The sequence below is a fragment of the Mus musculus genome, chromosome Y, assembly GCF_000001635.26.
Source record: "Mus musculus strain C57BL/6J chromosome Y, GRCm38.p6 C57BL/6J".
Classification (NCBI taxonomy): domain Eukaryota; kingdom Metazoa; phylum Chordata; class Mammalia; order Rodentia; family Muridae; genus Mus; species Mus musculus.
The window spans coordinates 82,201,488-82,273,576 of NC_000087.7; the positions used below are offsets into that span (position 1 = coordinate 82,201,488).

Below are 72,089 nucleotides of genomic sequence, written 5' to 3' on the forward strand. Positions count from 1 at the left end.
ATTGCTAATTTGCAACTGAATGGGGTACCTGGACTTCCTCAAAGAAACTTTCATACTCTTGCTTATCACTGTCCCAACTTTGTTTCTCAAGCAGGTCATCCAAGTCCTTCAGCCTGACTGTAGCAGATGTACAGCCTTGCCTCCAACAGTGAAGGTGGCAGTTATTGATCTTCATTCTAGTACATATTATGACTTTGGTCTGAATTGGGAATAAGGTGTGATAATGAGGACTGGACATTCAATGACAGACATCCAGATCTCACAACCATACCAATCTAAGACAGAGGTACATGCCAAAATCCATGACTGTTGATAACACAACACAGAGCCATGTTTTGTGTGATATATAACACAAACTAGTTGCACGTAGCATCCATAATGGAATTTGATGCTTCAGGAAGATCTAAGATTTCCTAAGGGAGGTGTGGCCTCCAGTCACCATAACTCCCAGGCAAGACTATAGAGCATAAATACATTTTATGCCTCAGTTTAGCACTTTTTAAAATATTATTAACGGGGGGGAGTATAACCTCCTCCAACATATGCAGGTTCAGACCTTATGCCATTGAGGCAGGGCCACCTGCAGTGCAGCTCCTCAGCTAGTTTCCTTTGATGTCAAACTACCTGCCATCTGCCATGAGGCCAAATTAGTTCTCCAAGATTTTCTGTAGTTAACTGCAATCTGTGAATTTGGTGACTTAGTGCTAAAAGGCTGTGCTTACAACTTGGTATCAGGAAAGCAAGAAACTTGGCATGGCAGAGAATGGGTTTCCCCCTTTATAAGTGAAAACTTTTATTAAATATTTGAGCCTAGATCAGAAAATTGTCTTGGCTCCATTTTTCTCTCACCTATATAGTTCCCCTCTCTTTTCAGCCTCTGTTTGCCTCCCAGGTGAAACACAGTTCAAGTTAGGTAAGGCCTGGTTTCCAACAGTTTTGGTCCTGATCTTTATCACATTGAACACAAGACAGAATTTTACACTAACACTAAAGATATCTGCCTGTGCTTAAAATTCTGATTACAAAACACTTCCTTTAGAAGAGTGGAGTGGTTGATGAACACCAGACACTTACTTAGCAATAGTTGGCCTATGAATTTTGAATAAATTTCTTATTATGTGGAAGATTCAAATTGAATTAAATAGCTTTACAACAAGCTAGGGAGGAAGTAGACATGAAGGAAAAAAAATTCTGGAGTAGATCAGTACTAAAACTGAACTAATCTGAGGGTTATCTGTGTGCTAGTGGGGAGGCTAGAGGGAGAGGGAGCTGGAGAGGGAGAGGGACAGGGACAGGGAGAGGGAGAGGGACAGGGACAGGGACAGGGACAGGGACAGGGACAGGGACAGGGACAGGGACAGGGACAGGGAGAGAGACAGGGACATGGAGAGGGACTGGGACAGGGACAGGGACATGGACAAGGAAAGGGGGAAGAAGGAGAAGGCAGAGGTAGAGCAGAGGCGGAAATGGAGGTGGAGGTGGAGGCAGTGGCAGACTGAGGACCTAGAATTGCAAGCCACAGAAAGGAGTGTAATTGAGGCATTGTCTCCATAACAACTGAAAGCAACATAACCTAAGGGCATCTGTCAATTTCCTGGACAACTATTCACAAAGCTAATCTTTCAAATTCCAACCAAAATTTTCATAGAATGAGAGGATTGGGATTTCGAAATCAGGTGAACATATTTCTTATTATTCATTAGTATTTTTTACTTAAACTAGCAAAATATATGTATTCATTTTTTTAATTTCTAATGTATTTCATTATTATTATTATTATTATTATCATTATTTTTGTTATTTTTATTACTAAAAATCAGTTTTTCAGTACAGTTCTTATTTTCCTCCTGGTTCAATTTGGTTAGAATAGTCTCTAATTTTCTCTCATTGATTAAATAGGTTGTAACTTCTTTTGCTTTTATGTTGTGAATATAAGTTATGATTGTTAAAAGCCTGTTAAATATACATGATATTTTCTAAAGCAAAAATTCATATATGTTAAAACTGTATTTAAAATCTATTTGTAATATTAACCATGGTAGAAGCAAAAAATAATCTCAAACAAAGTCCTGTATGAAAGGAAGAAGTGACCAGTTCCTCATTAGGCAGTGACCATTCCATCTCCACAGGAGAATATGCAGTGTAACTGTGGCTTCATAGAATGAATTCTGTATTGTTCCTTCTGTTTCTAATTTGTGGAACACTTTCATGAGAATTGGTATTAGTTCTTCTTTGATGGTCTGATAGAATTCTGCACTACAGCCATCTAGTCCCAGGGTTGTTTTGGTGGGAGATTATCATGATTGGTTCTATTTCTTAAGGTGTTAAGGTGCTGTTTAGATGGTTTATCTTATGGATTTGGTATATGTCTAGATAATTGCATATTTCACTCATCTTTCGCAGCGTTTTTTTTTTTAATTATTCATTACTTAACTATGAAGTTTATTCATTTCAAGTTTTTTTTTTCCAGGCTGCATTCCATGGAATATCTTTGGCTGAACTGGAATTTGCTCTATAGACGAGACTGACAAGGAATTTAGAGATTTTCCTGCCTCAGCATAATAAGTCCTGGGATTAAATGTGTGTTTGCCCCCATTCCCTGGCACCTAGGAATTAATTTTGAAGACTACTTACATACCTTCATATAGTTCAACCCTTATAATATTACAAAATGGAAGCGTATCACAGTGATTCCAGCTTTTAACCAGAGGACTATGGGTCTTATATCATATCTCTTTTGACTTCTAAGAAAGCCATACATACATAGCCAATTTGAGGTCAGCCAGTGCTAGTCAATACAATTTGGCCAAAATGGAAAGAAAAAAAAAAAACACAAAGTGAAAGTGCCTTTCTTATTTTAAGAATGGGCTACATTATAATAACACACACACTCAATCACATTCAGACTCACAGAAACAGACAGACACACACAGAAACACACACAGACACAATCAGACAGAAACAGAGAGTGAGACAGAGAGAGAGAGAGAGAGAGAGAGAGAGAGAGAGAGAGAGAGAGAGAGAGAGAGAGAGAGAGAGAGAGAGAGAGAGAGAGAGAGATCCACAGTGTTGGTGTTGGGAATCATAGCCACCTCCTATTTGGTAGCAGCAACTTTGTGTAACAGATAAGTCATCTTTTTAGATATTGGCTCTAATTTTGAATTGGCCAAGAAAAACCTGATACTATGCAGTCTGGAGCTGACATTTGGATTTCATAGGATCCCTGAAAATGGTTTCTGAGCAAGAGAACATAAAGTTTAATCATTCCTGGTGCATCTCACATATCTTCTGCCCAGTCTCCAATTGAGACACACAGAATTTACTGTTGGGGATTTGATAAAGGGGGTTTATTTTTGACAAGAAGCCCCTGAAGGATTACACAAATACAGTTGAAACAACCTTAGTACATGTCAGAGTGTGGTACCTCCCTTCTTTATGCTTCTCAGTGCAGCTTCATTTAGTGTGTTCATTTAGTCCTGGTCAGAACACACAACAGAGCAGAAACAAACATTCTTTTCAATTTTTACACACCTTCTAATTTTTTCTTGTTTTTGTTGTGTATCTTGACAGACCCTTGCAAGCATTAATTTATTCTTAGATGAATTTGGACATTTTGAGTAATGTTCTCTTCCTACACCTTCCTTCTCTCTCCAGAAATGTGGAGATCTTTACATGACTCAGAGTATAAGATCATTGGCTGCTCTTGCAGAGGGTCTGGGATTCAATTCCCAGTGATCATCCTGTGTGTCACAGCCACATGTAAGTCCTGTTCCAGGGGAGCTGATACAAGCTAACTTAGGACCTCCATGTCGTCCAGGAATGTTCACATCCAACAAATACACTCTTTCAGGTAAAAATGTCCATCCAATAGAAATAATGAAAAGTATGCTGTTTACCAATTGCCATGTAGAACTTGATTTCCAAATGAACACAAATATTATCAAGAGCAGACTTTAAAGTATGCATGTAGGTCAACCATTGTGATATGTTTGGTACTTATTTTTTCTTTCTTTTCTGTTTTGCATCCCCTAGGACCTCGCATACCTATGACTTGGAGGAAAGTAATCCAGAGTTCTTCCATAATCTCTGCTTCAGTTTCTGCCTCTACTTACCAGCTCTGAATCAAGTTCTGTCCTGACTTTCCTAGATCATGCAATTTACAAGCTGAGACTTGTAAACAGAAAGAACCCATTACCTCCTTTTGTAGTTTTGGGCCCCGATCTTTATCACATTGAAATCAAGACAGGCTTGCATACTTACACTTATGCTATCTGCCTGTGCTTAAACTACTGGTTACAATCAGTTTGTTCAGAACAGTGGAGTGACTGTTCAATGCCAGACAGTTACCTAGACATTGTTGCCCTATGAATTTGGGTTACATCTCTCTGGGTAACATCATTCTGTCTAATTGGCCACCCAGACATTTATATACTTATAGGAGTACTTATAAAAGGAGAGATTCCAAGATAATGGCTTTCTTTCTACTGATAAGCTTGCCTCCCCGAGTCTCAGCATAAACGTTAATTATGATTCATTAGAAAAGAGCACACACAAGACTGCAGAATCTCAGCCAATACTATTGAGAACACTTTTTTTTTTTAAATCACAAAGCCCTCACACAACGTTTTAAAAATCCTTTACTGGATTCATCTTCTAAGTATACACTATATGTTATATTTAGTGTATCATAAAATACTAAAGAGGAGTATCTACTTATGCACACTGAAAGTGTACTTCAAACAGAAAGCATTAATACTGTTACTCCATAGATGAAACATGTTTATGAAGTAACACTAAGGGAGATTTACACACAATATTTGCATTTCATATGAGGTCCCCAGATGAAACTTAATTGCATCAAAACACATGGCACAGCATGGAATAGGTATGACTAATATTAAAATAGTGAACAGCTGAATGCAGGAAGTATGGAATACAGAGTTACTAAGTTTGGTGGAATACTATATTTACATACAACATACATTAGTGAAAAACTCCTGCTGCATTAACTTTGCACAAGATTGAGTGTCAAAGCTAGTACATTTTGTCTGGTGTTTGGTGGTTGGTTACGCAAGTTGGTTGTGGTTTTTTCATATCCATAGTTAAAGAAGAAGCACTACGAAAAAAATTAGATTCAGAGATTTTCTAATTCCTCTCTCTACCTTTATTTCTGTCCTATCTAGTGTTTTGGAGTATAAAAAGAAGAACCTAGAAAATATCAAACACAAGCTATAAAAATGAATCTTCCTTGCCCTCCATCAGAAATCATCAATTGTGAAGAAATACACTTCATCTTCTTTATCATAAATTTTAAAGGACTCTCTTCAATAGCTTCTTGACTGGACTGTTTCTTTTTACTTTTGTGTGTGTGTGTGTGTGTGTGTGTGTGTGTGTGTGTGTGTGTGTGTGTGTGTATGTGCCTTGCTGTGCATAATTCCTTCCTGTGTTGCTATCCATTCATGTTTGTGGATTTACTCACAACAAAGCAGATACAGTGCATTGGAGTATCTTTTGCTTTTTTTGCTTGTTTGTTTGTTTGTTTGTTTGTTTTTGTTTTGTTTTGTATTGTTTTGTTTTTTTAATTTTCTGGTGGTGGGGAGTGCATCTATGCTTTTTGTTGGGAGCTATTACTGCAACGCTATTGTCCTGCTCTCTGAATTGGGTCTCTCCCCCCCCCGATAAGAAAAGAGGGTTAAAAGCAGGCCACAGACTCACTGCTCCGAGAACAACTACAGATTGTTCCAACCCTAAGTCAGTGCTGGATGTCCTGACCTAAAGATGTACCCTGATAACGCCAAGTTCATGCTTCAACCAGTAGTCGCCAAAAGAAAAATTTCCGCTGCCCCTTCCTTTCTGCTGAGAAGTACTTCCTCTCCCCCCCCACCCTGCTGCCCCATCCCTCCTGCTGAGGTGCATTGCTTCTGCCCCATTTCTCCTGCTGAAAGGCACTTCCCCTTTTGCTTGTGCATTTAAACCTTGGTCATGGCTAATACATTGGGGTCCTGATGTAATTCAGAACATTTCCATATCTTTGTTCGCACAATATCCTCATCTCTCTCTACACCCCATTTATTTCTTAGGAGAAAGTCCTGTCGAGACCCTCGAATAACTGGACCTGCTGGACGGGTCAGCTTTTGAAGTTACAAATCAAATACTACCATTGAGTGACAAATCTACCTTAGACAGGGTTTTGAATACTTTAACAGAAAGTGTTTCTCTCTTTATTACTAAGAAATTATAATCTTGTTTTTCTTGTACTCCTGAACTGTTACAGAACTTTTAGGTCCATTTATACCAATTTTATGCAGACACTAAGCAATGTCAACCCATTGCTGACATTTTTTTATTGATAATGCAATTTGATCAATACATGAGTTATTGTTTCTGCCTTGTGTCTGATTGTGTTTTCTTGAAGACTTGTATCTTATGGGCTATAACAAAAACATGTAATGCTTGTAATGTACAGTTGAGGAGGGTGGTCTGGAGACTCGGGGGGTATTTCTGTGTATAGAATGAATGCCAAGTGCCTGGTGTTAAATCAGGGAAATGTTGCTCCTTAGGCTACATGCTCACCGTTTTGTGTTCATACATTTGGGGACAATATTTTTCAGTACCACAGAGCAAACGTTACAGGTACTTATTTTTAAACTGTCAGTAATCACCAAATCTGAAATCTGGGCCTTGGACCACGCTGTTCTCTCAAAGCTAGTCAGAAAATGCTTAGCCATATGAGCCCAATCCTTGCTTTTTATCCTTAGAGTGGAGGAAAACTGGTCTTTCCTGTAAGGGTTTTGCAATTAGAGATTCTGGTGTCAGCAGAGCTTACATGACCCCTATTGAGGTTGATCATTTGTAATAGCAAGGGAAATGTGGGAGGATCATTACCCTGATGGCTCAAAATAAGTCTAGAACACACTGCATTCTTCCCCCTTGTGGGTGCCATCCCTGTTCCCTGTCACATTTTGAAGAGAAACAGTGCTCCTCCAGGAAGCTGGAGGAAATTGGCCTGTATTCCTTTGGATGCTGTTAGACCCAGCCTCCAGGTCTGGACTGACTATCATTAAGGCCCCTGTCCCTGCTGTTCTCTCAGTTCTCCACAAAACAAGAGACTCTCTTTAGCTTTTGTGCTGAGTGATGTCAGCCCTTCTTCTCATATACTGATTAACTAGGCTATTTGGGCCTTAGAAGAATGTCTTTTTCTCAACTATCTATTTACCAGGTAAACTGTCAGTGAGAATGGTGAGACATCTATTCTTGGCAAGGTTACCATAATTAAGGGCAGGGAATATGAAGATAATGCAGACTTATTGATATATTCCCAAAGTCTAGATTTAATTGACACTCTAATGACTTGCACAAGAAACATGAGATTGTGGGTTGACTTCAAAGTGTAACATATGAGGTCCATATAGAAAATCAGGAGATGACTGTTGAGAACAGCACTGGGCTTTAAAGAATTTGTTCTACCATGACTTTCCCAATATTTCACCATCTTAATAAGTATGTTGTGAAGGCAGGAGATGGTGTAAGAGTGTTCTCATCAGCATCTAGGTCCCATGGATGCTTGTACACTCTGTCACTTCAAGATATCTATGGCACAGTGGTACCTGATTAACAAAGAAGCCTTTGTAGTGCCACAGAGCAGCAAATAGTGGCCTAGAAGCAGGAAGTAGGAAGGTTGACCATGGCCCTCCTTTCAGGATTTACACTTTAAAGCTGAGACACACTGTAAAACACACATGTTTCTGACATTTAGCCCATGGAATGTACAGAGAATATCTCCGTCGATTAGTGTGATGGTTTTAGACATGACTGAAAATGTGTTTATGTTAATCTGAGTGTGCTAGTAATCTTATGCCAACTTGTGAAAATCTAGAGTCACCTACGAAGAGGAAACATCAAATAGGATCTCCCTACATTAGATGGGTCTATAGGCATGCTTTTTGGATTAAAAAAAGTATATATTAATTTAATTTTTTTCATGTAATATGGGTTGAACAAATTCTTTCCCTACTTTATATCCCTACCATTCAACTCAGAGACACTGTGAAACTTATAGAAGTCATGGACCAAATGGATTTAACAGATACATGTGGAACATCTCTCCCTAAGACAAGAACACACATGGTATGCACTCACTGCTACGTGGATATTAGACAAAGAACACTGAATACCCATGATATTATACAGTAAATATCTGCACCGAAGCTGTACCCATACTGTATTCATATCATCACGAATCAGTATGCACAGTTCTCAGTACTGTGCATCTCCTAAAGGAGTATTGCCAACAGCAGATTTAGCAAGGCCTCAACAAGAATTATACCACTGGTAACATCACAATTTGTGGCTTTTAGGCTATATTAGGAGCTGGAGGTCATCCTCCTCATCTCTGTTATTCCCACAGCCTGAGGAAATTAGGGGAGCTTGCAATAACAGCAAGGATGGAGAACCAGAGACCAGCAAAGGGACTAAGACCATCTATCAGAATAAAAACCAATCTCTTCTAATATTTGAAATATCTGCCTTCCTAGCCCTTCTAATAAACCTATTTTTCAAATCAGACCTAAAGCCAAAATGCATGGTAGAATGTCTTTAGAATGAAAATAGCAGTTGCCACCTTAAGCCTTTGTTTGCAGGGATGCACTCCCCCTGCAGTCTGATTGGAGGATATTGATTGACCTGCTTAAGAAAAAGAGACCCAGACAATGAGAAAGTAGCAATGCAAAGCTTCTTTTGGGGAAGTCCAGATACTTTATTCAGTTGCAAATTGCAAAGCTCTGAGAGTAGCAAGAAAACAGCTTTTCTGGGAGGCTGAGTCCCCAACTAAATTCTATGCAAAAGAGGAATTTTAGTTCTCAGAGTGATACTTATAAGAAGATTCAGGATCTGTGTTCAGCTAACAAATTAATCTCTTGGGCAGCCTCTGTGCTCCATGTTCTTATGAAAAAATGCAAACCGAGCCCCTTCCCCAGATTCGAATCGGATCTGGACCCTTACATTCCTTAGTTAGTGTGTCCTTTCATTTTATCAATGCATAAGAATTAGAAGTAACTGGATGCCAGTGGTGATCTGCTGCAGACTGACCTTTAATATCAGTTTGCAAAAAATTTAGATCAAATAAAGTAAAGGCAAGATGCGCCTTTGGTGACCTTGGGGGATATAACTGCCACTGTTTTGTCATAAAAGGCCAATTCTTTAAGGTCTGATGAGCACATTGAACTATTCCGTTTGCCATGGGCTTATAATGAATTCAAGTTTTATGTTTGATTCCAAATTCCTTAAAGAATGAAATAAAATTTTTACTAGAATAGGATGGCCCATTATCTGTTTTGATATGTTTAGGCAATCCTATTGCATTAAATGCTTGTGGGCAATGATCAATTACGTTTTTAGAAACCTTTCCTTTATGCAGAGAAGCAGAAAAAAGCAAAAAGAAATCCTGAACAAGTATCGATACAAACATGTTCATATTTTAGTTTTCCAAATTCTGCATAATGGGTTATATCCAGTTGCCAAATATGATTAGACATAAGGCCTCTAGAATTGACTTATAAATGTGGCACTGGAGATAATGAAATACATTTAGGACATTGCTTTACAATCATTTCGCTTGTTCTTTAGTGATCTTATGTCTTGTGTGTGTGTGTGTGTGTGTGGGTGTGTGTGCGTGTGTGTGTTTGTGGGTATGTTATTAAAATAAAAGTTAAAAAAAAGCGTTTAAATTTTGTAAGAAAAAAAGCTGAGAAAACTGTGCTGAGAAAGCAATCCAATAAGCAGCCTTTCTCCATGTACTCTGCCTATACTCCTACATGTGTCCTGTCTTGATTTCACTCAGTGATGGAGTGCAATATAGAAATATAATACAAACTAAGCCTTTTTTCAAAGGAAAGGGAGGAGATGGTGGATGGGTTGGGGATTTGTTGAATGGAAAATGGGAAAGGAGCTATCATTTAAAATGTAAATAAATCCCAAAATTAATGAAAGACAATATGTCCTATGCAGAAATCCAAAATGACAACATGAAACTGCTCACATACTATCTCCTAAGCTCAAATGTGTAAGGCTTGGACATGCATGACTTCCATCTGTGCCTTCAGGCCACTGAAATCCGCATCAACTATGTGGATATCTACCCTGACTTCCTGGCACAGATGCTCCCCAAAATGAAGTGGGCAGTGATTATGCAGGGAGCAGTCACCTCAATCTTGGCTGAGGTACTTAAAGATCCAACTGAAAGCTATTAACAGGACGACACGTTTTTTAGGAAGATGTACCCACATGTGGCTTGAGATTGATGTATTGGATGGTACCCTGCAGTTCTCAGAATCTGGACATCTTTTCCCTATAAGCTGCAGGATCCCCAATATGGTGTTGAATGATAAGGATACAGAGATATAAACTTGTTAGCCACCACACTGTGAGGTGGGAGAGGGTGCACAGGTGAAGGAACACCCTCATTGAAGCAGGGGGACAGGGGATGTGATAGGGGGTTTCTGGAGGAGTGGGAAACTGGGAAAGAATACAACATTTGAAATGTAAGTTAAAATATATGTAATTAAAAAAAAAAGACCAACCAAATAATGCAAAGTGAGGGGCCCATCGCTGCCACCGAATATGTAGCAAATGATGGCCTAGTTGGACACAGTGAGAGGAGGGGATCCTGGTCCTGAGAGACTCTATACCTCAGTGTAAGGGAATGGCATGACAGGGAAGCAGGAGTGCTTAGGTTGGTCAGTAGGGGGAGGAGGGACATGTTATTGGGTTTTTAGAGGGGAAAACTTGAAATGGGATAACATTTAAAATGTAAATATAGAAAATATCTAATAAAATAAAATAATAAAATAAAAAACCTTGGGAACAATAAGTTAATAGCAGAATAAAAAAAATCAAAGAAGCTGGGTGTGGTGTTGCAAGCCTTTATTCCCTGGACTTGGTAGGCAGAGGCAGGCAAATTTATGAGTTCAAGGCCAACCAGGTTTTCAGAAGGAGTTCTACAACAGCCAAGCCTACACAGAGAAAACCTGCCTCAAAAAAAAATAAGAAAGAAAGAAAGAAAGAAAGAAAGAAAGAAAGAAAGAAAGAAAGAAAGAAAGAAAGAAAGAAAGAAAGAAAGAAAGAAAGAAAGAGCAAAGCACCAAAGCACTCATGTGCATGCACTGGTTCCAAAGACAGCCCTGTCCAAATGATACAACAGCACATATTTTCACAAAATGGATTCTGAACATGTCCTCAGATTGTTCCTTTGACTATACTATCTAGGTTATTCCCCTCATGGTCACAAGAAACAAAAGGAAGCAAGATATTAGTCTGAAGCAGATATCAGACTGATGCCAAGACCAGCCTATGACTCCATTATGCTTTCTGTTTTCAAGCATCCAGAGAGTGGTTCTCAACCTTTCTAATGCTACAGTTCCTTCATATATATTCTTCCTCATGCTTGGTGAGCCCTTACATAGAATTATTTTTTTCCTACTTCATAACTGTAATTTCCTACTGTTATAAATCCTAACATAAATACCTGACATAAAGATAGTCCTAGACAACTCCCATGAAAGTGTCACAAGGACTTAGAACTTATAGGTTGCCATTCACAGTGCCAGGAAATACTAGTAAGACTAGCCAGCTCCTTGATTTTTACACTTTCTGCCTTCCAGAACTGTACTAGGATAGATGTGATCTATTTTAGTTGTCTAATCATGTGATCATCTGGAGTTGTCTAAGACTATCTTTATGTCAGGTATGTATGTTAGGATTTATAACAGTAGGAAATTATAGTTATGAGGTAGGAAAAAATAATTTAATGTAGGGGTTCACCAAGCATAAGGAAGAATATATATGAAGGAACTTGGAAACACACATACCCAAGAGGATGATGGAGTCTATTTTTCCTGTCCTGGAATCTTGGCAGGGATGAGTCAGCTCTAATGAAATAGATGAGAAAGGTTACTGGATGAATTCCTACTCAAAGTCATTGGAGACAACAGCAAATCTGTTTTGTCCGAATGGAGAATGGATGAGGATTTGTGCTCCATTAAAAAGGTCAATAAATTGACTAATTTGATTCCTGCCTGTATATTTGTGTGTGCTTTGTACTTTTTTCTGCTTTGTGTTGTGCTCTGTGTTCTTGATTATTACCTCTAGGGTCCTTACCATACTTGCAAAATGAAACATTTCTCAGTTGGAAAAGCTCTCATTTTTTTCCTCTGTATACAATATGATTCTTTAAAAAATAAGTTTTTGATTCCTTTGTACTAATAGTAAGATCAAAATTTCTGGGAAGACACTTTTCATTGAAAATACAGTTTTTCATTCAATAGATTCAGATTACTGTCCCCCCAAATCCTTCTACAACCTCTCCACTTCTCGACCCACCCAAATTCACACTTTTTCTTTCTCCCTTTATTAAAATACCAACAGGCATCTAAATAATAATGATACTATTAATGATACTAATGACAATAATAATGAAGAATAAGATACAAAATAAACAAATGAACCAGAACAGAACAAAGCAAACATAATGAAAAAGAGGCAAAGAAAAAGCACAAGAAATATACATGTAGACACAGAGACATATATGTTCACAAACACTCAGAAATCCCATAAAAACAAAAAAGACTGCAAACCATAATATATAAACAAAGGACCCTTAAGGTATTCTTTAAAGAACCCTGCCAATACCTTATTATATAAAGGACCTCCAAGATTATTATCCAGTTTGATTTTCATTTGCCAGGCAATGCTGAACTAGAGACTTAGATTTAAGCATGGTTTGCATACCCAGTGATACCCTAGTGGAAATTTGAATGTTTTCCTTTCCAAGCTACAAACTAGAAATAACTTCTGAGATAAAGATAGTGGCATGCACGCCCTTCCCTCTCATTGCTTGGGCTCTTTCTATCTCAGACCTTGCAGGCGCTGTGCATACAGATACTGCTACAGACACTTTTAGTTCAATGCAACTGATAGTAGAAGGCCTTGGGTGAGAGTTTTAACCACTTCGACCTATGGGAGTGATAGGATGATAAGAAATATCAATGGCTCATTTAAACTTGGTTGCTTCATTTTCTATACTCATGCTGGTTTGCAGCATGACCACCTTCATAGTCTCTGTGGGTTTTGACATGATGAATGAACAGACAATCTTCAGAGGATGTAAAGAATTAAAGCTCAAGGAATGTATGAGGTGGCCCACTAGCCACTCAAGTAAGGTTACTAGCCACTCAAGACCGCGTACCTGAACTTCATCTCTGAAATAATATACATGGTAGAAGAAGAGGATTGTCTCTTCCACACTGTCCTGCAATCTCTACACATGTGCAGTGGTTTGTGCACAGTTACACACATATGTACTTTATCAAACACATGTACCTATAATGTAAGTACATTAAAATGTATAAAATCATAAAAAAACAAGCAGACCTCCTACTGGAAGTTTCAGAGAGACTACATTTATAGGATTTGGAGCTTGTTTGTTTCCTACCAACCTCCCATGCAGAAGGGAGGTTTTACATCTACTTTCGCACGACTAAGACTTCGCTTGAAGCACTTGCCTGGGATGCCTGTAGATTTGGTTTTTCTCACCACATATGAAGAAATCTCTGTGTATTCTGAGTGCCCTAGATGCTGCTGAACTGAAAAATGCACATGCAACACAGACTTCCCACAATTGCTGAAGGCAGGCCCTCCTTTCTTTCTTTTACTGTAGAAGTAACTTTTCCATTTTCTAAACTACAGACAGTAGTAGTTTCCTTCCTAACACAAATGTCTCTGGTTTAGTTAAATAGATTTATTAGCTTCAAATCAGACAATACCATGCAAGTTCATTTTCAGAAGGGTTAAGTGGAATTGAATTTGTGTTGTGTATTACTAACTGAGAGGCCAATTTATAACCACAGAGCACTTTGAGTTGAGTGAAAATAATATTTTTACAATTATAAAATGCATAAAATTCCGTACCAAATTTTTATCAAACTTGCTTTATATGTAAGATAAATCAAAAATTAACAGACAACTACCAAACAGTTAAAGCATACAACATGGCAATAAATTAAACGAAAATGCTTATTTAGAAGTGGGAGAAGATAAGCTTTTATGGAATCTGTTTAATTGTATAAGAAAGAGAAACATCACTTTTCTTCACATGCTCAGAATATAAGAGGGGGAAAAGATCCATGTGATAATCCAGTTCTATGTACACAAAATTAAGCAAGATCCTCATAATTAATGTGTGAGTACACAATGCCTGACTCAAATTCTATCATAGACACTCAAGTCCTGTCACTGAAGGCTCATCAGTCTCACTGTATTATTGTTTACTATTATTATTATTATTATTATTATTATTATTATTATTATTATTAATTAATTGCTGTTGTTTTTCTTTTTGTTATAATTACATAATTTAAATTTAAAATTTATTCAATTTCAGTAAATGATATTCAAGAAATATTTAAAACTTTTAATATTGACCAGGGGCAAATGACTCTGCACTAAAAAACTAGATCTCATTCCCCATATTATTATCTGTTAACAGTGTGCACAAGAAGACCTGAGACCTAACAAAGTTGTCCTTTAGTTCCTCATTTTGCTCACATCAGCATCTGTAAACCATTGCCAAGTTCAGAGGCTAAGAATCTGCATAGTATCTTTCACAGACCAAGTCCTCATCGATGACAGAAACTGTGGCTATGTACTGTGTTTATACTTTATTCCTCATGATGAAGGAACAGCTGAAAGCAAGAAACTGATGCTCTAAAGGGCTTACCAAGAAACTTCCCTGGACAATATTGGTATGAATTAATACAATTTGACTAAAAGAGCACTTTGTCCACCAGGCTTGGAAGATGTAGAAAATGTAAAAATATTAAAGAGAAAAATGTAAAGCTGTACTTGTAATATAGTTAACAAAACACCCATGGAAGGAGTTACAGAGACAAAATTTGGAGCTGTGACGGAAAGATGGAGCACCTAGTGATTGCCATATCCAGGGATACATCCCATAATTAGCTTCCAAACGCTGACACCATTGCATACACTAGCAAGATTTTGCTGAAAGGATCCAGATATAGCTGTCTCTTGTGAGACTATGCCGAGGCCTAGCAAACACAGAAGTGGATGCTCACAGCTACCTATTGGAATGGGTCAAACGGCCCCCAATGCAGGAGCTAGAGAAAGTACCCAAGGGGCTAAAGGGAACTGCAACCCTATAGGTGGAACAACAATATGAACTAATCAGTACCCCAGAGCTCTTGTCTCTAGCTGCATATGTATCAAAAGATGGCCTAGTGAGCCATCACAGGAAAGAGAGGCCCTTTGGACTTGCAAACTTTATATGCTCCAGTACAGGGGGACGCCAGGGCCAAAAAGGGGGAGTGGGTGGGTAGGGGAGTGGGGGGATGGTATGGGCAACTTTTGGGATAGCATTGGAAATGTAAACGAGGAAAATACCTAATAAATAAAAAGAGAAATAAAAAAGACTTTATGGTTAATGAGAGTAAATTTTTGTTAAGATTTGTTCACATAGCCTGTCTTCCACTTAGCTCTATTTCCATAGCCAATGGAATGAAATTCTGCCAGGCCTTGTCTATCATCAATATGAGTGGATGTGCAACTACAATAGCCAAAACTAGAAGTTATCATGGAAGATCTCTTTTCTGAAGAAAAATTGAGGAAGAGTGGATTGGGGTAGCAGGAGTGGAGGAGAAGTCAGGGAGCAGAGAAGAGAAGGAATACTAGGTTTGGGATGTTGATTGATTAACTAATTTAAAAAATCAGCTCCAGGACAGATTATTTTCTGGTGTTAGAGAAAACTCATCTCAACAATTATTATTAAGGAGAATTTTATTATCTGAGATCCTACAGTGAATTCGTATTGGTGTTTGTGTCTGTGTCTGTGTGTCTTGGTGTGTGAACCTACTATGTTGCTTAAAGTAGCTAGCAAAATATAATTTGTCTTTCATGAGCTCACAAGCCAGGATTCACTTCTCTGACTACACGGCCATCTTAAGAAGTATCCTCCTGACCAAGCAGTTGTTATTTCTACATAAACCTGGGATTCAATCTACCCTGCTTCTAATTGGGACCAAATGTATAAGCCACATGTGTTTCTCTGCCAGACTACTAGTGGATGAGACCCTCGAGTATCAGATGCATACCATGTTGGAGAGGGTACAGAAGCTCCCATGCACTGACCTTATCAATAAATTAATGCTCAAACTTTTCTATAGAGAAAACTGCTATACTCATTTAAAATTAAGAAATCACAAATTGTACATCCCTTTAGGCACAGGAGTGGTATGCAATCATTTAAAAATTCCAGTGTGTGTAATAAAAGCCAAAATAATCAAAGTCACTTTACTGCTCTCTTTTACTTCCACAGAGATGGATAACTAGTATGGACAGTGAGATCTGTAAGTGGACTTCAAATGCTTACAACTTTCTTAGGTTTGTGCTGGCTTTCAGGTCTTCTTGTGTTCCCCAAGCTTCTTGAAAATAGACAATGTCAAGGGAGAAACTGAGGTGACAACTACCATGCTTACACTGAATGAAGACACAGTCTTATCATCTTGTTCATAAATTTACCTGAATCTTTGTTTTGGTATTCTATGACGGTCAACATTATAGCCACTGAAACTATGCCATGAATATTAATTCTTTCTGACTTCAAGGGCCATAATAGCATTTTACATCTCTTCTGAGAAAAGTGAAGAATTAAATCATAGTCCATGGTACCTGAAACCAGAGGATAGTGTCTAAGAAAACATTGCTATGGACACAGATGTCTAACAAAAACATAGGTATTGATACAAATGTCAAACAAATACTCATTTCTTTTATTACTAATACAAAAAAAATGTGTGGATAACACAGATAATGAAAGACAGTGGGAAACAACGTAGAATTCTATTGTATCTTTTTTTATGATATGAAACATAACTCTCCCAAATTTTCTAGATTTTAAACCTTCTTTACATTCTGTCCCTGCAATATGCTAATTTTCCTTAGCTTGGCCATTCTGTCTGAGTTTTCTGACTAAGTACATTCTGGTGTCTGAGAAGCCTTGATCATCTGTTAAACATTTTCTCACACAGGTTACATGTATAGGGATGGTCAGCAATGTGGGTCAGCTGGTGCTTAATGAGGTGACATTTTTGAAGGAATGGTCTCCCACATTCAATACAGTTAAACAGGATTCTCTCCTGTATAAAATCATTCATGTTCAACTAAATTTGTATTATGATTAAAGGTTTTCTGGCAACAGGAACACAGATGTAGTTTTATTTCTTAGTGAGTCAGATAATGTATTTTAAAATCTGAACGGTGTTTTTCTGTGTGTGAGGGTGCATGTGTGTGTGTGTGTGTGTGTGTGTGATATGTATTCAGAATCCAAAGAGACCAGAAGACTTAGAGACACAAGTAGGTTTTTATTCTTGTTTTTTTTTTGTTCTTTTGTTTTGTTTTGTTTTGTTTTGTTTTCTAGAAAAGTTTGTTTGTTTACCCCTGGCTTTCCAAAAACTCACTCTGTAGACCAAGGTGGCCTCAAACTCAGAAATTCGCCTGCCTATGCCCCCACCCCCCAAATGCTGGGATTGAAGACCTGTTCCCACACTGCCTGACATTAGACAGTTTTTTTGTTAAACTATATTTGGTGCTATAAACAGAACGGGAAGTTTAACATGTACTGATAAGAATTGAGCCATCTCTTTCTTCACAATGCAAAGAATAACAAGAATGAATAAAATAGAAAAATATTGTATAATAGATATGAGGGCTTATCTATAATTGTTTAAGAGTTAAATAATAACAACAAAAAGTCAATCAGCTCAGTCTGGACATATGTATACAAATTGCCAAGTAACTTTTAACAAAACACACAAGCAATTCAATGAAGGAAGGCTATAAATGTCAATAAATGATGGGGAGCAAATTGGACAATGTGATGAGTGTTCTTGGGTTTGAACTTTACTGCATCAAAAATTAACTAAAATCCAAATGACTGGGCAAGACATTAATGGATTTTTTTCTTAGTAATTTGAAATGGCAAGATCCATTTTGAATCTGAATCTTTCAAGTGGGAAAAGTCACTTTAAACCTGGCACACACTTATATAAATGTTCTGCAACCTATATGAAAGACATGGAAGAAGAAATTTTGTTTTCTTTGCCTGTTTGCCCTCATTGGGAAGCCCATTTCTTCACTGTCAATACAGGCCATTTTCAGTATTCCATAATACACTGGAGACTACCTGAGACAATCCACCTCATTGACTGAATAACTATGAGGTTCTTAGAATATCAGTTGGTAGACAGCTATTGTTGGATCACACCCTGTAATTCACTTTAAAGTATATTTAAACTACATTTACAGTATATTATATAACAAAATATTATAAATGATAAAATATATTACATATAAAATAAATTATATATAATATATACACCATAGTTTTATAAAATTATGCATATATATAATTTGTGCTGTATGTTTTGTTTCACCCGAGAGCAGTGACACATAATAGGTAAAAGAGTCAGCCTCACACTCAATCTCAACTTCATACTGTATGTAAAATAATTCACAAGGGCAGGTAAGAACAAAAAAAATTTAGGAAAATTGGAGTATATGTATGATTAAGAGAGTTAAGAGTGCTAGATTTCATGGAAGAAATATTCATTCTAAGAGAAATAATTGATCCTCACTAAAATTAAGAACTTTCACGCTGAGCTGGATGGTGGTGGTGTGTGTTTTAAACCCAGAACTTGGGACACAAAGGCAGGTGAGTTTGTGGTAAACCTGATGTACAGATTGATCTTGAGGACAGCCAGGGTTATGCAGAGAAATTGTATGTTAAAAAAACAAAGAAAACAAACAACCCCAAAACAAAAAATAACATAGAAAATATTTTATTTTTCTGTAGCAGTTCCTGATTCAACAGTGAAGAAGCAATCTAAATCAATTATAATCCAAAAGGCAATATCTCCCAGAGTATATTTTTCACTGTTACAGTCCAGGTTACACAATGTATACACAAAGGAAAGGAGTTATAGTTAACCAGTTAAACTAGTCAGGTGGTTAGCTTGTAGATGGCCAGCATTACAACACTGTAGAGTGTCTTCTTCCATGGGTTAGCATAGCCCATTCTACCTCAGATAAATGCATTTGTATATCGTCAAATATTAACATTCCTGAAGAAGAGAAAGGACTTGAATTTAATACTGAGTCAGAAGCAGTTGTTGTACCTGTCTGTGAATCATGGCAGGCTGCATACTGAGGAAATTATCAGTATCGAATTTAGGTGGAGAAACTGGGATAACCAGAGGTAGGCAAGTGGACCAGATAATTGGTTGTAAAATATCCAGTTTCCACTCTGATCCTGACAAGTTTAGTCGCCTGGAGATCAGTAAGGTTGAATGTACCAGAGAACACTAGTGGTCTTAGCAGCAGGAAAAATCTAAAATGAGACTGCCTGAATTCAAAAGGGAAATGTTAAAATAAAATAAAACAATAACAAAAAGCAATCTGACTTTCTCCAGCCCCTCTATGGTCCAGTAGCCTCCATGGCTTTTTAACACCAACAAACCACTAGTAAACACTACTGTTGGGCAGATTTGTGTGTTGCTATAAAGATGCCTTGATCATTTGCTTTCTTGGGTGTTATCCTTCATGAAGTTATTTCTCTCTTTTCCTTCTCTGTAAAATATATAAGACTAAACTTAAAAGCATTTTCTGAAGTGATACATGAGTCCCACCCTCTCTATATAAGATCTGTTTACCATGAGTCAGCCAAAATAAACTCTGCCTGACATTCTTAGGTTGGATTCTGAAAGAGGTGGTTTCTGTTGTCACTGGGGTGTCACTTATTTCCCCATTCACTAGCAGCACCTAGAACATGGCACTAGGGTACAAAGGCCAGTGGAAGTCCTCCTCTCTCAACTCATGGATGTATTTTTATAAAAAAAGATATTAATCCCAGCATCTATTCCACCTCTAGAGAACATGAATGCCAGCCTAGGCTCCTATACCTAACAAAACTCTCAATCACCATAGATGGAGAAAACAATATATACAACGACAAAGCCAATTTTACACATAATCTTTCCTTAAATCCAGCCCTACAAAGAATAATAGGTGGAATACAACAACACAAGGAGTGAAACTACACCATAGAAGAAAAAAGAAAGTAATCTTACAACAAATCCACAAAAACATGCTTCCACCTCTAAGAATAAAACTAATAGAAAGTAACAATCACTTTACCTTAATATCTATTAATATGAAAATTAATATTACCATCATAACCTAATTGAATGAAATTCAAAAATATGAGGAATTAGAAATTGTCCGTTTTTCATTATGTTGTTCCTAATTTGTTAAATAGGATTAATAAGTCCAATATTGTATAATCCATATAGTCTTTCTTCTTGTTTATACATAACACTGTATTGCTGTGTGCCACATAATGGTCTTGAAAACATGGTTCCCCTATCTCAGCCTCTGTATTAGTAGGATTGTTTATTTGATATTTTTACACTATACTATGGTTTTCAGAACAGCTTAAATTTTTCAAAACTCTTTATAAACCAAAATAAATGTAGACAATTAATTTGGGAGGTGGCTTATAAGAGAACAGCAAAGAGTGAGACTAAAGGCTTTGCTTGATATTTATTATTATTGTATAAATTCTGAAGAGGACTTTATAAGTTACTATTATTCTAAGGTGAATGCTTTTGAAAAAACATCACATCCAATAAAACTGAATTCTATCATCAACTAACTTCTGTGACACTCTCCAAGCAGAACAATTCTTCATTGAAACAGTTGATCAATGACTTCATGGATAGACCATCTTAATAAACACCCATTCCATAAGTGAATGTACCCTGTTACATGTGGCCTGAGAATGACAACAATCACTCAAATCAAATAGCTTTGAACATAGCAGGAAATTAGTATCCAAAAATCATGCCTACAGTTCATTCCTTGCCACAGCAGATATAACAACTCTACCCTTAGTACTATGGAGGTAAAATACTTTGGTGATGTGAGGGACATTCAAGTACAGCCTTATTACAATGAAATCCAGTGTCCATAAATTGTTCTTCTTTTTTTCTTTTCTTTTTTTTTTGTATCACAGTAAGCCAAGATTTTTTTTTAATTTTACAATTATTATATACTTTCTTCGTTTACATTCCAAAAGTCCCCTCCCGCCTCCCCCCTTACCTCTCCTTGATCCCCAACATACCTACTCCCACCTACATTCCCTAGCAGTACCCTGAGCTGAGGCATATAACCTTCACAAAACCATAGGCCTCTCTCCCCACAGATGGCCTACCAGGCCATCTCCTGCTACACATTCAACTAGAGACATGAGCTCTGGAGGTACTGGTTAGTTAATATTGTTGTTCTTATTTAGGGTTTCAAACCATCTCAGTTCCTTGGGTACTTTCTCTAGCTCCTCCATTGGGAGTCCTGTGTTCCATCCAATAGATGATTGTGAGCATCCACTTCTGTATTTGCCAGTCACTGGACTATCCTCACACAAGACAACTTCAGGGTCCTGTTAGCATAATCTGTAAATCAAGAATTTTAAGATCTCCTAAAAACACAACAAACAAACAAACAAACAAACAACAAACAAACCAAAAGACTATTTATGTTCACCAAAAAAACTAATAGTGATATATTATTTTAATATATCATACAGTTAATATATTTGCAGTTATTTAAAATTTATGAGAAAAAATAATTTTCAGTATTGCTGCAGACAAATATATAAATTGATTGTTGTTTCTATCAAACAACATTTTTAATATTCATTTTTATTGTTACAATATTTTATAAATATTAAGGAACATGATAAAAAATGGAAGGTTGATAGGTTTTGAGTGGGCATCAGCTGGAGGAGTTGGGGTACAAAATAAAAAGAAGAATGTGATGTAAGTCTGTTTACTCAAAATATGTTTTTAGATGTTAACAAATTCAGATAAATTGAAATTATGTATATTTTCTTATCATAATGCAATAAAAATTAAATCAAAATATATTTCTAGAACTGGTGGGATTGCTCAGCAGTTATGAGAACCGGCTATTATTTTACAGTTCCTGAGTTCAATTCCCAGCAACAACATGGTGGCTTACTACCATATATAAAGTGATCTGATGACCCCTTCTTTCATGAAGGTGAACCCATAAAAAGAGGACTCATACATTTTAAAAATGATAGACTTAAACACATTAAAATGTTTCTATTATTATTATTATTATTATTATTATTATTATTATTATTATTATTATTATTAAAGTGTCTAACTACTTCCTTTCATTTCTTTCCACCAAACCAGCCTTGGAAATCTAATGCACAAGTAGGAAAACACTGCAAGTTAATGGGCGGAATGCTCTTGGGTACATGAAATACACACTAGACTAGTTGAAAAAATGGAAAAACTAGCTGTTAAGGGCAACTTTTGGTTAGGCAGTGGTGGTTCATGCCTTCAATCACAGCACTTGGGAGGCAGAGGACAAGGATTTTTGAGTTCAAAATCAGCCTGGTGTAAGTTCCAGGACAGACAGTGCTACACTGAAAAACCCTGTCTTGAAATTTAATAATAATAATAATAATAATAATAATAATAATAATAATAATAATAATAATAAAAGCACCTATTCTATGCAGAGGACCAGGCACAAAGCACCCACATTGTGGCTCATAACATATGCACAATCACAGTTTCAGAGAAACAGTGCTCTCTTGCAGCGTCTGTAGGCAACAGAGGCATAAGTGAGAGAGAGGGGCTGCTCAGCCTAGCACATAAGTGAGAGAGGGGACCTGGGCAGCCCAGCATATAAGTGAGAGAGAGGCCCTGCCCAGCCTAGCACATAAGTGAAAAAGAGGGCCTGCAAGGACTAACATCTAAGTGAGAGGGAGGTCCTGGGAAGCCTAGCACATAAGAGAGAGAAGGGCCCTGGGCAGTCTAGCACATAAGAGAGAGAGAGGACATGTGAAGCCTAGCACCTAAGAGAGAGAGAGAGAGAGAGAGAGAGAGAGAGAGAGAGAGAGAGAGAGAGAGAGAGAGAGAGAGAGAGAGAGAGAGAGAGGACCTGCCCAGCCTAACTCCTAAGTGAGAGAGTGGGCCTGAGTGGCCAAGCACATAAGTGAGAGAGAGAGGGCCTGCACTGCCTAGCACACTCTTCTATCAAGCTGAGGACTAAGAAAGTAGAGAAAGGAGAGTACCAGGGGTTGTAGGAAATCTGCATGTTCCCTTCTGAACTCTTAGGGAAGCATAGACTCTTCTGGTGTGCGTGTGTACATGCAGAAGTCCACATTATTAAATGTTTATGCACATAAATAAATAAAAAACCAAAAATGCTTACAAGAGCCTCTACAGCTGAAATTAAGTAGAGCCATTTGCTGTATTTCATATGTTACATATTTGTTCTGGATTTTCAAGTTTGTAAGCACTTGTCAACCAACAAACTGGAAATCATTTGTCTTAAAGCCAGTAGATTACTCCCACCTTCTAAAATCTCCCTTCAAAGTACTTGGTATTCCGTGAACGCATGCGCAGGGTGTATTCAGCCAATCAGCACAGTCCTTTGGTGAGACCTATTTGCTCCAGCTGGCATCACAAAGGATCCTCTGAGGCTTCTGTCTGGGTGTGGCCCCTGACAACGGTTTTTTTTTTTTTTTTTTTTTTTTTTTTTTTTTTTTTTTTTTTTTTTGCCATTGAGGAGCTAAGCACAGAAGGGTGCGGTTTGGAAGGTGTTCTCCTCTTAGATGAGCTGTAAGTGATAGTCTGCCCTGATCAGGGTTGTTGGACAGTTAATCGAGGTGTGACAGGGTGGGGAATCTCAGGCCCAAGAGGCCACTATGTGAGGAAAAGCCTCCTGATCGCCATTTTCTGTGGAATCTGAGGGTGAATGGAAGGTGGAGGACCATATTCATGGAAGAGGATCGAACAGGTCAGGGCCATAGAGAATTGGGAACCCTTGGAAGAGAAAAGCTTGGGGCCTGGGGATAGGATCAGAGAACCAGCTGCAGGACTGTGGGTCAGGGAACAGGGAGCCATTGGTGAGATGCCTTGGCGATTGTCCTGTGTGATATTCAGGATCCCTTAGAAACACACTGAGGATTCCTCCCTCCTCATTGTCTTCTCTATGGTGTGTTCCTTTGGTATAGACTGTATGAACATTGCAGACAGTAGAATGGCATAGGAAGATGAATGAAAAGAAGAAGAGGAGATAATTGTAAGAGATTCATAAGTCATTGGGGATGGATTCTGACCACAGATCTTTCTGTCTCAGTCTCCCATGTATTGGGATTAAAGACTTGCACCACCAAGTTCAGCTTTTTCTCTCAGTTTAGTTTCTGTAGGATGGGATCTATCTTTGTAGTTTCAGCTGGCCCGGCTTGGCCTGGCCTTGAACTTACAATCTTCAGATGTTTGAAATCCTCGGCCTCCCCAAATCCCTAATTTCTCCAATATAAGGTCTTTCTGTGTGGGTGGTGGTGGTAGTTCATGTTTTTTTGTAGACTTAGTGGTGGATCTTTTTGATATGAATATACAGTTACCATGTTCTTTATCTTTCTGGATAGAACTGTGAGTTTACGTTAGACTGAGATAAACTGGTAAACAGAATTGCTGATGTTTTGTTTAAAAATATTCTGTGGGAGATAGGACCAAAATTCAGATACCTCAAAGGTTAAAGGATGTTGCTCATCGTTTTTTGGGAGGAGGGGAGGACTCATATGTTGAAGGTTGGCCAGTTTTTGTCTCTCTTTAAACTGAGAAATGGCAGACTAATAATTTAGGTTCTAAAGGAGGTTTTTAAAGAAGTGAGTTAAAGAAGTTTTTAAAACAAGTTGTGAGGGAGAGGGACATGATAAATGGGATACACGGAGGAAATGGTACGGGTAAGTGTATATATATATGCATCACCATATTGAATATGTACACAGAACTCTCTGATAAAGGCAATTGATTAAAAATATACATGTTAAGTAAAAAAAGAAATGATCTTTCATTGAGCTAAAATAATTATTTGATTTTTTGTTATTTTTAATTATTTAAATGATAATTTTTAATCAGGTAACTAAGTTCTTTTTTTTTCCTTTTTATTTTTATTGTTTTTTTTTTAAACTAAGAAGACTACTGAGTTCTTATGAGAAGAATGGCTCTTAAGAAATTGAAGGTGATACCAAAGGAAGGTTACTTATTACTTTTGGACTTTGATGATGAGGACGATGACATAAAAGTTTCAGAGGAGGCTCTTTCGGAAGGTATCGCATTTCCAGTATTAATTGTGTCCTGCAGTTCATTAGACTTTACCTAGTCACCTGAAATGGAAGAAGTCTTTGTTAAGAGTTTACATATACTTCATTTCTAATTTTACCTATATCTCTCTATTCCTATATACAAGGTTTTGCAGCACATAAACCTACTCTTGGAACTATATCAGCATATGTTGAGAGAGAAGAACTTTCTTGATTTCACCTCAAGAAAAGACATGAACATTGTTCGTATAATATGTTTGCCAAACATGAATTTATTTCATAAAACTTGCAAATAAATTATTTCCTTTCTTTTTCTATTATAACTTTTCCTTATTTACATTTCAAATATTATCCCCGTTTCTAGTTTCCACTCCAAAAAATCTCCTGTCCTCTCCCCTCTCCCCCATCTCCCCAACACATCATCTACCAATTCCTAACCCAGGTATTCCCCCATACTGGGGCATAGGATCTTTACAGGAACAAGTGTCTCTCCTCCCATTGATGCCTGACTAGTCCATCCTCTGCTACATAAGAAGCTGGAATCATATATCCCATTATTTGTTTTCATTGATTGGTGGTTTAATCCCATGGAATTGTGGGGTACTTGTTAGTTCATGTTGTTTTTTCTTCTAGGGGCCTGCAAACTCCTTAAGCTCCTTAGGTATTTTCTCCAGCTCCATAATTGGGGACCCTGTGCTAAGTCCCAAGGATGTCTGTGAACATCCACTTTTTTATTTGTCAGGCATTAGCAGATCCTCTCAGGAGACAACTATATCATTCTCCTGCACCCAATCCCTTGTTGGCATCTTCAGTAGATTTGGTGGTTGTATATGGGATGGATCCCCAAGTGAGGCAGTCTCTGTATTCTTTTATTCTCAGCTCCAATCTTTGTCTCTGTAACTCCCTCCATGATTATTTGGTTCCCCATTCTAAGAAGGAACGGCATATCCACACTTTGGTCTTCCTTCTTCAGTTTCATGGGTTTTGCACATTTTACCTTGGTTATTCTGAGCTTCAGGGATAATATCCACTCATCAATGTGTGAATATCATGTGTGTTTTTTGTGATTGGGTTAAATCTCTTAGGAAGATATCATCCAGATCCATCCATTTGTATAAAAATTTCATGAATTCATTGTTTTTAATAGCTGTGTAGTAATTCATTTAGTAAATGTGCCATATTTTCTATATACATTCCTCTAAAGAGAGTCATCTGGGTTCATTTCAGCTTCTTGTTATTATACAAAAGGCTGCTATGGACAAAGTGAAGCATGTTTCCTTATTACAAGTTTGAACTTCTGGGTATAACCTTATCAGTTTTATGAGGTCCCATTTGTCCATTTTTAATCTTATAGCACAAGACATTGGTAGTATTTTTTTTCAAGAATATCCCCCCTTTGCCCATGTATTCCAGGCTATTCCCCACTTTCTCCTCTATAAGTTTCAGTGTCTCTGGTTTTATGTGCAGTCCCTTGATCGACTTAGACTTGAGCATTGCACAGGGGATGAGAATAGATCAATTTACATTCTCCTACATGCTAACTGCCAATTGAACCAACACCATTTGTTGAAAATGCTGTCTCCTTTCCACTAGATGGTTTTAGATCCTTTGTCAAAGATCAAGTGACTAAAGGTTTATTTCTCTGACTTCAGTTCTATTTCATTTATCTACCTGTGTACCACTATACCTGTACCATGTAGTGTTTATCACAATTGCTTTGTAGTGCACTTTGAGGTCAGGCATGGTGATTCCACAAGAGGTTCTTTTATTGTTGGGAATAGTTTTTCCTATACCAGGTTTTTGTTTTTTGTTGTTGTTGTTGTTGTTGTTGGTTTTTTGTTGTTGTTGTTGTTGTTGCTTGTTTGTTTTTTTCAAATTCCAGGAGAATTTGTAAATTGCCCTTTCTAACTCAGTAAAGAATTGAGTTGAAATTTTGATGGGGATTATATTGAATCTATAAACTACTTTTGGCAGAACAGCCATTTTTACTATATTAATCCTTCCAATCCATGAGCATGGGAGTTCTTTCCATGTTCTGAGATCTTGTTTCATTTCTTTCTTCAGAGACATGAAGTTTTTATCATATATATCTTTCACTTTCTAAGTTAGAGTCACACCAAGCTATTTTATATTATTTGTGAGTATTGTGAAGGGTGAGTTTTCCCAAATTTCTTTCTCATCCTCTTTTTCCTTTGAGTAGAGAAAGGCCACTGATATGTTTGAGTTAATTTTATATTCACCTACTGCACTGAAGTCATATATATGGTTACGATTTCTCTGGTGCATTTTTGGGTCACTGATACATGCTATCATATATTCTGGAAATAGTGATATTTTGACTTCTTCCTTTCCAATTTGTATTCATTTGTTTTCCTATTGTTGTCTAATTGCTCTGGTTAGGACTTCAACTACTATATTCAATAGGTATAAAGAAAGTGGGCAGCCTTGTCTAGTCCCTGATTTTAATGAGATTGTTTCATTTAGTTTAATGTTTCCTACTCGTTTGCTGTCTATTGTATTTTTTTTTTTATGTTTAGATATGGGCCTTGAATTCCTGACCTTTCCTGGACTTTTATTATGAATGGGTGTTGTGTTTTGTCAAATGCTTTCTCAGCATCTAATGAGGTGATCATGTTGTTTTCGTCTTTGAGTTTGTTTCTATAGTGGATTAAGTTGACAAATTTCCATATATTAAACCATCCCTGCATTACAGGGATGAAGTCTACTTGACCATGATGGATGATCGTTTTGATGTATTCTTTTATTTGGTTTGCAGTGATTTTATTGAGTATTTTTGCTTCGAAATTCATAAGGGAAAATGGTCTGAAGTTTCCTTTCTTCATTGTGTTTTTGTATGGTTTGAATATAATTGTAATCTGACTTCATAGAACAAATTAAATAGTGTTCCTTCTCTTTTGATTTTGCATATTAGTTTGAAGAGTTTTGGTATTAGGTCTCCATGTGTAAGACCCCGAAGATGGACCTCCTCTCAATTCCAGTAAAGTCCCGGGATGAGCTGGCCAGCACCCCAATGACTTGAGAGAAATCGACACCTGATGCAAACTGCAAGAGTTTTTATTATCAGCTAGCTAAGGACAAACTCCTTCCACTGTGCAGGGCAGGGGCGTATGACTCTGAGATGTGACAGAAGAAGGTTTTTATTAGCTAGCTGAGGAATTGGGATGAGTTGGGAGGAGAGTTTGGAGGAGTTGGGAAGAGATGGGAGGAGTGTTCTTCTCTGCCCAGATGTCCTTGTCAAAACTCCAATTTTGAATCTCTAGCTGTAAGGCTCAGAAACCAAAAGGATTTTTGGTGGCTGTAGAGAACATAGAGTCTCTTTCTGGCTGTATTTTTATAAATCAGGGAAAACAATCTTGGAGAATGTCCAGGTGCTTTACCTTCCAGGGAGAAACGCTCTAAGTTGTGGTCTCACATTTCCCACTCCTTCTAGTACATAGTTCTGATCTTATAAGTTAGAAAATTAAACCTCTGGCCCAGCTGCCAAACAAAGCCAACATGAGGTCACAGCTTTAGGATATGTAAGATTGAGAACCTCAGAAGCCCATTGAATGAGACAAAAGAGCCTCTTGCCATTGGGAGGAGGGAGGGAGGGAGGTTCCTGTGCAGTGCCCACTGTGTGTGAGCAGTGCCAGGCCAGTGGGCCATGGCAGGCTGGATGCCAGAACTGGGCACATGCTGGAGGTGTGGCAGCAGGGCTTGTGAGAATCATCAGGGAAAGTCCTTTTGATCTGAGTTCAAGTTTGCCAGAATGGTGGCACCAGACCAGGACAGGTACTCCTGTTTGAAATTTATGTGGCACCAAGATGGTTTCTGGTTCGTATGTTTTTTGTTTTTTTGTTTTTGTTTAAGTTTTTTATTGTGTTTCAACATTTCCAAGGCATCTTTTCTGACCAGTTGTAGGTCCTTCAAGTGAGCTAGTGGGAGTTCTGAAAAAGAAACATGAGGGTCAAACATTCCACCTGCTTCTGTTAAAGGGGGGGGTCCCCAGTTGAGGAGTTTGAATGGTGTAAGTTTAAATTTCCCTGTGGTGTTCCATACTCAGAACAAGGTGAAGGGAAAAAGAGCTGCATAATCTTTTCTGCAGGTCTCTAAAACTAATTTAGTCAAGGTTTTTTTTAATGCTCTATTCATGTGTGTTTTTGAGCTTTACTAAAGTTTCTTTTATGAGTGTGGATGACATTGCATTTGGCGTATAAATGTTCAGAATTGGGAATTCATTTTGGCAAATTTTAACATTGATGAATATGAAGTGTCCCTCCTCTTTTTTTTTTTGATAACTTTGGGTTGAAAGTCGAATTTATTTGATATTAGAATGGCTACTCCAACTTGTTTCTTTGTAACATTTCCTTGGATAATTGTTTTCCAGCCTTTTACTCTAAGGTAATATCTGTATTTGTCCCTGAGATTTGTTTCTAGTATGCTTGGTCTTGCTTACACATCCTGTCTGTTATTCTATGTCTTTTTATTGGTGAATTGTGTCCGCTGATATTATGAGATATTAAGGAAAAGTAGTTGTTGCTTCCTGTTATTTTTGTTGTTAGAGTTGGAATGTGATTCATGTAGCTTTCTTCTTTTAGGTTTGCTTCAAGATCAATTTCTTGGTTTTTCTAGAGTGTAATTTCCCTCCTTATATTGGAGTTTTCCCATTATTACCCACTTGATGGGCTGGATTTGTTCGAGCATATTGTGTAGATATCGGTTTTTTTCACAGAATACCTTGTTTTCTCAATCTATTGTAAAAATTTTTGATGCGTCTAGTAGCCTTGTCTGGCATTTCTTTTCCCTTAGGGTCTGTATGACATCTGCCCTGGATATTATGGCTTTCATAATCTCTGGGGATAAGTTAGGTATAGTTTTGATAGGATTTCCTTTATAAGTCACTTGACCATTTTCCCTTAGTGCTTTTAATATTCTTCTTTTTCTTTTCTTTTTTTTTTATTATGCATTTGGAGTTTTGATTTCTATATGATGGAAGAAATTTCTCTTGTGGTCCAAACTATTTGGAGTTTTGTAGGCTACTTGTATATTCATAGGCAACTCTTTCTTTAGGTTAGGGAAGTTTTCTTCTATAATTTTGTTGAATATATTCACTGTCCCTAAATTTGAAAAACTTACTTGTCATTGATACCTATTATCCTTAAGTTTTGTCATCTCCTTGTGTCCTGGATTTTCTCGGTGTAAATATTTCCTTTCTAAAATCTCTTCCAAAAATTTACATGGAGAGTTTTTCCAGATAAATTCAAATCGATAGTACTTTATTAACTATTACTTATATAGAATCCTTTCAAATGTTTCTGTTTTCTATTGTTAATACAGTAAAGAGCCCAGCATTTGATAAAAATGAGAATATATCGCCTCAAGCAGAAGCAGATGAAGATATGGGGTAACATTTTCAATATTTTTTGCCAGCTCAATAGATTACTTCATAAGTAGTGTTTGTATTACCTTCACTGGAGAAGTAGATTCAGGAAGAGAGCAATACAAATCAGACACTGCTATATGTTGAGTTCAAGCCCAGCTTGAGGTCCTTCAGACCTTGTGATAACAAACACATAGCAACTAGTATAATATGACCACCTGCCTGAAATCTTCCAAGATATACACACAAAGAAAAGGAGAAAAATCATGAAAATAAGAGGGGGACCATCTGGCAAGAAGAAGGGTCTCAGCAAGAGTGGGAGAGTAATGAATAAACTACTGTGGGTGTAAATGTATGAATTGGTAAAAGTAAAGGATACAAGATCACTTTGATACTCCACCATGTAATATATATATATATATATATATATATATATACATACATACATACATACATACATATATATATACACATATATATATATACATACATACATACATATATATATACACATACATATACATATGTATATATATATATATATATATATATATATATGACATTTGTTCTTAACCAAACATTATATATTTATTATAAATAATTAAAAGAAAGTTCTTTTTAAAGTTTTGTGTGGGTAAGAAAAATGCCTACCAGTCCACTATATTTCTTGCATTAATTTTTTTATTTTCCTTTCTTCACAGAGATGAAGTAGACAGTATGTTGGATAAATCTGAAGGTATGTGTTTTTGGAGGTATTTGCCTGTTTTTTAAAGAGGTCAGAAGAGGGCATCAGATTTCTAGACTGTATAGCAAAAGGGGATAATTTTGGGTTCACAGTAATTGTAGTTTCCTTTAAAACACATATGAGATAACTTCTCAGCAAACATTCAGAATGCAAGATTAGCTGAAGATGTAGCTCAGTGGTAAATCACCATTTAAAAGTGATGAGTTTCATCTTCAGTGGCAAAAATAAACAAACAAAAACAAACAAAGAAACAAAACAAAACAATAACAATAAAAACCCCAAACAAACCAACAAATGCACCAAATTAACAAAAATCCTACCAAACAAGCAAAACACAGTTATAAGTCTTGCAAATGAAATGTTAGGTTGTCCAGTTTGCCAAATTAACTGCAAATTGTAAAATGAGCAAGAAACCTAGTTTGCTCTTGTAAGGAAACAAGCAAAACCAGCAATAAGCATTTTAGGAGCCTAAACTTAGGCATGATTAGAGAAGAAAAAAAAAATATACAGTGGCTACCACAAGAGAACAAACCTCTCAGAGGGGCTAGAGAGATGGCTGTTTTGGTAATGTGCTTTATTTGAAAGTATATAAATTAAGGAGGGGGTCTTAAATCGGCTTTAAAAATGCAGGCTGCGACCCAGTGAAAAGTAGTTGGAGACAGCTTGCTGGCTAGCCAGGCTAGTGGCATTGGTGAGCTGCAGATTCAGAGAGAACCTGTCTCATGTTTTAAATTTGGGCAGTCAGAGGTGGTTCATGCCATAATCCCAGCAGTTGGTAACCAGGGTGAGGTCCAGGACTACAACCCTGCCTTGAAAAAAAAAAAAAAAAAAAAGGAAGTTGGAATGTGATTGAGAATGCAGCAAATGTCTATTTGTCGCCCTCTTATGCATACTTATACTGGAATGTATATGCATCAGTTTTTTACAATACTCTTTATCTGATTTACACAATCCATTAAAATGATGGTTTTTGTCTTTTTGTTTTTTCTCTATGAGCAAATTGTCAATATTAAGAAAGTGTTATAATTTTGTAATCTCCACTGTATAGTACAAATAAACATCTTTCAAGAAAAATGATCAGCACACCTTAAAAGACACAAAGGACAGGGATGGAAAGATGGCTTAGAAATTAAGAGCACTTGTTGTTCTTGGACAGAACCAAGTTTTAGTTCCTAGGACCCACACAATGGCTCAAAACCATTTTTAATTCTATATCCATGGGTTTTCGAATTCTCTTCTAGTTTCTATGTGCACCACACATGCATGTTTATAAACACAAACATGCAAAAACAAATTACTTAAATAAATAAAACAATTGAAAATTACAAACAACAGCACCTTCATCTGAAACAAAGTAGGAGAGTCTTGTTTGGGGTCCATTTTATTTTAGCTTTCAAGTTAGTATTGTAAACTTGGAAAATGGAAAGCCTCTGGGTAGTAGTGGCAGCTAAAATACTACCTCCTTTTTGCTCTTCAATGACAGACGACTGATTGAGCCTTTCTCACCCTTAGTACACATGTGCAAACACTGCCAATCAGCAAGGGCCTTGGCTGAGATTGTTTTCCCGCTATCCAAACCCTGTTACCCAGTATGCTTTGTGGTAGTCATCAAGCCGAGTTCTTGTGGAAGCATGGTAGGGAGAAGTCTCAGTAGAGGTAGTCAATTGTCTGTTGAAAGATGATTAATACTGTTTGAGCTGGGGGCCTGTGTGGGGAAGAAGGTGGAGGGGTGGAGGTGTTACTTTAGGAGTAAGGAGAGGAGGTGACCCTCACTGGACTCAGGAAGGTACTGCTTCCAGGCTCACAATCAACTTTTCCCACTTAGGTCTCTGCTGAGAAAAACAGAGAACTTCGCTAAGGGCAGGGGTTTGAACAGAATTATTTTCTAACAGAAAGCAGGAAGGCCAGGGAATTGGAGACCCTGGAAGTCTTCTTGGGGCTTGGGGAGGTGAGGAGTGAGTAAATTGGAAGTCAGTTAGTGGAGCCAACAGACTAAAACCTTCTTTTAGCTACTGCTGCCTGCCAGGAATTCATTAAAAACGAACTGAAAACCAGTCTTCATTTACCTCTACCTGTTGTTAAAATGGCAGATTCCCGAAATTTCTATGTATAGGCTCCAATTGCCTCAAAATACAGAGGCTCCTCTCAGCCTCAGAAGTGCTGGGACTTCAGACATAATTCAGGCCAGGTTGTTGTTATTTATTTGTTGTTTTGGTTTAGGACAGTAAGCTCTAACTCTATATCTCAGGATTGTCTGAAACCTCACCTGCAGCTTTGACTGGCCTTGAAACTGAAGTCCCCAGCCTTACAAATGTACCTGGGCCTGAGGAAATATGTGTTCTTTATTTTTTATATTTAAATTTTTGTTTGTTTGTTTGTTTGTTTGTTTTTTATTCCTTTTTTCCTTGTTGAAGATTGAAACCAGAGCTTCTTGCTGTAGCAGTAAAATATTTGTCCAGCCAGAAAAACTTTATATTTTAGATCTGCTTTAGATTTGTATTATGATGAAAAAAATTGAGGAGCTTGGTTATGATAAAAGCAACCATGATTTCATTTGGAGATTGAGATGCAAACACATTTACTCTAATTTATCAAAACCCTAGCAACAATGGGACCAAAATTTAGATCATCCTGTGATTGCATATAAACCCACTTGAAGTCACAGTTAAAGCCATCATATTAGGTGTGTGTGTGTGTGTGTGTGTGTGTGTGTGTGTGTGTGTGTGTGTGTGTGTGTGTGTGTGTGTGTGTGTGTGTTTATTTACATTTCAAATATTAGTCATTTCCTGGTTTCACCCCAGAAATTCCCTTTACCATTCCACCCTCCCTCTGCTTCTATGAGCATGTTCCCCCACCCACCAACACCCATGTCCCTGCTCTGGTATTTGCCTACACTGGGACACCAAACTTCACATGACCAAGGACCTCTCCTCTCACTGATGTTTGACAAGGACATCCTCTGCTATGTATTTAGCTGGAGCCATGGTCCCCCTCTTTGTTTGCTGGCTTCGTCCCTGAGTGCTCTGGGGGGAGGGGGGCGGTCTGCTTGGTTCATATTATTGTTCTTCCTGTAAGATTACAAACCCCTTCAGCTCCTTCAGTCCTTCCTCTAACTCCTCCACTGTGGACCCCATAATCAGTCTGATTGTTGGCTGTGAGCATGAGCCTCTGTTTTTGCCAACCTCTGGCAGAGCCCCTAAGGACACAGCCTTATTAGGCTCCTTTCAGCAATCATTTGTTGGTATCCACAATAGTGACAGGGTCTGGTGTTTATATACGGGATGGATCCACAGGTGGGGCAGATTCTGAATGGTCGTTCCTTCAGTCTCTGCCCTGCACTTTGTCTCCATATTTCCTCCCAGTAGTATTTTGTTCCCCATTCTGAGAAGGACGGAAACATGCACACTTTTTTCTTCCTTCTTAAGGTTTATGTGGTCTGTGAATTACATTTTGGGTATTCTGAACTTTTAGGATAATATCCACTTATCAGTGAGTGCATACCATATTTTTTCCTTTGGGATTGTGTTACCTCATACAGGATGATATACTTTAGACATATCCGTTTGCGTGTGAACTTCCTGAAGTCATTTTTTCTTTATGGTCACTATACATTTTTATCACTATTTCTCTATAATACAGCTTGAGGTCAGGGATGATTCCCCCTGAAGTTCTTTTATTGTTGTGAATAGTTTTACAATATCCTGGATTTTCGTTATTCCAAATGATTTTGCATATTGCTCTTTCTATCTTTATAAAGAATTAAGTTTGAATATTGATGGAGAGGGCATGGAATCAGAGCTTACTTATGGCAAGATAGACATTTTTACTAAATTATTTGGGACACCAATCTATGGCCATGGGAGATCTTTCCATCTTCTGAGAATTTCAATTCTATCTTCAGAGACATGAAGTTCTTGTCCTACAGAACTTTGACTTGCTTTTTTCGTGTCACACCAAGTTATTAAAATATGAGACTATTGTGAAGAGTGTTGCTTCCATAACTTCCTTTTCAGCCTGTTTATCCTTTGAGTAGAGGAAGGCTACTGATCTATTTGAGTTAATTGTATATCCAATCACTTTGCTAAAGTTGTTTCTCAGGCTTAAGGGTTCTTTAGAGGATTTTTTTGGGGTCACTAAATATACTATCTTATTACCTATTAATAGTGATATTTTCATTTGTTCTTTTCCAATTTTTAACTTTTTGACCTCTTTTTGTTGTCTATTTAATCTGGCTAGAACTTCCAGTACTATAGTGAATAGGTAGGGAGAGAGTGGGAAGCCTTGTCATATATTAGTGGGATTGCATCGAGTTTCTCTCCATTTATTTTGATGTTGGATCCTGGTTTGCTACTATGTTTAGTTATGGGCCTTGCTTTCTGAATCTATCCAAGACTTCATCATGAAGGTGTGTTGATTTTTTTTAAATGATTCCTCAGCGTCTAATGAGATAATACTGTGTTTTTTTCCTTGAGATTCTTTACATATTGGATTACATTGATGGATTCCCATATATTGAACCATTCCTGTATCCCTGGGATGAACGATGATCATTTTGATGTGTTCTTGGATTGTGTTTAACAGGATGTTATTGAGTACTTTTGCATCAATATTTATAAGTTAAATTGGTCTGAAGTATCCTGTCTTCATTGGGTTTTTGTATGGTTTGGGTATAAGAGTAAATGTGGCTTCATAGAACAAATTAAGTAGTGTTCATTTTCTTTTGTTTTTGCATAATAGATTGAAGATTGTTGGTATTGGTGTTTCATTGAAAGCCTGATAGAAATCTGTACTAAACCCATCAGATACGGGGCTTTTTTTTTTTTTTTTTTTGAGGGGGGAGCTCTTAATGACTGCTTCTATTTCTTTGGGGATTATGGGAGAGTTTACAGGGTTTATCTCAACCTGATTGAAATTTAGTACCTGACATCTGTCTAGATAATTGTCCAATTCATCCAGATTTTCCACTTTTGCTAAGTTACAGGCTTATATAGTAGGATCTGATGATTTTTTTGGATTTACTAAGTATCTGTTGTTATGTCTCCCTTTTCATTACTGGTTTTGTTAATGTTGATATATTCCCTGTGCCCTGTAATTAGTCTGGCTTATGTTTTATCTATCTTGTTGACTTTCTCAAAGGTCCAGCTCCTAGTTTGTTTGATTTTATGTTATAGTTCCTTTGTTTCCACTTGTTTGATTTCAGCCCTGAGTGTGATTAGTTCCTGCCTTCAACTCCTCTTGGGTGAATTTCCTTCCTGTTATTCAAGGGGTTTTAGGTGTGCTGTCAACCTACTACTGTATCTTCTCTCCAGTTTCTATTTAGAGGCATTCAGAGCTATGAGATTCCCTTTAACACTGCTTTAGTTGTGTTCCACAACTTTCGGTATGTAGTAACTTCATTTTTTTTAAACTCTAAAAAGTCTTACATTTATTTTTTTTTTTTTTATTTCTTCCCTACCTGATTTATCACTGACTGGATTTTTGTTCACCTTCTACGTGTACATGGGTTTTCAATTATTTATATTATTATTTCAGATCAGCCTTAGTCCTTGGTGATTAGATAGGATGTATGAGATTATTTGGATATTTTTATATCTGTTGAGGCATGTTTTGTGACTGATTATATTGTTAATTTTGGAGAAGGCGTCATGAGGTGCTGAGCAGAATGGACAATTTTTGTTCTAGAATAAAATGTTCTATAGATATCAACTAATGTATTTGTTTCATAACTTCTGTTAGTTTAACTGTGTCTTTTTTTAATTTTTCTTTCCAGGATCTTTCCATTGATGAGGAGGGTTGTTGAAGTCTTCTGCTATTATTGTGTGTGGTGCAATGTGCATTTTGAGCTGTACTAAAGTTTCTTGTATGAATATGGATGCCATTGCATTTGGACTATAAATGTTTAGAATTGAAAATTCATCTTGGTAAATTTTAACTTTGATGAATATGAAGTGTCACTCCTTGTCTTTTTTGATAACATTGGGTTGAAAGTCAAATTTATTTGATATTAGAATGGCTACTCCAAATTTGTTTCTTTGGAACATTTGCTTAGAAAATTGTTTTCCAGCCTTTTACTGTGAGGAAATGTCTGTCTTTGTCCCTGAGGTTTGTTTCTGGTATGCTGGGTCTTGCTTACACATCCAGTCTGTTTGTCTATTTCTTTCTAATTGGTGAATAGAATATGGTGATATTAAGAGATACTAAGGCAAAGTCTTTGTTTCTTCCTGTTATTTTTGTTGGAATTTTGTTCATGTAGCTATCTTCTTTTAGGTTTACTTCAAGATTAATATCTTGCTTTTGCTAGCATGATTTCCCTCCTTATATTGGAGTTTTCCCTTTATTATCCCTTGAAGGGTTTGGTTTGTTCAAAGATATTGTGTAAATATTGTTTTTTCACGGAATACCTTGTTTTCTCAATCTATGGTAAAATAGTTTTGCTGCATATTATAGCTTTGGCTCTTATTTCTGCTCTCTTAGTGTCTGTATGATATCTACCGTGGATCTTATGGCTTTCATAGTCTCTGGGGAGAAGTTAGGTGTAATTCTGATAGGAATTCCTGTATATGTTACTTGACCATTTTACCTTACTGCTTTTAATATTCTTTCTTTGTTTTGTTCATTTGGTGCTTTGATTAATATATGATGGCAGGGATTTTTGTTTTTGTTGTTGTTTTTCTGGTCCAAACTATTTGGAGTTCTGCATGCTTCTTGTATGTTCATGGACATCTCTTTCATTAGGTTAGGAAAGGTTTCTTTTATAGTTTTGTTGAAGATATTCACTGGCCCTATAATTTGGAAATCTTACTTCTCATCTATACCTGTTATCCTTATGTTTTTTCTTCTCCTTGTGTCCTAGATTTCCTGGATGTACTTAATTTTACTTAATTTTTAAAATCTGTTTCAAAAACTCAAAATGGGCAGTTTTTCCAAAGAAATTCAAATTGATAGTACTTTATTAACTATTACTAATATTGCATACTTTCAAATGTTTACATTTTCTATTGTCAATACAGTAAATAATCCAGCAATTGGTAAAGATGAAAATATATCGCCTCAAGTAAAAGGAGATGAAGACATGGGGTAATATTTTCAATTCTTTTTCTTTTTTTCTCTTTTTTTTTCTTTCTTTTTTTTTTGCCAGTTCAATAGAGTACTTCAAAAGAGTGTTTGTGTTACCTTCACTGGAAAACTAGATTCAGGAAGATCAGCATTTCAATGTCAGATGCTGATATATGTTAAGTTCAAGCCCAGCTTGGGATCCTTTAGACTTTGTGATCACAAACACATAGGAACTCATACAATAGGACCACCTGCATGTGATCTTTGACACACTCAAAGAAAAGGAGAAACATCATAAAAATAAGTAGGGGACTATCTGGGGGAAAAAAGGGTCTTGGCAATTGTGGGAGAGTTATGAATAAACTCCTTGTGGGGTGTAAACGTATGAATTGTTAAAAGTAAATAATCCAAGTTCAAGTTGGTAGTCCACCATATATTTTATATGCATATGACATTTGTTCCAAACCAAACATTATATATTTATTATAAAAAATTAAAGAAGGTTCTGTGTAAAGTTTTGTGTGTGGTAAAAAAAAATGGCCTACCAGTCTACTATATTTCTTGCTTTAATTTTTTATTGTTCTGTCTTCACAGACATGAAGTAGGCAGTATGTTGGATAAATCTGGAGGTATGTGTTTTAGAAATATTTCCCTGTTTCTTGAAGAGGCCAAACGAGGGAAACAGATCTCTATAGAACCTATAGCATAGGGGGATAATTGTAGGCTTCACAGAAATTATAGTTTTCGTTAAAAAATACACACAGATAACTTCTCATCCAACATTCAAAACTAAAGATTAACTAAAGATGTAGCTCAGTGGTAAAGCACCATTAAAAGTTATAAATTTCATCTTCAGTGGTGAAAACAAAAACAAAAACAAAAAACCAGCAAAAAAAAACAAACCCAGCAAATTAAAAAAAAAAAAAAAAAAAAAAAAGCACCAAAGAAACAAAACACAGCAATAAGACTAGTAAATGAAATGTCAGTTCGTCCAGTGTGCCAAATTAGCTGCAAATTGTAAAGTGAGCAAGAAAACCAATTTGCTGTTGTAAGGAAACAAGCAAAACCACCACTAAGCATTTTAGGAGCCTAAACTTAGGCATGATTAGAGAAATAGAAAAAGAAACCAAACAAACAAAAAACAAACAAACAAAAAATTGCAGTGTCTATAGCAACAGAACAAACCTTGAAGAGTGGCTAGAGAGATGGCTGTTTTAGTAAAATGTTTTTCTTGAAAATAAAAGTGGGGGCCTAGAATCCACTTCTAAAATGCAGGCTGCCAACCAGTGCTGAGTAGGTGGAGACAGCTTGCTGGCTAGCCGAGGTAGTGGCATTGGTTAGCTGCATATTCAGAGAGAACCTATCTCAAGTTTTAAGTTGGGTCAGTCAGTGGTGGCACATGCCTTAATCCCAGACGTTGGGAGGCAGAGGCAGGGAGATTTTTGATTTTGATGCCACCCTGGTATACAGGGTGAGTTCCTGGTTAACCAGAGCTATACAGATAAACCCTGACTTGAAAAAAAAAACTGAAAATGAAAAAGAAATTTGGAATATAATTGAGAATAAAACAGATGTCTATATCTGGCCTCCTTATGCACCCATATACTGAAATGTATACACTCCATTTTTATCCTGAAACTATTTATGATTTACACAATCCATTAAAATTATGGTTTTTTTGTTGCTGTTTTGTTTGTTTGTTTGTTTGTTTTTCTGTTTCTGGAAATAGACAACATTAACAAAGTCATTTTTTATACTCTCCATTATATAGTAAAATTAAACATCTATCGTGAGAAATGGTCCAGCACACCTTAAAACACACACAGGATAGGAATGGAAAGATGGCTTAGAAATTAAGAACACTTGTTGCTTTTGTACAGAACCAAGGTTTAGTTCCTAGAACCCACATAATTCTCAAAATCATTTTTAATTCTAGATCCAGGGATTTTGGCATCCTATTCTAGTTTCTAGGGGAACTAGTCATACATGTTATATAAATACAAACATGCAAAAACACTTTAGTTTAAAAAAAAAACCAAAAAAAAAAAGAAACAAAAAAACAAAACAAACAAACAAACAAACAAAAAAACAATTTAGAGTTACACAGAACAGTCCCTTCATCTGAAACAAAGTAGGAGAGTCGTCTTTGGAGTTCATTTTATTTTAACTTTCAAGTTAGTATTGCAAACTTAGAAAATGGAAAGCCTCTGGGTAGTAGTGGAAGTTAAAATACTACCCGCTTTTTGAAACTTTAATCACAGATGACTGAAAGAGCCTCTCTTACCCTTAGTACTCATGTGCAAACACAGCCAATCAGCAATGGGCTTGGCTGAGATTATTTTCCTGCTGTTCAAACCCTGTTACCCAGTATGGTGGCTACAAAGAGTTCTTGAGGAAGCAAAATTCTTGAGGAATCATGGTAGGATGAAGTCTCAGTGGAGGTAGTCAATTGTCTGTTGGTTAATCCTGGTTCAGCTAGGGGTCTGGGTGGGGATGAAGGTGGAGATTTGGAGGTGTTTCTTCAGGAGTAATGAGATTAGGTGACCCTCACTGGACTCAGGAAGTTGCTACTTCCAGGTTCACAATCGACCTTTCCCACTTAGGCCTCTGCTGAGAAAAACTGAGAACTTCACTGTAAGTGCAAGAGTTTGAACAGACTAGCTCCTAGCAGAAATCAGGAAGGCCAAGGAAATGGAGACCCTGAAAGTATTCTTGGGGACTGGGGATGTGAGGTGTGAGTAAACTGGACTTCACTTAGTGGATGAAACAGACAAAACCCTCTTCTGTGCAACTGCTTCCCACCAGGAATTTATTAAAAAGAAACTGAAGACCAGTCTACATTTTAACGTGTTGTGAAAATGCCACATTGCCGAAATAATAGGTTCCAAACTGCCTCAAATACTAGAGGCTTCTCTCAGCCTCAGAAGTGCTGGGAATTCAGACATAATTCAGACCAGGCTGTCTTTATTTATTTGTTGTTTTGGTTTAGGAAAGTAACCTCTAGCTCTATATCTCAGGATTGTCTGAAACCTCAATTGCAGCCTGGACTGGCCTTGTACCTGAAGTCCTCAGCCTCAGAAATGTAATGGGGCCCGAGGAATCATGCCTTCTTTATTTTTTATATCTAAATTTTGGGGGTTTTTATTTTTCATTCCTGAAGATTGAAACCAGAGCTTCTTGCTGTAGCAGTAAAATATTTGTCCAGCCAGGAAGAATTTTATATTTAAGATTTGTCTTAGATTTGTATTGTGATGAAAAAGGTTGAGGAGCTTGGTTGTGATAAGAGCAACTATGATTTTATTTGGAGATTGAGATGCAGACACATTTACTCTAATTTATCAAAAAACTAGCAGGAATGGGAAAAATTTAGATCATCCTGTGATTAGATGTAAACCCACCTGAAGACACAGTTAAAGCCATCTGTGTGTGTGTGTGTGTGTGTGTGTGTGTGTGTGTGAGTGTGTGTGTATTTATTTACATTTCAAATATCAGCCATTTCCTGGTTTAATCCCAGGAAATCCCTATTCCATTTGACACTTGCTTTGTTTCTATGAGCCTGTTCCCTCACCCACATACTCCACCTCCCTACCCTGGCATTTGCCTACACTGGGGCATGGAGCTTTCACAGGACCAAGGACCTCTCCTCCCACTGATGTCTGACAATACCATCCTCTGCTCTATATGCCGCTAGAGTCATGGGTGCCCCTCTTTGTTTGGTGGCTTAGTCCCTGAGTGCTCTGGTCTGTCTGCTCGGTTCATATTGTTGTTCTTCCTGTAAGGTTGCAAACCCCTTCAGCTCCTTCAGTTCTTCCTCTAACTGCTCCCCTGGGGACCCCATGATCAGTCTGATTGTTGGCTGTGAGCATCAGCCTCTGTTTTTGCCAAGCCCTGGCCGAGCCTCTCAGGAGACAGTCATATTATGCTCCTATCAGCAAGCACTTGTTGGTATCCACAATAGTGACTGTGCCTGGTTTCTGTATATGGGATGGATCCAAAGGTTGGACAGAATCTGGATGGTCATTCCTTAAGTCTCTGCCCTGATCTCCACATTTCCTATCAGGAATAGTATGTTCCCCATTCTAAGAAGGACTGAAACACCTACACTTTTGTCTTCCTTCTTCTTCAGCTTCATGTGGTCTGTGAATTACATTTTGGGTATTCTGAGCTTTTAGGATAATATCCACTTATCAGTGAGTGCATACCATGTTTTTTTTCCTTTGAGATCACACAGGATGATATATTTTAGATCTCTCCATTTCATGAAGGCATTGTCTCTGTACCATTACCATACATTTTTTATCACTATTTCTGCATAATACAGCTTAAGGTCAGGGATGATTCCCCCTGAAGTTCTTTTATTGTTGAGAATAGTTTTGGGATATTCTGGAGTTTTGATATTCCGAATGGTTTTGCATATTGCTCTTTCTGTCTCTACGAAGAATTGAGTTTAAATTTTGATGGAGAGTGCATGGAATCTGTAGATTGCTTTTGGGAAGACAGCCATTTTTACTAACTTAATCTATGACCATGGGAGACCTTTCCATCTTCTGAGATTTTTCAGTTTCTTTCTTCAGAGACTTGAAGTTCTTGTCATAGAAATCTTTCACCTGCTTGGTTTGAGTCACATCAAGGAACTATAATTTGTGACTTTTGAAAGGTGTTGTTTCCATAATTGCCTTTCATCCTGTTTATCTTTTGAGTAGAAGAAAGGTACTGTTTTGTTTGAGTTAATTGTATATCTAGCCACTTTGCTGAAGTTGTTTTTCAGGTTTATGGGTTCTCTGATGGAATTTTTGTGGTCACTTAAGTATACTATTTTATTATCTGCTAATAGTGATATTTTGATTTATTCCTTTCCAATTTTTATTCCTTTGACCAATTTTTGTTTTCTAGTTGCTCTGTCTAGAACTTGTAGTACTATAGTGAATTGGTAGGGAAAGAGTAAGAAGCCTTGACTAGTCCTGTCTTGTCTTATTTTAGTGGGATTGCATCAAGTTTCTTTCCATTTAATTTGATGTTGGCTTCTGGTTTGCTTCTATATTTAGGTATGTGCTTAAAATTCTTAATCTATCCAAGACTATTATCATGAAGGTTTGTTGATTTTTTTTCAAATAATTTCTCTTCATCTAGTGAGAACTGTGTGTGAATTTGCTTCAATATATGTGTGCATGTTTGGATGTGTGTGTCTGTGTGTGTGTGACAGATACATATATATGTATCTGATGAATCCGATTGTTTCATAACTTCTCATTAGTTTCACAGTGTCTCTTTTTCATTTCTTTTTTCCAGGACCTCTGCGTTGCTCAGAGTGGGGTGTTGAAGTTTCTCACTATTATTATATGGGGTACAATATGTACTTTGAGTTCTAGTAAAATTTCTTTATGAATTTGGTTGCCCTTGTATTTGGAGCATAGATATTCAGAATTGTGAGTTCATCTTTGATGAATTATCCTTTGATAAGCATGAAGTAACATTACTTACCTTAAAAAACAAAAAAAAAGTACTTTGTGAACCTCCTCTTTTCACAGTAGGCCCTCTTGACTACTGAGGCTTTTTTGTAACAGCTTTGAAGGAATTTTAAAAGGAAAAAAAAATAGATGTAAACAATTTCACAGTTCCATGTACTCATAGCTAAGTGATATGTATACAAAATTCTGTACATGAAACATATTTTCATTGATCCAGTGCTAATTTTATATTAAGTCAGTTTCTTTTCTAGGAGTCTTCTGTGCTTCCTTCTTTATATGGCACAGTGCAAAACTGAATTCTTTAATGTAACCCTTATAACTTATTTTTAAATTTTATGTTATGGTTATTGTTTTTTTTTCTTTCTTTCACGTGTGTATGTGCACAACTCGTGTGTCTTGTACCTGAGGAAGCCAGATGAAGGCCTTGAATCCCCTGAAACTGAAGTTATAGGTAGTGAGCCACCTTGTGGGTTTTGGTACTCCAATCTCAGAAAGCTGGAAGGGAACCAGTGCTCTTAACTGCTGAATCATCTCTCCAATCCCTTCATTGTTTTTCTTTTTCTTTTTATGAAATGAATTATGTAACTGTAAGTGGAAGACAACTTACTAAACAATGAGAGAATGATACTCAGATTCTAAAGTATCTGTTTTAAATTATGTGTAACTGAATGCTAAGTGAGCTTTCTCAGAAGACAGTAACTTGTCTTTGAGATATGGTGTCATTATGTAGTTCAGGCTGGCCTGCATTTTCCTATTTAACCTATGCAGTCTTTACACTGGAAATCTCCTGCTTAAGCTTCCAATACTAGGATCATACACACAAATAAAAACATCTTTACATGGCTTACTAAACAATGCTCCTAATACCTATTTTTGGACTTATTTATGTGTATTAGTGTTTTGCTTACAGTTATATATGTGCACCACATGTGTACCTGTTGTTCAGATATCAGTTGATTATTTCAGATACCTGGAACTGGAGTCAGATAGTTGTGAGCCACCATATGAGTACTAGACACCAAACCTATGTCCTTTGCAAAGAACAGGAAGTACTCTTAACTGCTGAGCCATATCTCTACCCCCATGAAACAATATTATATTTTTAAAAAATAATATTTTGCTTCTTTCAAGTTACCCATTTTACCAAATTATTTTTTTTCAACTGAAGGATTTGCTCTATTTAGAGGAGGCAGAATCATCATTTAATAATCTGATTTTGTCTAGTACTATGTATGGTGAGAATATTAAACATGTACACCGAAATATAGCTTCATCCTAGTTACTGAAAGCTAACTGTGCATGCTAGAAAGGTACTAAACATTTTCTGAAGCATTACAATTTTCATGAACTGCAGCAGTTACTGATCAAAAGTTCCTACCATAATTTTCTTCAAGTGTTTTTTTAAAGGATATGTTCTGAAATATAATTACCAATTCACTTTAGAAATAATTTTATTTTGATTAAAAAAAAACTTGGAGATCATTGTTTTAAACATAGATTTTAACATTTTTATCTATTTTTATTTATATAGGTATTTTGCCTATAAGTATGTCTGTGAGTCATATACATATGTACCTGGTGCATGCAGAATTTAGAACAGGGCATCACATCCCCTGGAACTGGAGTTGGAGATATTTGTGCACATTATGTAGGTGCTAGGAATCAAACGCAGGTTTGATTCTGACAGGGTCTCATTTGTAGCTCTGTCTGTCCTGGAACTCAGTATGTTGACCAGGTTAACCTGGAACACACAAATATCTCTCTGCCTTTTCCTCCAGAATACTAGGATTAACATGGGAACCAATATGACCGGTTGCCCTCTTATTTTAATTGAATATTTTAAACAATGGGTCTAACAGTTCCACAGTCAAGTTTGTTCTTTCAGTTGCATCATCTTTTTTAGATTTGGAAAAGAATTAGCCTTTATTAAAAGTGTTTCCTTATGAAGAATTAAGTATACTTTTGATCCTTTGTTTTGTGCATTTGTTCTTTTGAAAACTGTTCTTGAAGCTCAAAATTATTTTCCTTACAGAAATTAAAATTCAGATAAGATTAGATATTTCTTATCCAAAATACATGGACTGTTTTTTTCTATGTTGTGGAACATTTCTGTAGACTTTACAGGTTGAACATCCTTCATCTGAACATACCAAACCCTAAGTATTCTAAAGTATGAAGCATGTTTGTGATATCTATCATTTAATTTTAAGTTTCCATAGCATTATTGAATGAAATTTATCTATATCTATTTTTACTTGAATACATGGAATCATCTAATTTTTCTTCAAAATGACTCTTTATTTTTAATATAGATGACATTTATAAGACGCTTCACATAAAGAGAAAATGGATGGAAACTTATGTCAAAGAATCTTTCAAAGGCAGCAACCAGAAATTAGAAAGATTTTGCAAAACGAACGAACGAGAGAGGTAGAGTTGTTATAGTTGTAGGGTCAAATGTGTATCATTTTAAAAATTATATGTGGCTGAAGTTTAAAAAAAATTATATCATGTCTGATTCTTTAGTAAAAATGTGTGGCTTTGATTTTGTCTAAACAGTTAACCCTATAACATCATGCCTTCAAGCAAACTAAATCTAATTCATAGAAATCTATGAAAATTTTATTTTCTGCTTTAAGTCAATGTTAATGAGATTTAAATTTTAATTTACATTCATTGTGGAAATACAGAAGTCTTGCACATAGTCTTAGGAATGTAATTTATGGATTATTATGTTTAACAATATTCAAAAGGAACAACTACAATTACATATGCAGACAATTTGTATATTTTAGTTGACATGTTTTGCACTGTCTTTACTAAGGCAATGTATGAAAAATAAATTAGAACTTATATTTGGTAGAAAATAATGAAAAAAAAACCACATTGAAATATAATTAAATTTTGTACATGTATATATATATATATATATATATGTGTGTGTGTGTGTGTGTGTGTGTGTGTTACGTGTGTGTTGTGTGTGTTTATATTTCTTTAATTTTGAAAAGCTAAAACGTAAATGAAAACCTCTCTGATAATATGTTAGCAGAAAAATCTATAATGATTTCCCATTAGATATTTTATACTGCTATTTTTCTTTTTATAGTATGAAATGTTCAATTGAATTTGTTCTGAGTGTTCATTTTCATATTGGTATGAAATGTGCCTGCTTTTGTTACTGTGCTTTACAGGAAGAACATCAACAACAAATTTTGTGAGCAGTATATAACTACATTTCAGAAGTCTGATATGGATGTACAGAAATTCAATGAAGAAAAAGAAAAATCAGTGGTTGGTACCATAAAAAAAACTTAATATTTAACCTAGTATTACTAAGTAGGAATGGAACAACTAGCCTTGAGTTGAGCATATGAAACTAAATTAAGTTCCATTATCTATCTATCCTTGCTTCTGTTCTAGTCTTACTGAGATATAAACTATTGATTGCATACTATATCAATGAAAACGACTAGGCATTTTATGGTATACCAGATCATAAATTTTCAAGAGGCAGACATTTGCAGAAAGATCAAGAGATGATTACCAGTGACTACAAAAAAAAAAAAAAAAAAAAAAAAAAACAAAAAAACCACAATATATCAGAGTTCAAAGAAGAGAGAAAGCTTATTTATTGGTTTCACCTGGACTCTGTTGTTTATATTAAAAAACCAACTCAATTTGGTAAATCAGTTCTTACAGTCCTAAATTTAGTAAAGATTTAGTAACAACAGAGGATGGAAACAAACAATCTCAACAGCCCTGGAAGAATTTTCCTGTGGAAGAATATCAGCAAACAATTTTAGATCACGTCTCCATTACTCTACCTGTAGAGTCATCACCTGGTTTCCAAGTAAGATCTGAGACAACGATAATCATATTAACTATTTTATTTTATTTACTGGTTAATAGTTTGGAAAGTATTCAATTTGAAAGGAACAGCAAATTCATTCTTGCCTCAGAAGGCATTGAGGAACCTGCCATTATGAGTCAGTTCTGGAAAGAGATAGGAACTAAAGATAAATAATAAATACTCCAATTGAAGACAGTTTTTAAACATTGGACTCTGGATGACATTTCAAGGGAAAGTGATCATCCCTGTAAATAAGGAGTCTAAAGACAGAACAGCAGGGTACTTCAAAATTTGTAATTCTGCATATGGCAGCTGGTGAGAGGGAGCCAGTAAAGGAAGAGAACCACTGGTAGAAAGAAAACTACCATGAGTGAAGGAAAGTTTTAAAGAAGAAAAGATCCCTAAATGTGTCATATGCTGCATGTGGGCCCAATAAGATTGATTTACAGGGCTGGAAGATGGTTTAATTGGTAATCTTTCTCCCGTGTAGGCATGGAGACCCTAGCTTATATTCCCTGCATTGGGATGAATGCCCACACCACCACCACCAACAACAAAATAAACAACAACAAACTAGCAACACTAAAAACAAACCACCACCACAACAACAAAAAAAAGTTGGTGTGGTTGTGAGCATTTTAAAACAACCAATCTCAGATTTAGTTCAGAGAAAAGAAGATCTCCAGATCTTTGTAGCCACCAGGTGTAGCATAAATGATGAGCTCTAGGTTTAGTGAGATTCTGTCTCTGAAACAGTACTGTGAAATCAAAGATGACACCCAATATTAACCCTTTGTCTCCAAATGTATGCAGGTGCACTTTTTTTTAAAGATAAGCATTGCAAATTAGAGGTAATTTTACTTAATTATGATGATTTGAGTGCAAATGTGAGGTAAAAAATTGATCACAGTGAATAAAGGGCAAAACAGGATTGTAGTAGCCCAAGGTGAAAAGGTGTAAAGGGCTTGTCTTAATTTTTTTTAAATGCAAATTATCATGGTTGTGTGCAACCCTAAAGAATACAATGAGAACTTTATGTTACTACTTCTATATGTTGCTTGAGATTGGAATCTAGAGAAAACCAATCTAAGCTTCCAAGACTAGGATTTTACCGAGTTCATGTATACATGGTGCATGCCTATAAACATAAGAACTTGGGAGGCTAAGGCCAGTCTGTGCATTATGAAAAACTCTTTCACATTAAAAAAAATTCCTACCCCACAATTGGTAGCATAATGTTATTTCATATTATTGTAAATATATATATATATTTAGTCAAAATAGTTGTTAAAATTTTAAATCAGTTGGAAAACTATTCCTTTTAACTTTCATATAGAATTATTTTTGCTCACATAAATGTTTTAGTATTAGATATACATTTAGTGTTTTATTGTTAGACTACCATGCATGTTGCATGGCAGTAACAACAAAAATAAACAGAATTGTTATACTAATGTTTTCCTTTTACATTTGTAGAATAGTTGTCAAAAAGAACAACAAGCATTGAAACTGTCCAAATGTAGTCAGAACCAGACCCTGGAAGCAGTTAAAGAAATGCATGAGAAGTCCATGGAGGTATGTTGCACATGGTCCATAAAATGACCTTAGGAATCTAAATATGTTTTAATAATCATAAAGTTTTAACTACTTATTATTTTGAATTATTTCTTACTGAAATGACTGCTATTATCCATAAAATCCTAATGGCTTTGTATGAATTATTAAAGATATGAAATGATAAAATGGGAATTTGACCTCAGATGTACCTCATACTTTAATAACACTATAATTATCCTGCTTTATTAAACATAACCCTAACACTAACCCTAATCCTAATCCTGACCTTAACCTTTACCCTATACATCATCTGCACAGAATCTTTCATATTTGTATCCTTGGGAATTTATTTAATAAGAGGTACTTTTCTGTTTTAGGTTTTGATGAACTTGGGGACCAAGAACTAAGATATGCTTTTTGGTGTAGATGGTGAACTGAGAAAAAAAAATGTCTATGTTTGAAAGAGCCATCATGGAGAATAATCTGAAGTACTCTTCTACTTTCCCATCTTCAGAAAAATGAAGCATGAAAAATTTTCACTTGCTGGTATATATATAAAACAAATAAAAAAATCTCTAACTTTTTTGTTTCCTATGAAACAGAGTTTTAAAGTTTCTTTAATCCTTGTTATTCTGATGATTCTGAGAAGGAAGTTAATCCCAGTGATGTGATTACAAAGTTAACTAGCAGTTATACCTTTAGAGTTAAAATAGAACTTCTTTATTTTTAAATATCTTTAATCATTTTCTTGTTTAAGTGTAAGTGCATCTTTATATTAACTTCCAAAGGAAATCTAAATGAATATGTGAATGGTATATAGTCCCGTGGACTGAAATTCCACACACTAATATAGTTGAATTATTTAAAATTTATTCTTATACTTTTTTTAAAGTCGAGATTTTATTCTTCTCCTAGTTCCCCCTCTTACTGTTCCACACCCCATATCTCCTGCCTATATGCCCCCATGCTCCCAGGGCCCCAAGCCCACAATCCCCATCTCCAAGAGTATGTCCCCACCATCCTGTCCCCTCTCCACCAGACCTCCCTGCTCCCTGGGGCCTGAAGTCCCTTGAGGATTAGATGGACCTCATCTGACTGAGTCCAGACCTGGCAGTCCTTTTCTGTATATGTGTTGGTGGCTTTATATCATCTGGTGTATGAAGCCTGGTTGCTGGCTCAGTGTCTGAGACATCCTGGGAGGTCCAGGTTATTTGAGATTGTTGGTCCTCCTACCGGGTAGACCTCTTCCTCAGCTTCTTCCAGCTTTTCCCCAATTCATCCACAGGGGTTCCCAGCTTCTGTCTATTTGTTGCATATAAATTTGAGCATCTGACTCTTTCACCTGCTGGTTTGGTCTTTCAGAGAGCAGTCATGATAAGCCCATTTTTTGTGAGCACAGAATAGCATCAGTAATAGTGTCAGGCCTTGATGCCTCTCCTTGAGCTTTATCACAATTTGGTCTTGTCACTGGATCTCCTTTTCTTTAGGCTTTTCTCCATGTTTTTTCCTTGCAGTTCTTTCAGACAGGAACAATTCTGGGTTAGAGCTTTTTACTGTGGGATGGTAACTCAATCTTTCCACTTGATGTCCTGTCCCTCCACTGGAGGAGGACTCTACAAGTTCCCTCTCCCCACTGTAGGGCATTTCTTCTAAGGTCCCTCCCTTTGAGTCCTTAGGGTCTCTCACCTCCCAGGTCTCTGATATAACCGAGGGTTTTCTCACCTCCTACCTCAAAAAGTTGCCTGTTTCCATTCTTTTTGCTTTTCCTCAGCACTTCAGTTATGTTCCCCACACACATAATACCAGATCATGTTCACCTTCTTGTCCCATTTCCCACCCAGGCTCTTTCCTCCCCATCACTGTAGTGATTTTTTTAACCTTCTTAACATTTAAAATTGTTTTCATTCATACAGATAATTGAAATTTATTTATTTTTTGATTCATTATCTTATTAGTTTCCAAAGGTAAGAGATACAAATAAAGAAGGTACATTGGGTTGATTTTATTTCACTTCATTTCATTTTTGAAATAGGCACATAGTATGTTGTGTATTGTCCAAGAAGTTCTAGAATGTTTAGGTTCCAGGTGATCTCAGCATTCCATGTAGGTATTATTACAGGTATGTGACAACATACCTGGCTTATATTGTTCTTAAGAATGTAGTCCCACAAAAATTTCCTATAAACACTTTAAAATTAACATTGCTCTCAGAGATGAAAATATTTCCTGTTAACTTACAAAATTCATAGAAAGTATATTTCTTTCTTGAAAGAAACTAAACTGCTAACTTCAAGGCAGGATAAAAGGACTGATTAGCCCCCTCTCTCTGTTCTAGGCCCAACCTCTCTGTTCCCATTGTTCTTGTTTCTATAGCTCTGTCTCTCTCTTTGTTTTCAGCTAGCCCTCTATCTGTTCTTTGCCCCACATTTTTCTGACCTAATGGTTTTGTTTCTGCCTCTATGCCTCTATACCTCCCCCATTCCCTCACTCCTCTACCCTCTCCCAATCATTCCCTTTATACCAGGTCTGTTCCGTGGTGTAATTTCTGAAGGTCACAACATGCATGGGTCCAGCAAATGTATTCCCTTGCCATGTAATATTTCATAACACTAACACATTAAAATCAACTGACAAAATCTATAAATATTAGTTTGAGACATGGATTTTTGTATTCCCAAAAAGGAATCAAAACAACATTTCATTTGGCTTGGCCTTCAGATAAATTCAGATAACCTAACCTTACCTAATCACTAAGAATGCTAAATTATGCACTTGTTTTTCTCCTTGCAACAATGTATGTCCATCAGTGCCCTTTGACACAAATAAATCCACAAACTTGCTCCATTGACAAGAGCATTGCTCATTTAATCCTGTGATAACAAAAGCAGGTGCAGCAGGAGCAGCATCTGCCCTAGGTCCTCTCAGGAGCTCTTTCTTTTATTCACTCTCAAGAATCACTAGAATTTCAAACAAAAACTATCTGCAGCTGGGGACAGACATGAGATTAAAACAAAACAAAATAAAAAAAAAAACTACACATATAACATTGCTGGGTTTTTATAGGAAGCAAAATTCTCATACATTTTTTCCTATAAGGAGGATGGAGGATCCTACAACTCAGAAGCAAATAAAACTTCCAAGTTTTAGGAAGCTCAGAAAGGGCTAGGTTTGCTGAGGCCCTCCCAAAGGCAAGAAAAGAGGAACACAATTGCTGGGGTGATGTTTCGCCTACCTCTTCCTGGTAAAGAGAATTCAACACAGTTGAATTCTTTTCAACAGCTTAAGAGCAGGAATGCCTCAATGCTACAGGAACCCCAGGAACCCAGGGAGGACTGCTTAAATACACCCCAGCACTGGGGAGGGCTATGCGTCCTGCTAGGGTTGGTCAGTCTGCAGACATGTTAATTTGCATGCACCCACTCAGGAGGGGTTGGTGCCAGATTTGGTCTAGCACCTGCTCAGTGGTGTTGTTTACTGCGATGGTGTACCGGAGACCAGCACCATCTTTTAGGTGCTGGCTGCCTACAGCATGAACAGATTTTTTTTTTAACTACTTGCTTGGACTGATCTTCCCCTGCTTTGTGGGCCCAGCCTGCTAATTCTGTTATCTACTGTATTTGTCTGACTCATTTGGGATAAGGATTTACTTGGACCCAGCTTCATTTGTCACATCCACTTTTCAAGTATAAAAAAAATCACATACTCCATCTACCAACATGGGAGACATTATTTTTTGATATGCAGTTTTCCCCAACAGTGGAATGACAAGACGACCAGAGCCATCCCTTAGGACAGGGACAAATGATCCAAAAGTTACTATTCTCTAACCTAGGACAACCAGTGTCAATAATTTTATATGTCTCTGCAAACCTAGATTATGGCTGATCAACTTCATTGAGTCAGTGGTAGCACTCAGAGTGGGCATACAGGCTAAATGATAACTATATATGTGAACATCCTTCAACTCTGGCCAGATGTACCCCTAAATCTTAATAGCGTTCGCACGCCCGGCCAGGAAGAACACAACAGACCAGAATCTTCTGCGGCAAAACTTTATTGCTTACATCTTCAGGAGCTAGGAGCGCAAACCCCCAGCCCCAAAAGCGAAAGCCCCTTCAATAATCTTACATCTTTAGGAGCCAGAGCTCCGGCGCGCCAAAGCGCAGAGCGCGCTCTATTGTTTACATCTTAAGGCAGCGAGAGAGCGCAGGGCGCGCAGAGCCAGAGAGATGCCAGCGAGAGAGAATGGCGGAAACCCCCAGCCCCAAAAGCGAAAGCCACCCCAATAATGAAACTGAAACCCCTTCCCTATTTAGGAGAGTTATATTTCACCTAGGACGCATCACTCCCTGATTGGCTGCAGCCCATGGCCGAGCTGACGTTCACGGGAAAGGCAGAGTACAAGTAGTCGTAAAATACCCTTGGCACATGCGCAGATTATTTGTTTACCACTTAGAACACAGGATGTCAGCGCCATCTTGTGACGGCGAATGTGGGGGCGGCTCCCAACATCTCCCCCTTTCCTTTTAATAAGAGCAAATAGGCCACCCATATTAATGAGAGTGGAGATAGAGGTCAAATCCCCAGTGTGTAGGTAAAGGAGCCGTACACATAACCTCCTCCCAGGCTCATCACCCAGAGGGGTCCTGGTCTGGTCCCGTGTTGTTTTTCCTGGGGGAAGGACACTTGAACACTCAACCTTCTTGAAAGATGACATGTCTCCCTAGAATAGGCTCATTTTATGCCGCAGAGCCCTTCTATTGCAGTGCTTAGCCGTGCAACTCTCTCGGGCTGCTGAAGCACACTCACTCTATCCCGTGCAATGAGACTAGCCTCATGGGATATAAGAGCTGAGTGGCCAGCGACCTATTGCCTAAGCATAGATAACCATATATCAGGGGGAGCACCATGTTCTAGAGCTGCAAGCGCCTGGGCAATAACCACCTTGTCTCTCCTAGTTTGGGCCTTAAGCTTACAGACCAATCAAAGAAGCAACACTAATCCACAGCAAAGTGTATCTCCAAATAATATCAATCCCACCCATTCTTTAAAAAAAGAAAATGCTGAGGAGATCCAATTGGGTAATCCTTTGGTCAGGGACAGGTCCAAGCGCGTGGAGTTGACCTGAAGTCTCAATTCCCGAAGGATCTGTTCAAATTCAGCCGTCCAATTCTGTAACATATACTGAAAAAGACTTTTTGACAAATTAGCTGCCCTAGTAAATTTAACATACTGAATGGAAGTAACACACAATCCCGGAAACTTTTGTTTACACCCCAGCTGAGCTATTTGCCATAATACATCTAGTTGTTCCTAGACAAGATCTATGAGTTGATTAACCAGCATGAGACCTCACTGTATCTTGAGATTAGCTGAGGCCTGTTTATCTATGACTGTAGTCACTGAGGCTGACAAAGTGTTAATGGTGTCAGTCGTCTGGACCTGTCCAGACAGAGCCAAGGCTGTCTGAATCAAGGCTACACCCAGTTCCTAGTTACTGGTAAAAAAGCAGGAGAATACTTGAGCATTATACATCACCGTCATTGGGAGTGGAAATGTCGACATTATCCCCCAACGCTGCTCTCTCTTTATTATTGACGCCCTGGACATCACCAAGACGAGGGACATTAGTATTCCCTTGGTCAGTCTGGATTTTTCGGGTGAGTCTTTCTGGTATCCAAAATGGGTTGTCTTCATTCTGTGGGAAAACACAGATAGCTCCCCTGGATCTTATCAAAATAGGATCCGGGCCATACCATTTATTATCAAGGACATTTTTCCATTTAACCATCTCATTGGGCCTATCTGGCTCTGTACAATGACGTTCAGCCGCAGTATGGCCATGAGCATCAATATTTAAAAAATTGAGTGTAAAGAGTGCCATAGACACAGACACTCTTGGTGCTCGGGGTAAAATCTCTTCAATTCCCCTCTTTTGTTTTATAAGATAGGCTTTGAGGGTGCGATGCGCACGCTCAACAATACCCTGTCCTTGAGGGTTGTATGGAAGTCCAGTCAGGTGGGTTACGTCCATCTGACGGCAGAATTGCTGGAATTTTTGAGACGTATAAGCTGGTCCATTATCAGTCTTAAGGAGTTTGGGTTTCCCCCAAGCACTCCATGCCTCAAGGCAATGTTGAATCACATGTGAGGCTTTTTCTCCGGTTAACAGAGAAGCAAACATGATGCCAGAACATGTGTCAATGGACACATGGAGATATTGAAGTTTTCCAAAGGAAGAAACATGTGTAACATCCATTTGCCAGACCTGTAGAGGTCGAATACCGCGTGGGTTAATTCCCACATGAGGAACTGGCAAGAACTCACAGCAGCTTTGACATTGAGTAACAATGTCACGGGCTTCTTTTCTTGTCAAGGAGAAACGACTGCGTAATGTTTCAGCCGTCACATGAAAATTGTTATGAAAATTTCTTGCAGCCTCTACCGGGGATGATAGGGCAGCAGCCACCACTTTAGTGGCCTTATCTGCCAAATCATTTCCCAGAGCCATGGGGCCAGGTAGGCCTGAATGGGCTCTAACATGAGTAATATAAACAGGAAATCTTCTAGATAACAAAACTAATTGTATCTGCTGAAAAATATTGGCAACTCTACTGGAAGGCTTAATCACTCCAGCCACTTCTAAAAGATTTACTGCATTAACCACATAACAGGAATCTGACACAATATTAAGGGGTTCTAAAAAGGTTTTTAAAACTTCTAAAACCACTAAACATTCTACCACTTGAGGTGAATTTCCATTATATTGTTTGGATACCACTTTACCATTAGCCACATAGGCACCTATGCCAGTTTTTGATCCATCAGTATATACCACAATCCCATTTTTTAGCTGGGGATACGTTTGGATGGATCCACAACAATGGCCCATTCTGCCACAAAATTGCGGTTGGCAATTGTGCTGTCTTAAAGACACACAAACTGAAAGGCTGCGAATCCTCAATACGTTGTAATTGTGCATTCTGTAAGGCTTTTTCCACCTTTTGTAAGGCCTGGTTAGCAGCTAGAGTAAGAGTCCTAGGGGAGGAGATATGAGGATCTCCTTCTAAAATACCAAACAAAGGCCTTAACTCAGCAGAAGGAATCTTTAAAAAAGGTCTGAGCCAATTAATATCTCCCAACAGCTTTTGAAAATCATTTAAGGTATGGAGGTGATCTCTTTTTATCTAAACATGTAAATATTGATTTCTCTCAAAGGAGGAAATATGCGTGACATCCATTTGTCAGACCTGTAATGGCCTGACGCCACGAGGGTTTACCCCTACGTGAGTAGATAAAATTTGACAACAATCTAAAGGCATTATTAAGTAATCAGAATCATTTCCAGTAGAACTAATCCCTCTTGCAGCTCTAGGAATACCAGAGGAAGAAAAAACAGCCATGTAGGCTTGGCAAAATTATTAGTTGAGCTATTCTGTCCCTTTGTGATATAGAAAAGACAACTTGAGGACAAGAACAGAGAACCTGAAGTTCCCCTTTACAATCCTGATCTACAACTCCAGGGTGGACAATAAGACCTTGTAGGCTGCAAGAGCCTGCCTCTGTCATTATTGTCCAGTGGCTTCACCTGCTCGGGAGAGCGCCTTCCAGGCCCTAATAGCCTTTTCATCTGATTCAGAACTACTAAGAACTGGCTCCTCTAATTGATCTTTTTTCTTTTCTTTTTCCTTCTCCTTCCTTCTAATCTCTCCCCAGGTATTCTTACCTGACCTTAACTTTTCCTTGGGTTCAAGACCCTTGCAAAGGCCTGTATACTTATTTTGTGTACCATATTTTCTCTTTGCTCCTATTCTCTCTCCCCGCTTTACTTCTGATAGATTGTCCTGAATTTCATCCAGAATTTTCAGCCCTATCTTAATCACCTGATAACATGTGAAAAGGAACAAAAGGGCTTCTAACACTAGAGAAAGTTCAAGGCCAAACATATCTTATAAAGCTATTTTCCACTTTACTTCTGATAGACTGTCTTGAATTTCCTTAGAAAGTTCAAGGCCAGGCGTACCTTGTAAAGCTATACTTACGGGTTACCGCCGTTCCCCAGCTGAAAAGTTCTGAATTCATGCAGTTGAATCCTTCTCAACAGTCTGCTTTACGGGAACCTTTATTACCGCGACCCGCAGTTCTGGTTCTGGAATGAGGGATCTTCCTTGCGCCGGTGAAACTCCCGTCCCGAGTTTCCTCCCGGGTTTTTTCTTCCCGGATTTTTTCTCGTCCCGGATTTCTCTCGTCCCGGGTTTCGGCACCAATTCTTAATAGCGTTCGCACGCCTGGCCAGGAAGAACACAACAGACCAGAATCTTCTGCGGCAAAACTTTATTGCTTACATCTTCAGGAGCTAGGAGCGCAAACCCCCAGCCCCAAAAGCGAAAGCCCCTTCAATAATCTTACATCTTTAGGAGCCAGAGCTCCGGCGCGCCAAAGCGCAGAGCGCGCTCTATTGTTTACATCTTAAGGCAGCGAGAGAGCGCAGGGCGCGCAGAGCCAGAGAGATGCCAGCGAGAGAGAATGGCGGAAACCACCAGCCCCAAAAGCGAAAGCCACCCCAATAATGAAACCGAAACCCCTTCCCTATTTAGGAGAGTTATATTTCGCCTAGGACGCATCACTCCCTGATTGGCTGCAGCCCATGGCCGAGCTGACGTTCACGGGAAAGGCAGAGTACAAGTAGTCGTAAAATACCCTTGGCACATGCGCAGATTATTTGTTTACCACTTAGAACACAGGATGTCAGCGCCATCTTGTGACGGCGAATGTGGGGGCGGCTCCCAACATCTAAAGCCCATTTTTACATTTCCTACTGGAAGCACATCTTATGAACAACCTGGCACTACAAGTGCAAAAATGGTGCTCCTTCAAAAGGAGCCTTCTGCATCAGACTGTCAACTAGGGACCTGGAAACATTCTAATTTCAATATCACTAACTTAAGAAACCCCTGACAGAATACTGGCTGGCAGATTGGAAAGGGCACGATCACAGGGTCTGTGTTAAATGTCAAGAGAGTTTCTATCATGCATTAAGTGACATCCAGATCTTCCATTCTTTTCATGAGGAAATAAAAATTAGCCCATTTCTCATTGCTCCCATAGCAAGAAATCTGTTTTTGGTCCTGTTGCCACAGACCCTCTGGGTCCCTCTTTCTGCATGGAAAGAGTCACTAGTCCGAGATGGGCAAAGAGTCTGCGAATGACAGAAAGATGAACACGTGAGATTGTGTACTATCTGAATGTCATTTGTCAAATTGAGCATCAAACTTTTTATACACAAGAAAATAGGGAAGTTAGGTGACACATTGGCAAAGTACAAATGAGGTTACTGGGTGCTTAATGGCTCTTACACAAAACAGAGGAATGTAAACACAAAGACAGGCAGGAACTGGTCAATAAAACAACTGAGACAAAGTCAGCCCTATCTAAGGTCACCTAAAGTCTTAGAAGCCAGGTGTGAGGTCTTACACTCCTAGGGCAATGGCTTTCACACCCAAGTCATATTTCTAATTAGGGAGTTTGGCTCTAGCTAACCATCTCATTACCCTAAAACCACAGCCAGATCTACTGCCTAAACCATTGTAAATTCCTGTATGTGGGAGTGATTTGGCTTTTATTCTAAGTGATAGTGTAATACCAAAGGCAATTCTGAATGTCACTGAATAGGCAACATTGAATTCCAAACCCATGGTCAGCTCAAGGACTTTCTAGGACATTGGAACACTGGCAAAGGCTTAGCTATGTCAGAAATCAATCTTAAAAGGCACTTATAATAAGATATTACTAAAAGAGAGCACATGGATCTGTACACCAGACTAACAAGGGGATAGGGTATGAATATGTGGGTTATGAGAATGCCAAAGCTCCAGGAGTTGAGTTCATTTTGAAACTCTTTGACTCATGAGTGCTTCCAGGGCTCTTGGACTGCCAAGCAGACTTCACTACAGTGTGCATGTGCGGCATCCTGGTAGACACTAGAGTCCAGTAGCTAAGGGTGTATTTTGTCCATGCATGTGAAAAAACTAACATGGAAGAACTATGGCCTGGATAGATAAAAAAAAAAAAAAAAAAAGAACTGGATTCCTGTAATCCTTTGTATGAGACAAGGTTCCCCGGTCCTGCTACAAATCTTGACTCACTAAAACTTCAATTATTGGGACTAGGAGTGGTAATAGCACATGTGTTTAAACCTAAGCACTCCAGAGTCAGAATCCTCTGTGATTTTGAGGCTAGCCTGGTTTACACAGTGTGTTCCAGATTACTCTGACCTACATAATGAGATCCTGGACAAAACCAAAACCAAAATTGAACTAATACTTAAGTTGTTGGGGAAAACTGACCTACCTAATGGAAGGGTGATTTAAACTTCAGCTGGAAGCCCCACATGCCTGGGCCAAACATTCTTTAATGCAGTCACTTGGGAAATTCAATGGTGTGGATTCCCAAACCACTTTGAACAAAACATCTAATCCTTGTCTAGTTTCTCTAATCTCTGACAGGACCGAAAAAAATATGTCAATGCAGGTATCAGGTACCATGCCCTTTGTGGGCTATACTGGATATGTTGGGTACACAGCCTCGATTATACTTTTTCTCACCTAATCAGGATTGTGTGTTTTGGGGACTAGCTGTACAATTTTCTTCCTGTTCCAACTTACCAGAGGGGACCATTTAGAAATCTAAAGTACTAGCCAGGTGGTGGTGGCACTCGACTTTAATCCCAGCACTTTGGAGGCAGAGGCAGGCAGATTTTTGAGTTCGAGGCCAGGCTGCTGTTCAAAGTGTGTTTCAGGACAGCTGGGGGTATACACAGAAACCCTGTCATGAAAATAAAAAAAAAAAAATCTAAAGTACTGGTAGTCGCAAAGTAAATGGTGTGCCCTTGAAATTGGCAACTAAAAATAAAATGAATGGCAATCTGAGTGTAAAATTCATTAACATGATCCAGCTACCTGGACAGAGTCCTGAGGCTACCAAACTCCCATGTATATGTGAAACCATATTAGCAGTATAAGACACAGTTTAAATAATTATTAGTATAATATTATTTTGTGACATAAAATTATTAACTGTACAATACAAGAAACATTGAATTTATTACTACTATAACTCCAAAAGCCCTTAATATACATTTGTATAATAGTATCTTCAGAGGATTGAAACCTTCCACCCTACAGGAAGCTCCTTAAGCAGAGAGATAAACAACTCAAAAGAAATCCAGGAAGCTCTTTAAGCAGGAAGGCAAACACCTTCAAAGAGCTTCAAGGAGTCCCTCAAACTGACAAAAGTCAGTAGGCTTCTCCCTGCCAGAGAAAGGAATAAAAGCTGAGAGTCCCTCTCATATGCAGAAAGATGAGGTACAAAAGAGAAATATGAGGCCAAGGCTTAGAGCATTTCTCCCTGGAAGGTAAAACCCTGGACAATCCCCAACCTTGTTTTCCCTAATCTCTAAAATACATTCAGAAAGAAGCTCTTTGTTCTCTATAGCCAGCAAAAAGCCTTTTTGTTTCTGTGCCTTACAGCCAGAGATGTGATAATTGTAGGAAGACCTATAGGGATATGGAGATAGAGAGGATATGCAGACTACTCCCCACCCATAGCCAAGTTTACTCCCAACTCCTCCCAACTCTCCCCATCTCCTCCGAACTCTTCTCCCAACTCCTCCCAATTCTTCATCTAGCTGTTAAAACCCCCTGTTCTTACTGCTCAGGGTCAAACTCCTCTGCCCTGCAAGGCAGAAGGAGTTTGTCCTCAGCTAGATTTAGTAAAAACTCTTGAATTTGGCATCAGGGGGGGTTTTCTCTTGAGTCTTTGGGGTGCTGGCCAGCTCATCCTAGGACTTGAGTGGAGGCCCAGCTTTTGGTGGTCTTACATGTGGGTGCTCATTTGCTGAGATTTGTGGCCTACCCCAGTTCTCAGAAATCCCCGCTGAGAGGTAAGATCCTGCCTTTGTCTATGTCTTTGTCTATGTCTTTGTCTGCAGGCTTTTTTTGAATTTTGTATTCTTAGTTTACAGTAGCCTGTGCACATGAGAGCAACAAATTCCCTGTCTGGGATGGAGGGGAGTGTTACTGACAGACGTGTCAGGAGTAACTGCCTGCCAACCTGGGAGACATCCCAGAAGGTCTGAGGGAGCTCCAGGGATGCCTGGGTATTTCCCATCGGGGAGCCAATTGAGACTGTGCTCACTCACCCGTCTGTTTCTGTTACTAGGTGCTAATTGAGTGGTGCTCACTCAACCATCTGTTTCTGTTACTGTGTGCCAATTGAAAGGTGCTCACTCAGCAATCCATTTCTGTTACTGGGTGCCAAGTGAGAGTGTGCTCACTCAGTCATCTGTTTCTGTTACTGGGTGCAAAGTTAAGAGTGTGCTTACTCGGCTGTCTGATTGGGTACTGGTTGCAGTTATCGTAATTTATTGTGTGTATATCTTGTTTGTCTCCCTGAATGTGACTCTGACAATGAGACAGACTCTTAGCACTCCCCTCGTATGAGTCTTGTGATTTGGACTGAAATTAAGACTAGGATTCACAACCCGTCTGTAGATGTCAGAAAGAGATTTTGAAGAACTTTCTGCTCTAGGGAATGGCACGCTTTTGGTGTTGGTTTAACACCAGAGGACACTCTTGATTTGATTGTGATTTCTGCCCTTAAAAATGTTGTTTAGGCAGAGGGGACCAGGGTCTCAACCAAATCAAGTGCCATAGAATCTCATCTAAAAAAATTTAGCCAAGGATCCCCCCCATCCTTGTTGAAACCTTGAGTTCAGTGGAAAAAGCCAGACTCCTGAGACCTAACTCTCTGCCACTCAGAGAAAAAAAAAACTGAGATAAAAATAGTGGAGTCTGAACTGCAACCCTGGCTCCCACAAAGATATATCCAGAGTTAGAAGAACCTCCACAATGGCATAACACCCTACCACCATATCCCCAACTCGTCCCCTCCCAGACCTCTCAACATGTCTGAGGTGCCGCTGGAGATGTGGGGATGGGACCAGCAGCTGGAACCTGAGGCTGTTGAGCTCGGAACCTAGAGGAAACAGACTGCACAGTGCTGCCTTTATATACTTACGGCCCTCCTCCATCAGAACCCAGACAACTGCAGTCCCTTTAGTACTGGCCATTTTCCTCTACTGATCCTATAATTTGAAGGCATATCATGCCCCCTTTTCTGGAAATCCCTCTAGCCATACTCATCTAATGTAATCTCTCATGTTCTCTCATCAGCCCACTAGGGATAACTGTCAACAGAATTTGAGCATTCTTTTCACCACAGAGGAGAAAAAAAAGATACTGCTGGAGGCCAGAAAGAACATGCTAGGGGTCAATGAATGGCTGTCACATCTTCTGAATGAAATAGATGCAGGCTTGCCATTGACAAGTCCTGACCTGGACCCTGAAAGTCCTCACAGTAGGGGGCAGTTGACAGTTTTCCTCTGGGCTCTAGTAACAGGGCTGAAAGGAGCTGGCAGGTGCCCCACTAATTTGGCCAAGGTAAGAGGGATCCTACAAGAGGAAAAGTAGCACCCAGCAGTGTTTTTTTGAGCACCTCTTAGAACCATACAGGCCTTACACTCACTTTGACCCTACATCAGAGGGCCAGCAGGCAGAGATGGACATGGCTTTCATTGGCCAGTCTGCTTCTGACATTAAAAGGTTACAGTGTCTATAGAGTCTGCAAATATTATCTTTGAAAGATCTGGTTAAGGAGACAGAGAAAGTGTACTATAAGAGAGAGACTGGAGAAGAAAAAAGAGAAAGAGTAAAGAGAGAGTCTGAAAAAAGATAAATTATACGAGATAGAAGGCTGTAAGAAATTTAACTAGGGTTTTAGACATAATTCCAGGTGATAAGGAATATTATAGAAAGGGAGGAGGATGTAGGCAGACAGTGTACCTGGGTAACACAGCACCAAGAAGATGTCAAAACTCCAGAGGACCTTCGCAACCACCTCTAGATAAGGACCAATAAAAAAAAAATGGACACTGGGCAAAAGACTGCCCCCCCCAAAAAAATAGATATCAGTCCTCCCAAGGTCCTTAACCCAGATGACAATGCCTAGGGCAGATGGGCCTCAGGCCCCCCTCCCCGAGCCTAGGGTAATCCTAACTGTGGAGGCGACCACAACATATTTCCTTGTTGATACCAGAGCAGAATTTTTAGTCCTGAAAGAGCCACTGGGGAAATTGAAGAACAAGAAAACTGTAGTAATAGTGGCTACTTGTCAGAATCCATACTCTTGGACCACTGATAATAAAGTTGATTTAAGAAGAAGCCAAGTAACTCATTACTTTCTCATCATTCCTGAATGCTCCACCCCATTGTTGGGGAGAGACTTACTATCAAAATAAAAGCCCACATAAGTTTCTTTTCAGAAGGAACTTCAGTCTCTTGGATTCCACCATCTCTATAATTTTAGCTTGAAAATCAGAAAACTAATATAGATAAAGTGAGCCTCAAACCTGTTAGAGAAAAGTTCTAGAAGGGAACTGGTTAGAGAGATATCCTCAAGCCTGGCCAGAGACTGCAGGTATAAAAATGACAAAAAGGGTGCCCCCATCGTTGTGATGCTCAAAGCTGGTGCGACTCCTATTGGGATATGATAATACCCCATGAACAAAGAGGCCTTCAAGGGCATCAGACCTCACCTCAAAAGGCTCTTAGAACTGGGTGTTTTATTCCCTTGTCAGTCTTCCGAGAATACTCTGTTGCTAACAGTTAAAATTCAGGCTTCGACCCGGGAAAGCAGCTAATAGGTGACCTGCTAGGGGCATACTGGGCAATAAATTTTACTGACGTTAATCCAGCCAAGTACAGTAATAAATGTTTATTAGTTTTTTTTAGACACTTTTTCAGGGTGAATGGAAGCCTTCCACACTAAGAAGGAGACCACCAATGTCATGGTAAAGAAGATATTAGAGGAAATTTTCCCAATATTTGACATCCCTAAGGTAATTTCATCAGACAACATCCCCTCCTTCGTTGCTCAGATAAGACAATTGCTTATAGACCCCAGATTTCAGGACAGGTAGAGCAGATAAAGAGAACATTAAAGTAAACCTTAACTAGATTGGCTTTAGAGACCAGCAGAAAAGATTGGACAACACTCCTAACCTTCGCCTTGTTCCCAGGGAAATTTATACTTACACCCTTTGAACTCCTCCATGGGAGACCTAATGAAGAAGGGAGAATGTTTGACCTGGTGTTCCTTTTTCCCAACCCCTGCCAGCTCACTTGAAGGCCCTATAACTGATCAAAAATGATTCCTGGGAATTGCTGAAAAAAAATCAAACAAAGACACACAGACACACAGACACACACACAGACACACACACACAAACAAACAAACAAACAATACATAGGTACCAGGAACCACAATGGGACCACATCAATTTCAAATAGAGCATCCTATCCTGGCCTGACACCACCTTTCTAACAACCATAAACCCAGACGAAAAGGACCCTAACTGGTGCTTGTGACAAGCTCTGCTGCTGCTCCTCCAGCCTGTGTCTGGCTCCTCCTATTGGCCCCACCGAGGCCCACTGACCCAGCCCTGCTTGCACTAACTGGCCTTGGCTCAGGAACTGAACCTCCTCCCTCCATCCCACCTCTGGTGAGAAACTCTTTAGTCTCATTAAAGCGCTTCTGGGGCTCTCAATGTAACAAATTCTGAAGATGTGACCTCATGTTGGCTTTATTTGACAGCTGGGCCAGAGGTTTAATTTTCCTAGTTCTAATATTAGAACTATTTACTAGAAGGAGTAGGGTATGTGAGACCCTGTCTTATAGCATTTATCCCTGGAAGGAAGAGCCCCTGGACATTTCCCAACCTTTTTTTTTTCCCTTGATCTCTAAATAAACATCAGAAAGAAGCTCTTTGTATTCTATTGCCAGCAAAAGGCTTTTTGTTTCTGTGCCTTACAGCCAGAGATGCGATAATTGTAGGAAGACCTACAAAGATATGGATATAGAGAGGAGGTGCAGACTACTCCCCGACTATACCTCTACCTATAGCCAACTCTCCTTCCAACTTCTTCCAATTCCTCAGCTAGCTGTTAAAGTCCTGTAATGTTACTGCTCAGGGTCAAACTCCCCTGCCCTGCATGGCAGAAGGAGTTCCTCCTCAGCTACCTAATAATAAAACCTCTTGCAGTTTGCATTAGGTGTGGTTTTCTCTTGAGTCTTTGGGGTGCTGGGCAGCTCATCCTGGGACTTGAGTGGAGGCCCAGCTTTGGGGGTCTTACAGAGTCTTGGTGAAGTTGAGACTAGTTGTCTGAAAGAAGCAGAAACAAGAGGGAGCTGGAGCTACCTTGCCTGGAAGAGGTTTAGATCCACTGAGCTACATTGAAAGGATTCTCTCCAACCTGTTGAGCTGTCTGCTCTATTCTCCAGGTTCCCGTTTTTGTGGACCATAGTGGGGTGGGTTTGGTGGTGCAGCTGTCCCTGAGTCATTTCTGCTCCTGTAAGTAACCCCTCACACTTATTCCTGTAAGGAATCCCAGTAAAACTCATTCATCAACCAATTTGGAATTCCGCAACATTTATAGCATAACCAGTTCTAATTCCACCACAGTTAATGCAATAGCCAACATTTGGCCTTAATTATTACAGATTGATTATTTTTGCTTGTTTATTGTGTATAAGAATAACTCAGTGAAATTCTACCTTTCTCCCATATGGATTCAGTCCTTGAAATCCAGATGCCAGGGAGCAAAAAAAGAAATTTGACTTGCTGAGCCTTCTTGCCAGCTCTGATTTTGCCAACTTTAATGCTTATAGCAGAAACATGGCCTAAAGTCAAAATATTTGTATTTATTTATTCAAATTCATTTGTTCATTTAATATATTCGTGTGTGCCTATTCTCATGCCACAGTACACAGGGTTTTTGGGCATTGCGGTTTTTAGTGTCTTTTTTGGGGTTCTATTTTTTTTAAGGTTATTTTAGAGTTTTAGGTTTTTTTTTTTTCATTAGTTTGTTTTATATTTTGTTTCTTTGTTTCATTTGTTTTTTTAGTAAGACTTCTTGAGTTCTCTTTAGAATTTTAGATTTTTCTTTAGGGTTTGTAAAGTTTTAATTATGTCTTTTAGGATTTTTTTTTAAGGTTCTTTCATATAAAAAATAATTTTAGGGTTTCCTCAGTGTTTCAGGCAACTTTTTAAAGACATGTTGTTGTTGTTGTTGTTGTTGTTGTTGTTTGTTTTGTTTTTTGTTTTTTTTTTTGTTTTTTATTTTTTGCTTTTACAATTTTTAAGGTCTTTTTAGGGTTCTTGAGATTTTGGGGAATTTTAGGGCATTTTTAAAGTGTTTTTAGAATTTTTAATGGTCTTTTTAGAGTTCCTGTTTTTTTGTTTGTTTGTTTGTTTTGTTTTGTTTTGTTTTGTATTTTTGTTTTATTTTTTGTTTTGTTTGTTTGTTTAAGTATTTTCAGGTCTCCTTTCTGTGATGTCCAATGGCTTTAATCCCAGCATATGGCAGGCAGAGGCAGGCAGATTTCTGATTTCAAGGCCAGCCTTGTCTAAAAAGTGATTTCCAGGACAGGCAGAATTACACAGAGAAACACTGTCTTGAAAAACCGTAAAAAGTATATAGATAGATAGATAGGTAGGTAGGTAGATAGATAGATAGATAGATAGATAGATAGATAGATAGATAGATAGATAGATAGACAGATAGATAGATAGATAGATAGATATAGATAGATAAGATAAGATAAGATAAGATAAGATAAGATAAGATACATAGATAAGATAGGTAGGTAGGTAGGTAGTTAGGTAGGTAGGTAGGTAGAAAGGTAGATAGGTAGATAGATAAATATAAAGTATTTTAGGTTATTTTAAAAGCTTTTTAGGTCTCTTTTAGTGTTTGGTTAAAGATTCTAAAGTGTTTTAGGGTTTTCTTTTTTAAGATTTTAGGAGTCTTTTAGGGAGTTTTAAGTATTTTAGAGTTTTTAGGATGGGGGCTTGAATGACAGGGATTTTATGTAGGGTTTTAGTTTTTTATGATTTAAAAATATTTCTGGATTTTTTGGGATTTTAGGGTTTTCTTGAGGTCTATATTTGGAGAGGGATGGATGTTTCTTGATTTCTTTTGAATTTTAAAGTATTTTAGGGTATTAGGGTCTTTTAGGGCTTTTAAAGGATTTTAGGATTTTTTTTTTAATTTCTATTTTTTAAGGCTTTTGTTTTGTTTGTTTGTTTGTCATTGTTTATTTTATTTTATTTTTTAGAAATTTGGTATATTTTGTTAGGGCTTTGGGGTCATATATATATATATACATATACATATACATATACATATACATATACATATACATATACATATACATATACATATACATATACATATACATATACATATACATATACATATACATATATATATATATATATATATATATATATATGTATGTATATATATATATATATTTTCTTTTTTTGGTTTTCTTGATTTTTTTAAACTTTCAGTGTTTTTTGGGTCTTTTGCAATTTTTATATTTGCCTCTCACCATTTGTTTATCTCAGATTTTTACTGGCCTTATTGTTTCTGACTGGATCCTGTTCCTCCAACGAGCTGATTGTGAACTGGTTGTGGTGGAGCTTCCAGGAATCAAAGTTGTCGATGGTTGTGGGACTGGATCTGGAGCAGTGGCTCTGGCCCAGGCCGAGTTTTCGGCCAGAAGGAAAATGTATCTCTACCAGGGCAAGACAGATATGGTTTGCTTTCACTGGGCCCCTTGAGGTCCCAGGTAGGCACAGTATTGTGGCAAGCGGTATCTCATCTGTGAGCTTGGCTATGACAGACCTCCTAGTAGTCAAGATATCTCTGTATGTGGGAGGAGTTCTGGAGCACCAGCTTTGCTGCAGGGAAGAGTTGTGGCATCATGATAAAGTCTTATCCCTCTGGAATGATAAGACAAAAAAAGCTTTCCTTCTACTAGTTGCCTTGGTAATAGTGGTTGATCACAGCAATAATACAGCAATTGCTAACTCCCCTTTATGTTCATTATGATAAGTAATATATTAGGTTTTCTCTCTTTCTGCAAGAGAATACTATCACTCAACCTCACACATGCACGAAATTATATAAAAATGGCCTCAAACCCGTATGAGACCAAAACTATGTTAATTACCTTATTCCAAATCTGTGTTAACTCACCTAACAAAACACTCTCCTTCCATCCATTTTCCTCCAAATGCCTTGATTTCAGCTACTGCTACAAACACACCAGTAGTGACCCACCTGACAGGCCGAAAAGCCTAGACATGGTCCCGAGGCGAAAACTTCACGGAAACTTAGTCTCCTGTATTCATGGTAACCTGTATAATGAATGTTCCAATGTCCTTGCTTTAGTCGGTAAATGGATCTGTGTGCTTTCCCTTAATATAGCTTTTTTGTAAGTGCCTCTAAGGATTGCTTTTGACATATTGCTAAGTTAGATACCTCACCTAGGAATTCCTGTCCTAGGCATTCCTTGAGCAAACTATGGTCTTTGAATTCACCAAGGATGCTGCCTATTCAGTGACATTCAGATTTACCTCTAGTACTGTAAGAGAGATAATGAAAGAAATCAGGCATTACTATCTGTTCCACAGAGTTAGAATTCTCAGGGCAAACTACTACCATATGCAAGAATTTACTATTATCTAGGAATAAGAAAGGTTGTGTTATAAGAAGAAACCAGAATAGATAATTAGAACTATAGATATTTGAGCTTCAAACATACACAGGAATTTGCAATGACCTAGGGGCCCGAGGTATTATATGATAGACTAGAAGAGGAACTATTGCAAGGGCACAAAACCATTGCCTATGACTTCTAAGATTAAGCAAACCTTAGGGAAGGCTACTTTTGATCCCAGTTTTTAACATTGAATTTTATCCCAATTGGTCCCTGCCAGTCCTTTGTAGGCATTCCTCTATTTTGTGTAAAAGTCACTTATAAGACTATTGCTCCCTTTGAGACAAATTACATTCAGATCCACACTCCTTTGTGTCTTGTCTGTTTCTCAGCCTCTCTTCTTGTTAAATCCTTGCCCACCTTTACTCAGAATCCAAGATATGTCCATGGAGCAAGGACCCAAGTGAGGTTTGTCTGTGGCAAGCTACCTTTCAGTTGACTAAAATTATATCATATATATATATATATATATACACTCCAGCTCTATTCAGGTACCCCAGGAGAAGGCATTAGATCTCATTATGGATGGTTGTGAGCCACCTAGTAGTTACTGGGATTTGAAATCTGGACTTTCTGAAAAGCAGTCAGAGCGCTCAACCACTGAGCCATCTCACCGGCCCTATATACCACATTTCATCTATTAAGTTCATAATGGAAAAGAAACGGTTCCATTTCCTAGCTATTGTGAATATTGCAATAAACATGCATTGAACATATATCAGATGTAGGACGTGGGATCTTTAAGTATTTGTCTTGGTGTGTGACAGCTAGACTATCTCATAAGTCTAGTTTTGAAAACCAGTGTACTAATTTACACAGTGCTGCCCATGTTTACATACCACCATGGATACATATGGGAGAGGAAGTAGTCAATTGATCCCCATTTGTAGAAAATGCAATCCTGTCCTTAATAGTTTCAACAGAAAACTTATATACAAACAGTTTCAGCAAATTGGAGTGATACAAAGTCACATTAAAAAATCAACATATTTATATATGCCATCAATGAACTTGCTGAGAAAGAAATAAAGGAAGTAAAAGCCAATTCCTAATAACATTTTTTTAAAAATAATAGGAGCTGGGAAATAGTTAAGGGGATATTGTGCTTGCCACACAAATGTGAGGAAAAGAGTTCAGATAACCCAGTACCCAGTGGTGAGTGAGTGTGTCTGCTCACCTATACTCTGAGCAGAGGAAGACTGGAAATCCTGGGTCAAGCTGCCTTGCTATACAACCCAAACCCTGCTCAGTAAACAGAGTGAAAGTCATCAAATTACACAGCTTTAACATGTGGTCTGTACATGCACATGCACACACATGAACATATACACTTACATATATGTACAGCTTCATACATGAAAAAACATTATATATACATGCCATTAAGATCCACCTCCATTCTCCCTCATCCACTCTACACACACACAAACACTCACACACACACACACACACACACACAGAGAGAGAGAGAGAGAGAGAGAGAAAGAGAGAGAGAGAGAGACAGAGACAGAGACAGAGACAGAGAGACAGAGAAAGATAGACAGAGACACAGAAAAACAGAAAGACAGAGACTGAGAGAAAGAGAGAAGGGATGAGGAGGAGTCATAAGAAGATAAATTGTAAGAAAACATTAAGACAGGACAAACAAGAGTGTCTTACTGTTCCCACAAAACTCTGCTAGGAGAAAAAGCATAAAAGCACAATGGTGTCATCAATACAGCTCCAGTCATGAAAAAGAAAGTACACCAAGGCCCTATTAAATATCCAAACCAACATTTTGTTTGACTGACTTCCAGTGTCAAGCTTTTAACATGCCAAATGTCAAAAGATATTAATTTAGTTTACAAAAAGACTTGGTCTTATGTCTTTCCTGGTCATTCAGTTGTTTGTTCATGTAAGAGAATAAACTTAAGAAAAGGAATAGATTTTAAAAGCTTTATTAAAGAATATTAATTACTGTGTTAAATGCTACAAACCTATTCAGTTATTTTCATTATTACATTTACAATGAATAAAAGTCATTTTATTTGAACAACATTATAATGCTGTTATTAATAATGATATGTTTAAAAACATATCCAATATTTAGAAAAATTCACAGAAAACTTTTCAAAACATAAGTCAAGTAATCACCTTCATAGATTTAATTTCAAAGTGAAAAATTGAACTTTCTTTTCAATATCACCATGCTTAAATCAAGCATTTCTCCATTTATAAACCACTACTCATTTTGCCTTTATAGATTATCTGAAAGAAACATAGTAACAGTAACTTAAATCCAGAAAGCTATTTTGTTCTGACATTAAGATTGCACAGCTAATTCTCAAAAGGTGTATATTATCTGAATCGATACATATAATTTCCTACCCATTTTACCATGCAGCAAGTTCTTCATGCCTAGCAGGATTGTTCTGTTACTTAAATTCAATGTTTTCAGAGATAGCAAAAGACCAACTAGAAATTCAGATAAGAATAGTTAATACAGAATTAGCCAGGAATACAAGTTACCCCAGATTGTAGGAGAAGAGTGGATATTCTGACAGCAAATAGCTTTTAAATATAAACTCCTGAGATAAGTTGGAGTTAAAAAAAAAGAGAGGGGGTGGTAAAACATTCAAGAATTCCAAGAAGAAAGAACTTATGGCATAGCACTGAGGCAATGGCACAAGGAAATAACTGGTTGATAGAAAGTGTCCCTGAGTTTCTGAATGATGCAAGCCTTTATTGCTGCATAGCCAAAGGGAAACAGAAATCCTTCACAAAAATCAAAGAGAGGAGCCAAATAAACACCTTTCATCCAGCAAGATCAAAAACTGCTCTTAGAAAACTGGCAAAGTGTACAAAACACGCAAAACAAGTTTCTGTGTCAGTAAAGTAGGATCTTCACTTATAGCCTCAATTTTACACTTTCTCAGTGTACCAATTTCTATAAAACATGACCTTTCAAAGAATCAGCTTGACTAAGTGTTTAATAAACAATCCTGTGCAACTATATTCCAGCTGCATCATTGGACATAAACTGAATTTTCCATGTGTTGCCACTGATGTGAGCCATTATCCTGTTGTGCTTCAGG

General features: G+C 37.8%; 1 protein-coding gene across 1 annotated transcript; it reads left to right on the top strand.

Annotated features, from left to right (window-relative positions):
* The first annotated feature begins 25,161 nt into the window (after nt 1-25,161).
* Nucleotides 25,162-49,736, top strand: Gm21317 (predicted gene, 21317). Its single transcript, XM_030251614.1, has 9 exons — nt 25,162-25,279; nt 30,611-30,677; nt 31,355-31,389; nt 38,409-38,475; nt 39,049-39,083; nt 46,235-46,352; nt 47,114-47,213; nt 49,249-49,347; nt 49,707-49,736. Exons 1-9 carry the CDS (start codon nt 25,162-25,164, stop codon nt 49,734-49,736), a joined length of 669 nt encoding a protein of 222 aa, XP_030107474.1.
* The last annotated feature ends 22,353 nt before the right edge of the window (nt 49,737-72,089 follow it).

Bases quoted from the DNA above. Each gene is read 5' to 3' on its own strand.
- Gm21317 (XM_030251614.1), top strand. From the start codon at position 25,162: ATGAGAAGAATGGCTCTTAAGAAATTGAAGGTGATACCAAAGGAAGGT. The intron at 31,390-38,408 runs GTATGTGTTTTT...TTGTCAATACAG, and splicing joins TATGTTGGATAAATCTGAAG to TAAATAATCCAGCAATTGGT. The intron at 38,476-39,048 runs GTAATATTTTCA...CTGTCTTCACAG, and splicing joins AAAGGAGATGAAGACATGGG to ACATGAAGTAGGCAGTATGT.